Source organism: Bactrocera neohumeralis, unplaced genomic scaffold (assembly GCF_024586455.1).
Source record: "Bactrocera neohumeralis isolate Rockhampton unplaced genomic scaffold, APGP_CSIRO_Bneo_wtdbg2-racon-allhic-juicebox.fasta_v2 cluster09, whole genome shotgun sequence".
In the NCBI taxonomy this organism is placed as follows: Eukaryota; Metazoa; Arthropoda; class Insecta; order Diptera; family Tephritidae; genus Bactrocera; species Bactrocera neohumeralis.
In genome coordinates, this window is record NW_026089622.1 from 3705270 (window position 1) to 3777358 (window position 72089).

The following is a 72089-nucleotide window of genomic DNA, read 5'->3' on the forward strand; positions in this document are numbered from 1 at the left end:
TTCATCCATCCGGACAACATGACCTAGCCAGCGTAGCCGCTGTCTTTTAATTCGCTGAACTATGTCAATGTCGTCGTATATCTCGTACAGCTCATCGTTCCATCGAATGCGATATTCGCCGTGGCCAATGCGCAAAGGACCATAAATCTTTCGCAGAATTTTTCTCTCGAAAACTCGTAACGTCGACTCATCGGTTGCTGTCATCGCCCAAGCCTCTGCACCATATAGCAGGACGGGAATTATGAGGGACTTATAGAGTTTAGTTTTTGTTCGTCGAGAGAGGACTTTACTTTTCAATTGCCTACTCAGTCCGAAGTAGCACCTGTTGGCAAGAGCAATCCTGCGTTGGATTTCCAGGCTGACATTGTTGGTGGTGTTAATACTGGTTCCTAAGTAGACGAAATTATCTACAACTTCAAAGTTATGACTGTCAACAGTGACGTGAGAGCCAAGTCGCGAGTGCGACGACTGTTTGTTTGATGACAGGAGATATTTCGTTTTGCCCTCGTTCACTGCCAGACCCATTTTCTGTGCTTCCTTGTCCAGCCTGGAGAAAGCAGAACTAACGGCGCGGGTGTTGAGGCCGATGATATCAATATCGTCGGCATACGCCAGCAGCTGTACACTCTTATAGAAGATGGTACCTTCTCTGTTTAGTTCTGCAGCTCGAACTATTTTCTCCAGAAGCAGGTTGAAGAAGTCACACGATAGGGAGTCGCCTTGTCTGAAACCTCGTTTGGTATCGAACGGCTCGGAGAGGTCCTTCCCGATCCTGACGGAGCTTTTCGTGTTGCTCAGCGTCAACTTACACAGCCGTATTAGTTTTGCGGGGATACCAAATTCAGACATCGCGGCATAAAGGCAGCTCCTTTTCGTGCTGTCGAAAGCAGCTTTGAAATCGACAAAGAGGTGGTGTGTGTCGATTCTCCTTTCACGGGTCTTTTCCAAGATTTGGCGCATGGTGAATATCTGGTCGGTTGTTGATTTTCCAGGTCTGAAGCCACACTGATAAGGTCCAATCAGTTTGTTGACGGTGGGCTTTAATCTTTCACACAATACGCTCGATAGAACCTTATATGCGATGTTCAGGAGGCTAATCCCACGGTAGTTGGCGCAGATTGTGGGGTCTCCTTTTTTATGGATTGGGCATAGCACACTTAAATTCCAATCGTTGGGCATGCTTTCGTCCGACCATATTTTACAAAGAAGCTGATGCATGCACCCTATTAGTTCTTCGCCGCCGTGTTTGAATAGCTCGGCCGGTAGTCCGTCGGCCCCTGCCGCTTTGTTGTTTTTGAGGCGGGCAATTGCTATTCGAACTTCTTCATGGTCGGGTAATGGAACGTCTGCTCCATCGTCATCGATTGGGGAATCGGGTTCTTCTTCTCCTGGTGTTGTGCGTTCACTGCCATTCAGCAGGCTGGAGAAGTGTTCCCTCCATAATTTAAGTATGCTCTGGGCATCAGTGACTAGATCACCTTTGGGGGTTCTACAAGAGTATGCTCCGGTCTTGAAACCTTCTGTAAGCCGCCGCATTTTTTCGTAGAATTTTCGAGCATTACCCCTGTCGGCCAGCTTACCAAGCTCTTCGTACTCACGCATTTCGGCCTCTTTCTTCTTCTGTCTGCAAATGCGTCTCGCTTCCCTCTTCAACTCTCGGTATCTATCCCATCCCGCACGTGTAGTGGTCGATCGTAACGTTGCGAGGTAGGCAGCCTGTTTTCTCTCCGCTGCGACACGGCACTCCTCGCCGTACCAGCTGTTCTTTTGCACTTTCCGAAAACCAATGGTTTCGGTTGCAGCTGTACGTAAGGAATTTGAAATGCCGTCCCACAGTTCCCTTATACCGAGTTGTTGACGAGTGCTCTCAGAGAGCAGGAGTGCAAGCCGAGTAGAAAATCGTTCGGCTGTCTGTTGTGATTGCAGCTTCTCGACGTCGAACCTTCCTTGTGTTTGTTGACGTGCGTTTTTTGCTGCACAGAGGCGGGTGCGTATCTTGGCTGCAACAAGATAGTGATCCGAGTCGATGTTAGGACCTCGGAGCGTACGCACGTCTAAAACACTGGAGACGTGTCTTCCGTCTATCACAACATGATCGATCTGGTTGGTGGCTTTTCGATCCGGAGACTGCCAGGTAGCTTGATGTATCTTCTTGTGCTGGAATCTAGTACCACAGATAACCATATTTCGGGCCCCGGCGAAGTCGATCAGCCTCAACCCATTTGGGGATGTTTCGTCGTGGAGGCTGAATTTACCGACCGTAGTGCCAAATATACCTTCTTTGCCCACCCTGGCGTTAAAGTCGCCAAGCACGATTTTGACATCGTGGCGGGGGCAGCTCTCATAAGCGCGCTCCAAGCGCTCATAGAAGGCATCTTTGGTCACATCGTCCTTCTCTTCCGTCGGGGCGTGGGCGCAAATCAGCGATATGTTGAAGAATCTCGCTTTGATGCGGATTGTGGCTAGACGTTCATTCACCGGAGTGAATGATAGTACTCGGCGACGGAGTCTCTCTCCCACCACGAATCCAACACCAAACTTGCGCTCCTTTATATGGCCACTGTAGTAAATGTCACAAGGACCTACTCTTCTCTGTCCTTGTCCCGTCCATCGCATTTCTTGGACGGCGGTGATGTCAGCCTTTATTTTCGCGAGGACATCAACCAGCTGGGCAGCGGCACCTTCCCAATTAAGGGTCCGGACATTCCAGGTGCATGCCCTTATCTCGTAGTCCTTATTTCGTTTGCCATGGTCGTCATCAAAAGGGGGGCTCGCCTTCGAACGGATGTTCTTAGGCTACCCAGAGGATACTTGGTCAAAGACCGGAAGTTGTGAGCTGCTTGAGCCATGTGTAAAAGAATCGTTTCTGGCCACTCCCAAGTGAATGGCGATCAGAGAACTTTCCTCACTTGCGTGAACTTCTACACATGACTCCATCCTCCAAAAATGAATTCATTACTGTTGCGAAATTAAATATAATTTTTCCTTTTCAAATATAAAACAAAAAAAAAAAACAAAAATTTTCTCTATATGTTAATCACCAAACGAAATGTTACATAAAACGAAGCAATTTTGTGGCGAAACGGAGTTCGACGGGTTTTCTAGTGTTGTATAAAACTTACCAATCATCAACCACAATTCTTAAATCGCAATAAAAATATTTATATACTTACACACATACGTAAGAATATTTTCTTTGTTTATTTTATCTTGCTCTTCCTTTAGCAATCATAGTTCTAATAAAAACAAGCGTCTATAAATTATATTTCACATTAAAATGAGTAGTTTATACTCTTTCTTTCTTTCAATGTTTTTCGTTTAATAAACAAATAAGTAATATTAAATAATAATATTACGTAATAAAATACTTAGATTTTTAAAGGAGTACTACGCAAAAGTACTTCAGTCACGCTGAGTATTGGCTCGAGCAGGGTTATTTTTTTCAAGCGCGGCCAAAGGTCGCCAATACAGAAAGGAGTACTAAACGAAATTAATTCAGTCACCCTGGGTCTTGGCTCGACCAGGGACCAGAAACACCTTTTAGTTTATTTAACACAGTTTATTTCACAAATCTCGTATTCAGTTTAAATTTTACAATTTCTTTTTCACAATCTTCGATTTTACTTTAAGCACTTTCAATTTATTTCACAATCGGGTTTTCTATTTCTTTAAACAGTTTTAGAAAATAATTGATAAAATTAAGAGGGAGGAAAAAACGTCTGTATCGGTCGCCTGTTAATATTCGAGTGACGCCTTTTGTAACTGTCGCTGTCGGCGTTCATTCCCTGCCAATCATGAGCGGGTAAAGATCCAGATAATCATTGGGTAAGAAAGTGGGTACTCCATAGGGTAATCATGTGTACTTTGCCATAGGCCGAGCGAAAATTTTACCCGCTCACGTACGTATACATGTGATCATACATCTTTGTTGCTGTCATTCAGCAGTGTTATATAAAAAAGTATATCTATGCTGCTCTAATATATGCATATCTTTTTAAATAGCTGATGCAGGGTTGCATTTTTTAATTGCTACTTTTAAAATTTAAAAGAAAACTTTTTAATTTTTAAAATTTTTATTTTATTTTTTACAATTTTACATACAATTTATTATAATTTATATATAAATAAAAATATATTTAATTGAAAAAAATAATTAATATCTGAAAAAAGATTGATTAAAGAAAAGAATTATTACAACCGAAAATAAAATAGTGTAAAAATATTATAAAAGACGAATACCTGAAAATAAAATAAAGATTATTAACACCTGAAAATAAATAATAATTACATTGAATTTGTAATATCTAAAAGAAAAAGAAAGATTAATTGTATAAATTGATAATAATATCTGTAAAGAAGATTAATATTATCTGAAAGAATAAAATATATTAAATACAAATAGAATTTACTCTGAAAGCAAAGATTAATTAAATAAAAATGGTGATAAAATCTGAAAAGAAAGAATAATTAAATAACAAGTAAGGAAGGGCTAAGTTCTGGTGTCACCGAACATTTTATACTCTCGCATGATAAAGTGATAATCGAGATTTCATTATACGTCATTTTCATATTTTTCAAATACCGTATTTTTGTAAAGTTTTATTCCGCTGTCATCATTGGTTCCTAATGTACTATATATTATACAGAGAAAGCATCAGATGGAATTCAAAATAGCGTTATATTGGAAGAAGGCGTGGTTGTGAACCGATTTCACCCATATTTCCTACACGTCATCAGGGTGTTAAGAAAATATTATATACCGAATTTCATTGAAATCGGTCTAGTAGTTCCTGAGATATGGTTTTTGGTCCATAAGTGGGCGAGGCCACGCCCATTTTTCAATTTTTAAAAAAGCCTGGGTGCAGCTTCCTTTTGCAATTTCTTCCGTAAAATTTAGTGTTTCTGACGTTTTTTGTTAGTCCGTTAACGCACTTTTAGTGATTTTCAACATAACCTTTGTATGGGAGGTGGGCGTGGTTATTTTCCGATTTCTTCCATTTTTGAACTGTATATGGAAATACCTGAAGAAAACGACTCTGTAGAGTTTGGTTGACATAGCCAAATGCGATCCCTTGTGTCAAATTTCACTTTAATATCTTTATTTATGGCTTAGTTATGACACTTTATAGGTTTTCGGTTTCCGCCATTTTGTGGGCGTGGCAGAGGGCCGATTTTGCCCATCTTCGAACTTAACCTTCTTATGGAGCCAAGGAATACGTGTACCAAGTTTCATCATGATATCTCAATTTTTACTCAAGTTACAGCTTGCACGGACGGACGGACAGACGGACGGACGGACAGACAGACATCCGCATTTCGACTCTACTCGTCACCCTGATCGATTTGGTATATATAACCCTATATCTGACTCTTTTAGTTTTAGGACTTACAAACAACCGTTATGTGAACAAAACTATAATACTCTCCTTAGCAACATTGTTGCGAGAGTATAATAAATAATTTAATCATAATCTATTAAAACAAGTGTGTAAATACTTTCTGATTTTTCTTCCGAATGACTCCTGTGTTCTCTTTTTAGGGTAACTTGCTGGTCTTCTTTCAGTCTTCTTTTCAAGTGGATGATGATATAGATTCGTTCTATATTTTATTATATTGATATGATTTATGATGCTAACACCACTATGGTAAATTTTCACTTAATTAATTAAAACTTCAGCTAAAAATGTAGACTTCACTACTCAAGTTATTTACTGTAACTGAAAGTATAAACATATAGCATAATAATATATAAATTATACATATACTCGTATAGTACATACATATATATATCTCTTAGAAATTAGTAATTTGCTTAATAGCCTTGAAAGTATTTACACGGAAAACTCCTACGTAAATTGCTTTTTTTAATGCTTTCTGAAACAAAGGAGTTCATCTTCCGCAAAAGTTCGCTCGTGAAGGCTAAACTATGTAGGTAGAAAATTTGTGAAAACAATTTTTAAGTATACCATATATCAAGGTTGAAAGTTTGAGTTGTTATGAATAGACACAGGTAGGTAAGCCATTTTTGTTTTAAAAATTATTCAATAACATTTGAGTAAGGGGATTTGCAGCCAAATACATTGAAAACAACTTTAAAGAATAAATACTAATTCCCATTAAATATATATGCTAAATATTGTAAATTATTAGGTCTATGTACACATCTGTGTCTTAATACCTAAACCGTCCATAAGCTATCTATGGAGCTTTGTAAATCGCGATTTTTTCGCATAAGCCAAATTAAAACAATTAATACTAATTTGGTCCATCTGAAAAGCAGGTTTTCTAATTGCGTGCCTTTGATACTAGACTACTATTAATTTACGTTAGTATTTCTTACTGACTTTCAAATATAGTTGGATTTTACATGTGCCTAAAAAATTTAATGTATAATATGTGACCTGGTCCACGAAAAAGGAGCTAACTTTCAAACAAGTTATGACTTTTTGGATTCTATCACGTGAAAAAGCATCTCATCTTCCATCCGAACCAACTAAAAAGTGAAAATTAATTTTTTGACACCTAAGCCCCCTTTCCGTTTTCCAGGTCACATATATGTATTCTTATAATATTTTAAAGATATCTTAGGAAGTACGCAATATACATATTCGGCGTAAAGTAAAAAGTAAAGGCAGAAATCATGTTATTACATATGTATATGGGGGCCAACACGTTGACTTAAGTATGAACATATTTCCATGCAAATTTATTAAGGTAATTCAAAATTTGACCAATATATTCGGCACAAAGTCCACTAGAATTGTGAAAATCAAATAAGAGGTATGTGGGGGCAAGAAGAAATATTGGCTTGATTTTGCCCATTTTTGGCATGTTATGAATATGTTTAGAATATCTGAGATATTTACCGATATTTTCAATAAAATGGTCTGATCTCGGTGATTTTTATTCGGGCTATGCTACACCAGAAATACAGTATTTGTGAAAAGTTTTGGTCCGTTATCTTCACTCGTGTTGAACTTATATACTTTAACGTGAACGAATCAGATGGACTTCAAAATTGTGGTATATGGGAAGTAGGCGTGGTTGTGAATATATTTCGCCCAATTTCGAACCATAGATGCTACGGAAATATTATACAGAGAAGGCATCAGATGGAACTCAAAATAGCGTTATATTGGAAGAAGGCGTGGTTGTGAACCGATTTCACCCCTATTTCGTACACGTCATCAAGGTGTTAAGAAAACATAATATACCGAATTTCATTGAAATCGGTCGAGGAGTTCCTGAGATATGGTTTTAGGTCCATAAGTGGGCGACGCCACACCCATTTTCAATTTTTAAAAAAAGCTTGGGTGCAGCTTCTTTCTGCCATTTTTTCCGTAAAATTTAGTGTTTCTGACGTTTTTTGTTAGTCGGTTAACGCACTTTTAGTGAGTTTCAACATAACCTTTGTATGGGAAGTGGGCGTGGTTATTATCCGATTTCTTCCATTTTTGAACTGTTTATGGAAATGCCTGAAGGAAACGGCTCTGTAGAGTTTGGTTGACATAGCTATAGTAGTTTCTGAGATATATACAAAAAACTTAGTAGCGGGCGGGGCCACACCCACTTTTCCAAAAAAATTACGTCCACATATGCCCCTCCTTAATGCGATCCTTTGTGCCAAATTTCACTTTAATATCTTTATTTATGGCTTAGTTATGACAGTTTATATGTTTTCGGTTTCCGCCATTTTGTGGGCGTGGCAGTGGGCCGATTTTGCCCATCTTCGAACTTAACCTTCTTATGGAGCCATCAAATACGTGTACCAAGTTTCAGCATGATATCTCAATTTTTACTCAAGTTACAGCTTGCACGGACGGACGGACAGACGGACGGACAGACAGACATCCGGATTTCAACTCTACTCGTCACCCTGATCACTTTGGTATATATAACCCCATATCTGACTCTTTTAGTTTTAGGACTTACAAACAACCGTTATGTGAACAAAACTATAATACTCTCCTTAGCAACTTGTTGCGAGAGTATAAAAATCATAATAATATCTGAAATAAAAGAATAATATTATCTGATTATTTAAAATATAAAGCAAACATTTGTTTTCACATATTATTTTGGATTGTGCAGGCCGCCTTAAACGCATAAAATACATATGTACATATACGTATGTATGTATTTATTTTTGCGTATTATATTGGACTGTGCAGTCCAATTTCAAAGTACACACACTTTTTTCACATACTTACTTAACAATTGATATTTGCCTGCTTCTGATGATATGTGTACATAGCTGTTGCTACTTCCAATTCAGTTCTGATTTCCAAAGCTATAAAAATAAATGAACTAATTATTTTCAAAATATTGTTAAAAAATCGCTTAAAATTCATTTACTTACCTTCTTGTTGTATGAGCCTCCTTTACGATGGTACGATCACGAACGACATGCGTCTTTCAATCGTTTTTTTATTACCCTCTTTGGGATTTTCTATTGTCACTATTGACAATAATGTTTTCTCCTTCGCACTCATTCAAATAAATCAAGAAATGAAACAAACTTTTTTTCATCGCAAACAAAAAATAACCCGAAAATGTGCGTTGATGTTAATGCATAGAGAAAAAATGTGTAGTTGTATTGAAATAATTGACTCAAGTGGGTAGCCGTGGTTGGCAGGGTTGCTATTCGTTGAGTCCGTTTATTCAGTGTGTCTGTTAAGAGTTGCATGCGTGCGTAAGTCAGGTCAGGGTTGCAATCCCACATATATAGTTGCCGCTGACTTATGGTTTTTGAGATGTTTGCAGTTAAAGTTCAAAAATTCGCCGCCGATAAATAATTAATTTTACACTTATATTTTCAACTGTTCACTAACACTTCACTAATTCGTTTCTAACTATTTATTTTATATTAAGTAGTGTAAAAATAACTTTAATTATATATTAAACTTTAGTTGAAATCTATTTAATCATACAATAAGAAAATGGTTACAAATTAGTGTTACCATATTTTGTAATGGAATAAAAATGAGACAACAGACTAACACCCCTATTCTGTGCACTTGACAAATTAATAAAATATTGAAAATTAACTCAAATATTTATCAAGCAAGAAATATTTTGGTATTCTGTGCCAATCTTGAAAAAAGTAAAAGTTTCAATTCGCAAAGCTTTTCCCCACACGTGTGATGAACAAAATAATGTAAATAGAAACAGCTGATTTCTATTCAAATTATATTGATAGCGATATGCGTGCCGTGAATTGCTCTTTTAGTGCTTTTTATTCCAAATTTTTAAGAATAATAAATTAGCTTAAATTAGTATATTATTATTTGTATTACAATAATAATTGCCCCGGTTTTATAAAAGTTTCTTCCTCTGTTGAACTGGGAAACTTTATTTCTCCTCTCTTCACCTTCACAATAAGTTTTGTTACAGTCCGCACACTTCTCGAAAGGGACGACTGACTCATAAGATAAGATAACGTTGTTACCTCCTTGCAGTTAAAGGTAGTGACGTTTTCTGATTATCGTGTGGGGCTAGTTCACCATTTAGACGACAGCAAATTTCACGAGTTAATCGAAAATTCGCTCAAATCTCGCTGAAAGAAAATGGATTGCTATCGTCGCGTAAACATTTTAAATGCCGCTAGCGATTCCTATTCAAACAATTTTCATTTTCGTTTAACAATAATAACACAACTTATAAAGAAAAGAGCTTTTTATTTCAGATACAGAATAAAAAATGCTTGATAAATTTCAAATTTTGAGAAATTATAAATATGTTGAATTTGTCAAGTGCACAGAATAGGGGTGTAATTATGACCTCAATACAAAATTCATTATCGTGTATTGAGTAATGTAAAATCTTTCAGAATTTTTATTATCTTAATATATCCCGATGTTGGATCGGCCAGGGAAAGTATTTTTTTTTTTTAGTTATTATAAAAAAAAAATATCGCGAAATTACAAACAAAGAAAAATCGTTGAAAATCCTACATTTTTACATCATAATTGTAAAGAATCTAACCTTTTCAACGATGAGTGTGCTAAGTGAATTTTAAATTGAAGGTCCTTATGCAGTAGGGTGAGTCGATTCCGGACTTTTTTCGATTCGGGATTTCTAATAGTGCGGAAAAGTTGCCTTAGTACTTCCTGATTCCAATGCAACTTTTTGTTTTGAGATCGGATTGCATCTTCAACCCCAACTTGAAATTTCGGAAATTCGCTTAAAATCGTGAAATTGTCTACCTAGCGCCTGAAATACGCATCTCATGGCAAAATGTATAATACAAAAGTTATTTGCCACGTCATTTGCTACCGAAATGGTATACGTGATCATGGCCGTAGGACGAACCGTTCCCGAGATACGAGCGAAAAGGTGGCGCGCCACAGCGCAAGGTGAAAATTGTTGCAGCTCTCAGCTAACCTGTATTGGTCACCCAGAACCCACCGCGTGGAGGTGGCTGCTTTTCGGGTTCCTTCCAAGCACAACCCAACCAACCAAAAATATGTCAGGCTTGTTTTAGTCTGAATCTGTGTCAAATTTATTGATAAAATCAGATTTTGTACTAAACTTTGGCACTTGTTGCCTAGATTTCAGTGTAGAGCGTATAAAACGATCACGAGATTGGGTGCCAATAACTTTAGAAGATGCCTCTGTCACCAGTTTGACGGTTCTCTCGACTGCCACGGTGTGAGAGGGGAATTCACTAAATTTCCATACCTCTGCAGTGTCTCCCGACAGCTCTTTTATGAGTTCTTCGTTAGAAACTGAACAAAGAACTGGTGGAACAGTCAAGGTAATAGTCTTCCATATCGTAATAATTATTAGCTTTGAAATTCAGCTTTGGCACATTATTACATCTAACAATTCCATTTACAGTGTCAGACTCTGCTTCTCTGGCTGCCAGAAGACGATAAAGGGCCAACTTTCTGACTTCTATCCGTTCGTCAGTCATCATACTAAGGAGAATGTTTTCTGGAAGAGCAAAGAAAGCATTCTGTTGAATGGATGAATAGACAACCTTGCGCAGTTTAGCAGGTAAGTATCTCGACCTTTGAATTGCAGCATAGAGATGGCGCGAGCCATCTTTGATTGAACTGTTGAATCTTATTGAGAACAACAAAGGTGAGTAAACTGTAAGTATGTATTTGACCAAAATCTTTATTTCCTTTGTTGGTTTGTCATTAGAAATGTATAATCTCAGAATTCTATTTGCACAGGTGAAGCACCGAGATTTGCACATGTTACCTGGATGTATAGACGCTAAATCTGAGGAACATTGACCGGAAATAACAACTTCTGATATTTTATAGAGATAAGCTTGGTCTGTGCTAAGTTGGGTCGGATTAATAACCTCAGAAGGTAATTGGCAGAATGGAAAACTTTCAAATTTGATAACAGGCAACTTCTCACAATCAGGGAGCAGTTTACCTATGTCGCCAGAGAATGTATTTGGACTCTTTGAGACACCATCTATGTGTTCGAAAAGAGCACGAAATGGAAGTTCGTTGAAATGTAGAAGACAAACAACCCACTGTAATGGCTTACCTATTCTTTCTTCTAGTTTCCGAATGATTCCACCTTTCCAACCTGTGTTCGTGTTGGTGCCATCAGCACCGACAACTTCTAGATGTTCCACATCAACTGAATTGTCTTGTAAATATTGCCATATAGCTTGCGTCTCATCCTCAGCTGACCCGGAAGGAGATGTGACGTGGCCAAAGCAATGACAACCAGGTTCCGCTATAAGAGAAATATGTTCCTCTTTGACAGTGTCGCGGTAGTATTTTTCACCTTCGCTGACTTGTGTAAGTGTATTGTCTTTGCGGCCGTCAAAATACAGCCCATATACAGAGTTAATACATTCGGTGTTTTGGAGCTTAACTCCAACACTTTTTTTTGCCCGACTAATCGTGCATTTGTCAGTGACAAAGCTAGCCTGATCCTCTGTTATCAAACCTGCTTTTTTGGCATCCAGAAAAGCAGATGAAACAATCAAGGCCGCTGCTCTATCACTTACTCCAAATCTTTGGGCAGCTAAAGCAGTGTGTTCTAATACTAGTGTATTTTGTTTGGTTTTAGAGGATGGTAGAGAAAATTCATCATCAGCATCGTTTTTGGAAGAATCCATGCTCGACGCACCTACATTGTTGTCGTCTGTATGAGAGTCTGGCTGATCTGAATGGTCACGTGTTCTAGCTGATACTTTTCTGGTAAGTGTTGATGTTGAATGACGTTTTGAAAGCTTTTCTTTACGTTCATTTTTCTTTGTAATCTTTTTTGTTTCAGGTAGATCTACACTTCCAATGCGACCAATTCTTCTGGTTCTCTGGTCCAAGAGAAATGGTTGTTCATTGATAGGAACTTTCCTTTCCTTTGGACAAGTGCAAGAAGAAAAATAAATGCATTTACAAGCAGCGATGTCAAATAATTTTCCGGCAGAAGAGACAAAGTCGTACATTTTAGAGCTCAAACCTATTGGGTTCCTTAAAAACATTTGTTTAAGAGTCAGAAATTTCTTATGGTATGTGGTGAGCATTTGTACAACTCTGGTGTGTGAAACTATCGGAATAGATGACTTTTTGAAAGTATTTTCAACCTTTTTTGCAACTATTTCTATAACCTCTTTACTCCTAGGTTCATAGTTGTCGCCTCGGAGTCGCCCTATACGAAATCTTTTAAACTGATAACACAAAAGAACATCCTGGTAAGTAGGTAACTGGGACTCAAAGAGATTGTACGGATATATGCTAAACACAGGACATTTCTGTCTAAATTTAAATTTAGATACAGACATTTTGAGTTCTGTGTTCTGTTGAGAGAATATAAGTGATAGCACTCGGCGAAATCAACGACAAGAGTGAAGGAACTCGATGAAAAAATATTTATGTGGAGACCAGTCCGAACGTGCCGTATGGCGTAGGTGAATGAATGTGAGTGATAGCACTCGGCAAAATCAACGTCAAGAAGTGTGGTCTCAAGCCGATTTTCACCTTGCGCTGCGGAGCGCCGCATTTTCGGTCGTATCAAGGGAACGGTTCGTCCTACGACCATGATGACGTATACCATTTCGGTAGCAAATGACGTGACAAATAAATTTTGTTTCATACATTTTGCCATGAGATGCATATTTCAGGCGCTAAGTAGACAATTTCACGATTTTAGGCGAATGTCCGAAATTTCAAGGCCGAAGTTGGTTGGTTCAAGATGCAATCCGTTCTTAAAACAAAAAGTTGCATTGGAATCAGGAAGTACTAAGGCAACTTTTCCGCACTATTAGAAATCCCGAATCGAAAAAAGTCCGGAATCGACCCACCCTAGTATGCAGCTTTTAAATAATTGCTCAAGAAAAAAATACATTATTTCTTCAAGTAATGTTGTTGTTGTGTTGTTTTAACGGAAATTTAATCCCCGTTGGGACGGTAAATGTCATATGTGTTGTCGTCGATGTCATCTAACGGTAGGCCCAAGAAACGTGCTGTTTCGACGGGGTCGGACCAACGGGAGGAGGGTGTTAGATGGGTGGGGTTTATGGGGCATGCAAAGAGGTGGTCAGTGTCATGCGGAGACTCGTTGCATGCAGGACATACGTCGGGTATGTCAGGGTCTATTCTGGATAAGTAGGAGTTTAACCTGCTACAGTATCCAGAACAAAGTTGCGCAAGGGTCACACGCGTTTCTCGCGGCAGCTGGAGCTCTTCGCCTGCGATGGGTGGTGGTTTGACTCCAAGAACGCCATTCACGGGAAGGGAGTCGGTGGAGGTGTTGATGGCTCCGATGTGAATGGCGGTCAGTACCTGTCTAAAGTTAGTTGCGTACGAAGTCCGGTCGGCGTAGTGTACGACGTCGTCGACGTAATCCACGAATGACCTTTTTATACTCCTAGGAGGTGGTTCCGCTCCAAGCAGATGACTGCAGGGGTGATTTCTGCGAAAGCATCCCAGCAGGAACTGCCTGGAGAGGAGTTCATTATGCTCCTTAACTGGGAGCATAATCGTCTCACTGTGGAGGTGTTCAACGAGCGACATCAAAAGGCATCCTGTAGTGGTCCGGAGTGCAGTGTTTTGACAGGTCTGTAGTTTCCTTATCTGCGTACCACTGCATCCATGCGACCATATTGGCGCTGCGTAGTTTAGGACCGTGCGGCCGATTGTCTTGTATGTTGCCAACAACGTTTCTTTGTCTTTTCCCCATATACTGCGGGTTAGCGACTTGAGGATTTTGTTGCGGCTATGTACCTTGGCGAAAATCGCGGTCGTATGGGGAGTGAAGGAGCATCGACTAACGAAGGTTACACCTAAAATCTTTGGATTATTGACACTCGGAATTTTGACGCCATCGACTGCAATATTAATCTCAAGTCTATACTCCTTCGTCCAGTTAGTAAAAATGGTCGCTGTGGGTTTGGTGGGGGAAAGTATGAGGTTCCGTGCAGTGAGGAAACGAGAAAGGTCGGAGAGGTAGTTGCTTACTTTCGAACACATGCCATCAATTCCATTGCCCGACGTCAATATCGTGCAATCATCTGCGTACGAGGTTATGGGAACCAACTCTGGTGGCTGCGGGAGTTTCGAGATGTAGAAGTTAAACAGTAACGGGGATAGGATACCACCCTACGGAACCCCCTGTTTAATTCTTCTCATTTTACATGTTTCACCTCGAAAAAGTACGGATGATTGACGACCGTTCAGCCTCTTCAGTCATGGAGGAAGCGTAGTTTTCTCAATGTCTCACCTCATCGGTGAAAGTAAGAGACGTGCAGTCTTTTGGCATTTTGCGCAGCCATCGGTTAACACATCGTTTGGCCTTGTCTACCGAAGGATGCAGTGTAAACGGTCTGCTAAAATAGCTCGCGCACTTCTTCGGGTCCGAAGAGGCATGACCATTGAATTGAACTTCAACTCGGTCGCCATGTCTGTTCGGATTAGACAGAACTATGACAGTAGTCCAAAGCTGACTCACAGGAGCCCAAAGAGGTTGCAGGTGCTCCATCCATTTCGTCCGCTTATGGTGGTTTACCATACGCCGAATCTCCAAATTGAGATCCCTTGTTCGGGGATCCCCGGGATTGGCATGGCTTCGGCTGGGAAATTGGGACGGATTTCCGCGATTCTTCCAGCCGGGATGAAGCGAGCGGTAGCTGCTGCGATCACCTTGAGGAATTGACGTTCGCCAACGCATACGTCCATAGGAATGGGTAGAGCGTTGAAGGTGCTCTCAGTAAATTCTGTGAAGCCGACACAATTAGCTTTGTTAAAGTTAAAGTAGGTGCGGTTGTCCACAGAAACAAAATCGGGAGACTTCTCGATCGAAATAATTATGGGCAGATGGTCTGATGCGAGAGTTAGAATAGGTCGCCAGGTTATGCTGTTTATCAGACCACCGCTAGCAATGATAATATCCGGCGAGCTATTTCAGGTGCCCATAACTCTGGAGGGGGCTCGCCTAGTACCAAACGGTTTTCACCACGAGGTAGCGCACCTATATTCGGGTGGTATCCTGTTGGGCAACATGTAACTGGAGGGATGTATATATTAAATATTTCGAGCTCGACATCTCCTGACCGGAGAGCTATACCCTGACATTCTAGGGTAGTATCCCTGCGATCTTTACGTATAACGTTGAAACCTGCACAACTCAGAAGATCTGAGCGGCTGTTTAACTTGGTTTCTTGGACCGCAGCTATCGATAGACGTTCCCGATTCATAAGTGCAACTATCTCCTCGATCTTGCTCTGGAGTCCGTTGCAGTTAAATTGAAGTAGCCGGGTTTGTCGCGGGTGTCCGTGGGTGATCCTGGGGGTGAGGGAGTGACGTGTGGGTGGAAGTTGTTGCAGCTGTAGTACCCGCAGGGGCGGTTGTCGCGCTGGGGTGTTGATAGGCGACGCCACTGTTGTGAGTTGCGGGGGCAGACTCCTGCAGCATGGGGCAACGTATGAGTCACTCCACTCACGTGTGGTGCGCAGGCCGGAACACGCCAGTACAAGAATTGCACTTGACGGATGTCACGTTCCGACGTATGACGGTCTGACACACGGAACAGACTGTGCGAGGGACCAAGAGCTGCTGGTATGTTCTCGCACGAGGATTGGAGCGGGATGAAGGTTGGGGGAGACAAGTCAGAAGGGGAGCTATGTTGCCTGATTGAGCTTCTAGGGACCGTAGGAGTCCTCTGTTGGCCACTCGGATTGGGTGGCGGCGCGGCGCACGATCTATGTGCGGATTGCACAACCGTAGAGGCTTGGGTCGCAGTATTGCGCAGGCAACATGGGGCCACGTAACGCGTGTACACTCCCTATGAGTCTTAAGGCCTGAACAGGTCTTAAGATGGCTCCATCCATTGCATGTGTTACATCTGACCGAGGTAGAGTTTGGATGGAGCCGTTTTGCGCACACGCAGCAGAAAAATTCCTCCGGGCCCGGGTTGTCAATGCCAGCGCGAGTCAGGAGGATACGGAGCAACCCTGCTGCAAGGCATTGCTCTAGTGACGACTAACACAAATTAACACTTACCGATCCAAACGGGGTTAGATCGCCGAAAAAACAGCCCTTGGTCGGATAAAATCCGAGAAATGCCAATATTGCAGCACTGCAATAATCAAGCGTTCAAAAAGACAACACTTCTATCAACTGTCACTCATAATTTCTATCAAAAAATTGTTTACTGCATTTAACTACGATGTCTGACGAAAAGTAAGTGCAAAACTGTTTTATTTTAATTTTTGTATTGAAATTTAGTTAAATTATGTTAATAATAATTGTATAAATTATTATTTTTAAATTTTTAGTGAAAATCTCAGTAATGCGGAGACACAGTTATTGCTAAGAGAGCGGTTGAATATGGAGAACGAGTTTAAATCGGGTAGAAAGAAAGAAAATGTATTGTGGAAGAAAGTTGTGACCGAAGTTAAAAATGTTAATGAAAACAATAAAAATTAAAATGAAGTTCATCAGAAAAAGTAATAAAAAAAAATTATTCAAATAAAGGAAGGTGAGGTAAAGTAAATTTTTTATGATGAAAACAGAGTGGTAAAATAGTTTCTTCTATCGATTCCATTGATATCATCTGAATCAACACGGCGAATGGGGGCATCTTGAATTCCTTCGATTTCATTGTTGGTTTCCATATCGGCATGTGTTATTGTATCGTTAATATGTTCAAAATAACCTCCCTTATTTATGATAACATTGTGTAAGATAGCGCAAGCGAGTATTACATTAGATGTGGCTTTAATGCTCGAAGCTTCAAGTTTAAAATTTTAAACTGTTTTTTAAAAATCCCGAAAGTTTGTTCTATAAATACTTTGTCTTTTAAAAGACAAACATTTGTACCTACAAATTTTTCTTTTTGACTTCAATACCCTTCTTTTTCTTAAATTTAAAGAAAATCTATCATTTCTTTGCTCACAAATTTCGTCTAGTGTTAGATTCAGCAAAATTTCCATTTTAGTATCATACGCGTTCTAAAATGCAAACAAATGTATCTGCAAATTGTCAAAAATTGTATAAGAAGTATCAAACGTCAAACTTGCAGTGTTGCTTATGCTGCAAGCCATGATGCATTTACGAACATAGCCTATTTTTTTAAAGCGCGGCCGACGGCCATCAACGCAGAAAGGAGTACTACGCGAAAGTACTACAGTCACCCCGGGTATTCGCTCGACCAGGGTTATTTTTTTAAAGCGCGGCCGAAGGCCGCCAACGCAGACAGGAGTACATCGCGCGGTAAAATTTAGATTAGCATCCCCGGATTTCGGGGATAAAATGGGTGTCACTGGAAAGGTTCTCCAGATCACGAAAATATATACATTTAGTTGCCGCTGACTTATAGTTTTTAAGATATTTGCATTTAAAGATGAAAAATTAGCAACTTTTATATTGATAATTTGCTTATTGTGAATAACTTTTTCACTTATATTATGCACTTTTCACTTACTAACACTTCACTTTAACGTTTTTGTATATAATAGCCCTGACAGACGAGCAAAATTAAAGCGCCTTAAGCAACGCAAATGCGAATTGAAATTTTATGGTGACAGACGGCAGACTTGTGAATTTCGACAGCTGATTGTGAAATTTGTTTATTTATTAAAAAAGCAAAATAGAAATGGATAAAAAGAGATTATTAATGGCAATTTTGTTATTCTTAGAAAATCAAAAAGAATATAACGACAAAATCTGTTTATTACTAAATCAGTTAAAACAAAATAGAGTGAAAGTAAAAGCAATTCTTGATTGTAACGCAAGCTTAAGAACTGGGATTGCAATCGCTCAGCCACACATACGAAATGTTTGGAAATTCGTAAGTAAATAAATATTTTAATTTGGGATTGAAATAAAAAAATTTGTATTTTAAGTACCGAAGTGGTAAATTTTGGGAGCACGATATTCCTGCAATGGATGAAGCAAGGTTTAAGGAAAACTTTCGCGTAGATAGAAGCACTTTCCAAAAATTGTGCGAAAAAGTAAAAAATATCGGTAAAATGGATAGCAACATGCGGCGCTGTATCCCACTTGAAAAAATAGTAGCTATTGCTCTTTTTTCATTGGGTTCGGCAGCAGAATATAGATCCGTTGCTAGTTTGTTTCGCATTGGGCGTGCAGTTTGCGACAGTCTTGCGGACTGCATTGATGCATATCCCCCACATCCACAAGAACTAAAAAGAGATGTCGAAGGGTTCAAAATGATGGGATTTCCACAATGTTTTGGTGCTGTAGATGGTTGCCACATCGAAGTTCAGCCCAAAAAAGACGAAGCCGTAGATTAGTATAACTATAAAGGATGGTATTCGGTCATTTTGTTGGCAAGTTGCGATCACAGTTAAATTTGTGACTACATTGAATTTCATACACATGTGTTTACATTTTTTATTACTTTCAGATCAAAGTTTACATACATAAATATAGGATCCACAGGACGAAACAATGATTCCTATATATTTGAGAGGAGCTCCCTTAAACATTTCCATGAGCACGCTGGTATTTTTAACAAAATAACCAAGCAATTGAAGGCATCAATGTACCGGTGCTTCTTATTGGCGACTCAGCCTTCCGTTTATCACATCACATGATGAAACCATACCCATATGTGGCTAATCAATCTTCAGTAGAAAAGCTCTATAACTATCGACTGTCCAAATGTCGCCGAGTGATAGAGAATGCTTTTGGTCAGCTTAAAGCGCGCTTTCGTAAACTTGGAAGAGGCTTGCAAGTATCTCTTAAAAATGTCAATATTATAATTAGAGCGTGTTGCGTTTTGCACAATTTTCTTAAGATTGAGAACGATGAAGTTTCTTCAGCTTGGATTCAAGACGCAGCAGAAGATGCAACAAGACATCAACCCAATCATACAACAAGATTAGGAGAAAATGATTCAACAGCGGCAGCAATTAGGAATGCCATCGCAATGAGTTTCCTAAACGGTACAAAACACTTTACTTACCGCAGTAGCTATTTGTGTTCCAATACATTTCCAAAATTAATATTTAGTTTAAATCCATTTATTATTACATTTTTTCTAAAATTAATATTCAGTTAAAATTCATTTTATTATTACATTTTTTCTAAAATAGTTTTCATAATACCTATAAACTCTTTTGTATTACTACTTTGTTCTTCAATTGCAGTAACAACTCTCTCAGTCATTATTTTCCCGTCCTCCACCACTGTCTTCAGCAATTCGTTTTGTTCTTTTGCCACTTTTATTAGTTCGACCATGTAATTTCTCTTTTTACTTGGAGATTCACCCGCTGCTGTTGTCGAGCTACCTAATGGCGAGTTCGTCAATGTAATTACTGGCGTACACACCGGCGACATTTGTCTGGCGACATTTGTTCTGGCTCTGGCGACATTGGTTCTGGTGATCCTATAGCCATAGATGACTGGAACGAAAGTAATGTTGAATTCGATATGTTTGAAGAAAAAAATATTTTAATAATAAACGTATAAAACTCAGCTTACCACAATAAACGATTCGTATACTTCAGCAGTATTCGCTGCTGTCGGTCCGATAATTTGATGGACCGCATCAAAATGTTTCCTCAGCGATGGGCTGCCCCCCGAGGGCCCAACTTTTTTCCTTTCGTCTCTGTAATTTAACAAAAGTTAATAATGTTAACAATTTTATATCGATATATGTATATTAACCTATATTTTTGTGTAAGATTACGTATTTTAACATGCACTTCTTTTGCAGTAAATTTGTGCGCCATTTGCACAGATATGTCTGCGTAGATGTGCAAATCTATTAATCATCTTCATCACTATTTGTCCACGTTGTTCTTTGTTTATTCATCTCCATCTAAAAATATTAAAATTAGTTTTTAAATATATACTGGCACATAACATAATTAGCAATATAAAAACAGCTTACTACCTTTAGCGTGTGGGCACACAGACAAGTCGTACCACATCTGGCAGCACTGTTTGTCAGTTATTCTATTATTTCATTCTCTTTATATTCTTCTTGGAAATTTACAGTTTCAACTGAATTCTAAGCTTTTAGGTTTAAGAAGCGACACTTCTTGTATAGACGCCAACAAGTGAAGAAGTCTTTTGAGTTATCTTAATAAATAATCAGTAATTTTATAATAAATTGTGGTGCATCATTCGCCACATAAATGGTGACCCCTACAATTGAACAGCACACCATAATTGGTACAACTACAGTGTAACAACACTACATCACCTAGCCGCCCAGTTGCGCCTACGAGGCCGCGCAACTGTAACTGGCGCAAACGACCAACGCAATACGCCACCTGTACGCCTACGGCTTCGGCAGCGGACAAGATATCCAATGGGGGTCCAGCACCGATCTTACGGGCCTCTCGCTAGCCATCATAGAGGCGCCAGCCGCCGGCGATGGTGCCACGACCTACTACACTAACGCCAGCGATTTGTATCAGCCGAATTTGACTGGTACAGCGCAACAACATGGCCACAACCATCAACAACAACAACAGCAAAATCAGCACGTACAAATGCAACTGCAATCGCAGGTGCAACAGCAACAGCGCAGTAACAGCAACAACGGACGCTACAACTGCAGTTGCCATTTCAACATCACCTATATTAAACTTAAATCACTATCTTTTCAACAGGACCTGTCGCTGGAGCAGCGCACATAAGTACAGTACCGCTTATCTACCAACAGCAATCATCATCATCATCTTGCTAGCAACAGTTCCTCCATATCCTGATGTACGAACTACCCAACTTCTGACCTCATCATCAACCAATATCACAACCTCCGACCACATACCAATTGTCGCAGGCACTACAAGCCGTCATCATGCAACACGCACAACCAAAAATGACGCTACAAACAATGCAGCACATGTCAACGGTACATATGATCGACATCATTTAGAGTCCACAATGTATCGCATCATCTGCAGTGAATCCGGCTCAACGCACTTTGCATCAGTCGCCGCCTCCACGCTACATGCAACACTATCAAGTGCACAACTACATTTCGCACTATCAACAATGGTAACCAGTCGCCAACTATTCATTTACGACCGCACATCGAGTACGAATTTCCTCGTCGACAATGGCACGGATTTCGGCAACTCCGCTTTCTCGTAAACTAAAAATAGTAACTTCTTTTCGACTGCAAGCTGCAAACGGTAGCAAAGTCGGAACCTACGGAGTTAAGGCGCTCAACTCAGTCTCGCACGTTTAGGCTCCTATGAAACCGTCATAGCCCTAACCGAGAACTGCACAAATATCCAATCGGTCGCTCGTAGACCCTAACCCAGTCTCGCACGTGTAGGCTCCTATGCAACCGTCATAGCCCTAACCGAGAACTGCACAACAACCACTTAACCATACCAATTGGCCAGTGACAATAGTACGCCGCACAGCCGTACTCTCACCGAGCAAATAAATTCGCAACAACTACTTAACCATACCAATTGGCTAGTGACAACAGTACGCCGCACAGCCATACTCTCACCAAGCAAATGAATTCGCTACATACATCAACCAGCCTAACTGCACCAAGCACCCGGACTAGGACCTAGTAAAGGAACTCAACCTTAAATAAGTCCAGCAGGACTTTATTTGAGGGGGAGTACTGTGGGCACACAGACAAGTCGTACCACATCTGGCAGCACTGTTTGTCAGTTATTCTATTATTTCATTCTCTTTATATTCTTCTTGGAAATTTACAGTTTCAACTGAATTCTAAGCTTTTAGGTTTAAGAAGCGTCACTTCTTGTATAGACGCCAACAAGTGAAGAAGTCTTTTGAGTTATCTTAATAAATAATCAGTGTAATTTTATAATAAATTGTGGTGCATCATTCGCCACAAGCGCTTTCTTCAAATCTTTTGTTTACGTTTTTTCTTCTTCCTTCGGTCAATCACCATTCACAATAGCAAAAATCTGTCATTTTTAACCAATGTTGCCTACTAATTTCAGCCAAACGCACGAAATTCTTGTGCATTACAAATTTGCATTCACATGGGTCAAATGCGCAAATAAATGTAAATTAAGCCCGCTAATGCTAAGCTAACTCTGACGGATCCAACACCGGGGTGTTCAGAGTTCTTTCGCGTTGAACTCCTTTCTGCAACTGTTTTTCTGTTATAAGAAATTGCTAAGATATTGCGTTTTCCATTTATGTATTTGGGGTATAATGTTTTTGCTTATTTTCTTTTGTTGACAACTAGGCAGATATGGCAATACCATTTATTAGTATGCAACCCTATTCTTGTTGTGAAAATGCTGTGAATTTAACTAAAATTAAATAATTAAAATAAAGCTTTATTTGCAATAAATATTAAAGAAATTTATATACAAAAACGTTATAGTGATGTGTTAGTAAGTGAAAAGTGCATAATATAAGTGAAAAAGTTATTCACAATAAGCAAATAATCAATATAAAAGTTGCTAATTTTTCATCTTTAAATGCAAATATCTTAAAAACTATAAGTCAGCGGCAACTAAATGTATATATTTTCGTGATCTGGAGAACGCCACCTTTCCAGTGACACCCATTTTATCCCCGAAATCCGGGGATGCTAATCTAAATCCCAGCCACATCGCGAAAGTACTTCAGTCACCCCGGGTATTCGCTCGACCAGGCTTATTTTTTTAAAGCGAGGCCGAAGGCCGCCAACGCCGAAAGGAGTACTACACGAAAATACTACAGTCACCCCGGGTATTCGCTCGACCAGGGTTTTTTTTTTTTTAAGGCGCGGCCGAAGGCCGCCAAAGCAGAAAGGAGTACTACGCGAAAGTGCTTCAGTCACATAAATCACATATTACACATATACATATGTAGAAAGAATTTTTTTATAGTTAATATAGAAAAAAGAATCACGCGAAAAAACAAACGAAAGAAAATTTGTTAAAAATCCTACATATTTGCCGTTTAAGATGTGGCAAGGCTTGTTTTCCTCATAGTTGTAAACAATCTTACCTTTTCAACGATGAGTGTGCCAAAAAAGCATCTGCAAAACAAGCTTCTATTGTTATTAAAAAAAAAATTAATAAAATAGGTTTAAAAACTTATAAATTTAGTGTATTTTGATTTTTATCGGGCAATTTTTTTAAAATCCAGTCCCTAATATCCAAAATTTGCTGTTTCTTTAATTCATGCAACGCATTGTCGAGAGTAATAAATTGTCCATTTACACCAAGTTTTGTTAACTTTTCAAAAGTTTCTTTACCCCAATATAAAGGCACAAGCTCGTCTTTTGCACCATGATACATCCGTAACTCGGGGAAATTGTTTTCCGCAACTATTTTTTGTTCCAAGGTTTCATATATTATTGAATCACGGTTCAGGAAAGATGAACAAGCAAATATTCCAGCTAAACTACAATTTAAATGATACCCTATATGTAGGGCTAACGCACCTCCCATAGAAAAGCCGCCAATAATGATTCTATTAGGTAATACACCAAGATCCACTTCATTCTGGATTAGATCATTAATCTTTTTATACATTAGCGATAAACTCTCTCTGTTTTCTAAAGCCTTGATCGAAATAGCACGACGATCAAACCAGACGTTGGAAAGTTGTCCAGACAAAGGCGTATATGGTTGTACCGGAGCTGTAGGATATATAATTTTAATGTGTTCAAAGTCCATGTCGCGTCCTAATATAAAACGTACCCATTCAGCAAGATTAGACCCAGTATCTCCTGAAACATCATACCAAAACTGTATTTTTATTTCTTAAACAAGAAATAGCGATCTACCTGAACCATGCAAAAAAATTACAGTACCATTATGGGTCCTAGTTGTCGGGAAAATATTTCTCAACTTAATCATTTCAGTACACCGAAGTAATCTGTAAACTAACCACAGTATATACAGTAGATAACCTTTTCGTGGTAGCTTTCTGAGGGGTGAATAGCGGCCATCTTGGATTTTCAGAGGTAGCAACGCAGTGCTGTATATATTGAGGCAGTAAATACTTAGTAAATTTATTCTATTAAATAACAAAAACTATAAATATTGTTGCTTAATATAAAAGGAAATTATTTATTAATGACATATATTTACTAATATTTGATTTAAACGCCATAGTGTGTCATGTTTCGCCCATAAAAATATCATTTACTGATAGTCAGATATTCTTTATGTAGTGAGTTCGTATTAATAAAAAGCAGCCCTGTTCTTAGATTTCTCGGTGGTGAGTTTTCTTCTGAATGTATTTGTTTTCAATTGACAGACAGAAAACATAAAACGTTTTGTATTCGTAAGTTTTTGAAATGTTATTACCAATAATATTAATTTAGAGAGAAGATATTTAGGCATTTGAAGCTGAATTTTTAATACATCGTTCTAATTCTCATCCGTATACTATTTTTGATAATTTATTTTTGAATATTTAAGTTTTGCATTTTCCACACCACCCCAGAGGTTTGCAATAAAGCGCGTTACAGACTTTTTTAGGTGTTCGGTTCTCTTTTAGGTTTCGCGTAGGCCTATTTTCACCTTTTCAACTTAAAATAAAAATAATTAATAATTTACATAAAATTTAATAAAAATATTGCACAAAATAATTTAATAATTAATAAAGATTTCTAAACCCTCACAATAGATGCATCCAAAATCCTACAATTCTATTAAATATATTAAATTTTATTTTGGACGGGGGAGGTAGTTACCTATGTGAAATGCTCAAAAATTTGATGTGCCGAAAATGAGGGCTGGCTGCCTGCCTATTAAAAATTCTTAAAGAAAAATATGTTCTAATTCTTATAAAAAGTATTTTAAAACGTCGGGTTGTGAATTTTCGTAGCAATAAAAAGGCTCTACAATTTTTAATATAAACTTTATTATTAACACTAATATGTATTCTTATTAAAAACTTCGACATATCTTTCATTTCAAACTCAATTTCCAATTGATGTTTTCCTATAACGGCTAACGAGTTGTCAATTTGTATATGTCAAACGACAAATTACCACCCAGGATTGTATCCTACTGCATGAAAAAATTTGGAAATACTTGAAGCGTGTTTAAAAATTCCACAAAAAAAAAAAACAACTGATTTAACATTAAACAACAACTAATATCCCAATAAAATTGAACAGATATGCAAAGTAATTCAATATAATCACTTAAATAACGTAAAAACTTGCATTATTTAATATCTTTTAAAGTCTCGGTTATCAAAATTTAATATGTACATTTGAAAATGTGTAGTTTAAATGCTAACACAACATAGCGAAAAAAAAAGTGTAACACAACACCCTAAGATTTTCTAGAGGTGAGTAATGTAAACAAAGAAAAGGTTTATTACTGTATATACTGAGGCACTAACTACCATACAATTCCACTGAGCAGATATGCACAATCATACCATGTATATAACGGGGCATCTCGACAGAATAAAATTTATGGCATACTAAGTGTCAAATCTATTGCTATTGCAATTGCCAAATCTGTATGTGGGCATTTGTTATCATAACATAGTCATTTGCGAAAAAGCGTAGGGTAGGAAGGTTCGAGTTGATGCGACGCATGTTTTGAGCTCTTGAACAATTTATCACATTGCGGAATGCCGTCGGGTAGGTAGCTGATGTAGCGCATGTTTTGAGCTCTTGAACTGTTTAAATCTTTTATGTGGAAAATAAAAAAAGGATAAAGATCTTTATTTTAACAAATGTATTTCTGAGAAAAATAAGATAATAAGAAAAGGAGAAAGATCCCTTTTTTAAAAACGTATTTCTGGGAAAAATGAGAAATCATATTTTTGGACTACTGTATAATAATTGCGGCATAAATTTTATATACCAATTAAAATAATAAATTTAAAATGAGCAATGATATTTTGATTTATACTTGTATAAGTTTATTAAATTTAAAACACCGCTCATTACCAACCTAATTTACATTACTTTTCTGTAAATTAACAATATTAAACTAAATACTAATTTTTTGGAAAAATGTTATTTTGAAAATGTACTTTGTTTTTATAATATAACATAACGGTCATAATACTCGCTCTACTAAATTTCATATTACCGAAATGAAAATGCCATCTGCATATATGCAAATGGGATATGTTGCTTCTTCGAAAATTTCATAGAAATGAAAACTCCAATGTCAAACTGCTGAAGTGACAGCTTATTGCTTTCAATATATGGAATGCTAACTCAAGAATGGTAGAAACAAGATTGCGCAGTGACGAGTTCAAATTTTGTTCGTTCTGCGCATCTACGTCACGGTTGACCAACGTACAATCAGCTGATTTTCAGTTGTTTGTTTTTCTTTGCAATAAGAAGCTCAGTATATACAGTAATAAACCCTTTCTTTGTTTACATACATATACTCACCTCTAGAAAATCTTAGGGTGTTGTGTAAGCATTTAAACTACATATAAATTTTAAATTTTGATGACCGAGACTTTAAAAGATATTAAATAATGCAAGTGTTTACGTTATTTAAGTAATTATATTGAATTAATTTGCAAATCTGTTCAATTTTATTGGGGTATTAGTTGTTGTTTAATGTTAAATCAGTTGTTTTTTTTTTGTGCAATTTTTAAACACGCTTCAAGTATTTCCAAATTTTTGCATGCAGTAGGATACAATCCTGGGTGGTAATTTGTCGTTTGACATATACAAATTGACAACTCGTTAGCCGTTATAGGAAAACATCAATTGGAAATTGAGTTTGAAAAGAAAGATATGTCGAAGTTTTTAATAAGAATACATATTAGTGTTAATAATAAAGTTTATATTAAAAATTGTAGAGCCTTTTTGTTGCTGCGAAAATTCAAAACCCGATGTTTTAAAATACTTTTTATAAGAATTAAAACATATTTTCCTTTAAAAATTTTTAATAGGCAGGCAGGCAGCCCTCATTTTCGGCACATCAAATTTTTGTGCATTTCACAAATGTAGGTAACTACCTCCCCCTTCAAAAAGTAAGCTTCTTAATTTATATATATATTTAATAGAGTTGTAGGATTTTGGTTGCATCTATTGTGAGAGCTTAGAAATCTTTATTAATTATTAAATTATTTTGTGCAATATTTTTATGTAAATTATTAATTATGTCTATTTAAAGTTGTAAAGGTGAAAATAGGCCTACCGGGGAACTGAACACCTAAAAAAAGTCCGTAACGCGCTTTATTGCAAACCTATGGAGTGGTGTGAAAAATGCAAAACTTAAATATTCAAAAATAAATTATCAAAAATAGTATACGGATGAGAATTAGAACGATGTATCAAAAATTCAGCTCCAAATGCCTAAATATCTTCTTTCTAAATTAAAATTATTGGTAATAATATTTCAAAAACTTACGAATACAAACCGTTTTATTTTTTCTGTCTGTCAATTTTAAACAAATACATTCAGAAGAAAACTCACCACCGAGAAATCTAAAAACAGGGCTGCTTTTTATTAATATTAACTCACTACATAAAGAATATCTGACTATCAGTAAATGATATTTTTATGGGCGGACCATGACACACTATGGCGTTTAAATCAAATATTAGTAAATACATATATGTCATTAATAAATAATTTCCTTTTATATTAATCAACAATATTTATAGTTTTTGTTATTTAATATAATAAATTTGCTAAGTATTTACTGCCTCAATATATACAGCAACATACTTTTTAGAATTTGGGCACTTACCTGGCTGTTGGTGAAAATGCAGCTAAGTTTTTGCTCCAAATTATTTCTGTGGAATTGCGTGTAATTGGATTAATGGAAGTCCCCAGGCGTTTAATTTCTGCTAACTGCGCGTTTTTGCACTTATTCAAAGTTCTAACAATACTATTCAGCCTTTGTCTAAAAAGAATAAGAAATACACACACTTACATATGTAAGAAAAAGATACTTCATCAATATCAAATAGGACTAACATTTCTGTTTCCAAAGGCAGTATTTTCTCGTCTTTCTCATCGATGACCTCTTCTCCTGTAGTTTGAGGTGCCTCTCCAACCTCGTCTTCTTGAATTACTTCAATAGGGGCGGTATTCTTCTACATTGTTGTTAACATCTCTTTTTTGGAACAAGACTCCATCCTTTTCTGCCGTTCATTAGCCTCTGCAGGAGCAGTGGTTAACGTGGGAAAAATGCTAGGTAGCAACTAAGTTGGATTCCGTGAATTTAATCCTGCAAGAGTGTTTGGTTATAAAAGTAAAATTATTGTAATCAAAATGCTATAACTAACTACCCATTTCAAACTGCAAGTTTCTTTCGAAGGCTTCTGGCGCGAAGTGCACTTCACAAATGCATGCATTTTTAACATTAATTTTGTCCGTACGACGACAAAAATGAATCCATTGTTTTTGTATTGTTTTATCTTTAGGGAAATGGAAAAATCTCCAATTTCGTAGCACAATATTTACCATTATTATTATTGCATCCGAACACTACGCAACGCATTTTAAAAAATTTAAAATTTCACAATCAATACAACACTTGAAAACACAATTCGAATTCACTTTTAAGAGCGCGGGGGAATAATAAGTCAACCGTGACGTCAGCAAGAACAGCTGACTGAAACATGCGCATTGCGTAATCTCTTTCTCTATCATTCTAATGTTTTCAACATACCTCCTCAAAAGAAGCATCTGAACAAAACAAACCAATAAAATAACCAATTATAAGCCATTTAAAAATTATAATTTTTATAAATAGTAATTAAATTTAAATTTAGTAGTCAATTTCAGATCCTTTTATAAGCCCCATTCCGTTTCTCGGACTCAGAAACTTAGCTGCAGACAAAGTCTTCGTCAACATATTGGCAAGCTGATTCTCTGTGTAACTATATTTCGTGATTATTATAGTATATTTACATATAACGGGATTATCTCCATTAACGAGATTAACTCGATAATCCGTAATTAAGAAACGAGATTTACCATACAAAATTCCTCTCTAGTTAATCTGAGATTAAAAGTTAAAAGTTAATCTCAGATTACACAACTAGATTAGCGATGTTATTCCTAACTTTATCGATAATTTTTTCGAAAAAGATGAGAAATGTCAAATGACAAAGCAAACAAAAATGGCCGACAGCGAGGGAAAGAGGTTAGTAAACTTAGTTTTAATAAAATTATTATATTTTATGTAAATTTGTTAATTTTTCATGAAAAAGGGCACAATTCCGATTTCTTTGGCGCCGCGATTTGAAGGTACCGTTGGAAAGAGGAAGTCCTCCTGATTAAAAAATATATGGTACCGCAAACGCTTAGTTTAGGAGATATTCGACCTTAAAGTTCAAAAATTCGCAAAATTCGAACATTTCAAGAAGCTATTTCACCACGTTAAACACACTTTATTCACATTTTTCTCTTCAAATTAATTAAATTACACTATAATCTTTTAAATAAATCCACATTTTACACTTTTAGTAGGTTTTTTATATAAAAAATCTTTATTTTAAAAATTACATTTTACACTCTTTTGAACCTCATTTGTTTACCAAAAATTACGAAGAAATGGAGCGCTGCCATGTGATGACAAGGCAATTCGCTGAAATTCCTCTTTTTCGCAAAAATTCCTCTATTCATGCATATGGATATTTTCTTTTTTAAATTTATTAAGCAAATAAGTAATATTATATACATGTATTAGTAATATTATATAATAATATTATATACATTTGTATAAGTAATATTATATAATAATATTACGTAATAAAGTGTAAGGTGTACAGTACAGTACAGTACGAAAACTCAAATTTTGTTTCAATATGAGTGCATGATAACCGAAAAATATAACCACTTTATATCCGAAACTCATATGCCGCCAATGCATAAAGGAGTACTTCGCGAAAGTACTTCAGTCACATAAATTACGTATTACACATATACTTATGTAGAAAGTATTTTTTTTATGGTTAATATAGAAAAAAGAATCACGCGATAAAACAAACAAAGAAAAATTGTTAAAAATCCTACATATTTACTGTTTAAGATGTGGCAAGGCTCGTTTTCCTCATAATTGTAAACAATCTAACCTTTTCAACGATGAGTGTGCTAAGTGATTTTTAAATTACAAAATTTAGCTTAAAAATTTAAAAATAAATGTGAAATGTGAGCTTATTTCAAAGCTTAGAGTTTGTATTTAAATATACAAAGTAAAAAATGTGAAAAATTTTTGTGAAACATAGAGAAATATTATGTTTTCTTAGTGCAAATTTTTGAACTTTTAATCGTGAATATTTTAAAAAATATTAGTAATTTTTACATTATTTTTGGATATTCCTCCTCTGGAGGAGCTCCCCTATCCGTAGATACCCCATTTATACGGAAATTCGTTTTTTTTACCCCTCCGCCAAAGTAATCGGAATCGTGCCGGAAAAAGAGATCAAGGTAGAACAAAGAGGAAGTTAAACTTCTTTTATGCTTGTCGGAGGAAAAATTGCCACAGCTTCGTAGTGTAAAACGTAATTCTCACGTTTTTAAGGATATGTCCACAAAGGGGCATGTATATTCCGCTAATGAAATTTGTATGGAAATATATAATTTATAAAGTTTATTTAATATGCATGTGCATTTATTCAAATAAAAGTTTTCAAAAAATTACAAAAAATTTTACAGAGATGATAGGAAATCTATGGGTTCCTCTGGCGGCAGCCCTTCGATATGGGAATTCTACCCTAGAATAAATAGTAACCTCTGGAGCTATAAAAGCTTTAATTTGCCAACATTTGTGGAGGAGAGCACAGGTTAGTAAAAAAACAGAAATTTGAAAAGTTTATATTTATTTTTATAAACTAATTTATTACAGTTCACGAAGTTGTAGACTGTGCATCACCCCTTAACAGCTCTTCCATTACGCTGGATTCCCAGGAAGAATTGCTGTTTGTAGACGAGGAACCTGCAAGGGAAAGAAAAAAGCATACCTCAAATAATATTCACAATGAATTTTTGGAGGAATTCCGGGATTCAAATAGAAAAATTAAGGCGGAAATTGAAGCAATTAAAGAGAAAGAAAGCCATTCTCGAAAAATTCTTAGCATTTAAGCAAAGCAATTACGTTTTACACCACGAAGCATATATCTAGCCCAGGAGAAGATTTTTTTATTTTATATTGTTATGTATGTATATAAATTTTAAGTTTTTATTAATTATTTTGTTTTTCTTATGAATTATTTTCTTTTGTTAATGAATTCATATTGATATATTGTGATATATTAATATGAAAACACACATTTCTGATGTTCTCTGCATTAGGGTCGTCGGTTCCTGAACTGAATAATGGATTGGGTTGCTCTCGTGGCTGTGCGCTTTCGAAATTTATTTGCATTTGCAACCATTTCGTGTTTATGCTATCATTCATTTCATTTACAAAATTATGCAAGACGCAAGAACATTTTATTATTAATATAGCGTTTTTAATATCATTGTCAATTCCTTTCCCTATCCTTCTAAACCTTGCCTTTAGGTGGCTAAAAGCGTTCTCCACAACCCTTCGAGATTTAGATAAGTGGTAATTGAAAATATTCTCGTGGTCCTCAGCGGCTTGGTTATAGGGATAGGGCTTCATTAGAAACGGAGTAAAGCAAAACGCCGAGTCTCCAAAAATTACAATTGGGATATTAGTGTCACAAAGGTTTTTCGCATTCTCTTTAAGCAGAGGGTTTCGCAAAATTCTTGGGAATTATTACAACGACCAGGTGCTCCAACATTAATGTACATAAACCTATATCTAAAAAAATGTTTTAAGTATTTTCCAAAACATGTATGTTGTTAACTTACCTGTAGTCTACGAGGGCTAGTAAAACCATTCAGTACCAACCTTTGTAGTTGAAATAGTCAACAGCATCAGATGCGGAGGGCCTAATCTCAATATGACATCCATCTGAAATAAATTGTATTTGCATGTTATTGGTAAAATATTTCAAATTCATAAACTTACATACTGCGCCCAGACATTGGGGAATTTTAATTTTTCTAAATCCTTCAACGCACTCCGTAATTTTTTCTTGCGTAAGAAATGAGCTGGCTAAATATTTAGGCGATAGTATGTTCCACATCGCTCTGCAAAAGTCTTTAAGGATAAAACATACAGACGCTTTGGAAACCCCGAATAGTCTTCCAACTGTTCTGTACTCAGCAGAAGAACCAAGGGCATCAAAGCGATAGCTATTCTTTTTTCTAATGGAATACATTGCCTGTATGTAGTATCACGTTTGCCAATGTTTGTTAGCTCATTACATAAAATTTTTAATGATTTCCGATTCATTCTGAAGCTCTCCTTCAAGAATTGGTCACTATTGAAAGCAGCGTCAAGCTCCCAAAAATTACCGTGCCTTTCCTACAATACAACGTCAAGTGGGAATTTTATAAAATGATGTAATTGCTTACGTGTTTCCACAAACGTTTTGGCCTATTGTTATTTATTACAAAAAGCAATAAGGAATTTTGCATTTTTATCTCAGTTAATATTTTTTTCCAATCTAAGTTGTCATCTTTTCCGTATTTCTGCCAACTTCATATTACTGACAGCAATCTTCGTAATCAAGTATACAATCGGGTTCGTTTGTTTTTCGTCCATATCTTTAATTTTTATTATTCTTTCTTTTTTAGTTCACGAGTAAAAATATTGATTCACGAAACTTTACAATTCACCAAGAAGAATACAAATACAACAAATTTGACAGTTGATAATCTTTGCCTATGTAAACGGGTAGATTATTGAACAAGCTTATAACGAGATTAAGTTCATAAGTAAACGTACTTTTAGCTTATTTTGAATCTCATCCCAAGTAAAATAATATTTAATATCGATATGTTTCTATCTTGTATGCCTAGTAGGATATTAGCAATGTGTATGCAGTCTTGGTTATCTTCATATAATTTTATTTGTTCTTTAATGTCAAACTTAATTCCCTTCGTTGAAGATTTCAACCACATGACCTCTCTCACTGCTTAAAATAGAGCCATATATTCTGCTTCTGTAGATGAAGCAGCAACTGAATTTTGTTTTTGTGAATTCCAGCAAATTAAACAGGAATAAAATGTTTCAAACATATATCCGATATAGCTGTTGTATTTCCGGCCCAACAGGAATTAACATATCCGATTATAGTATTTTTATACTTATTTGTTTTTAACATAACATAATTTAATATCTATGGAGCCTTTAAGATATCTCAAAACTATTTTAAGGCATTGCCAAAATTCATTGTTGTTATTGTTTGTGTATCTACTTTTAATACTTATTGCTGTACAGAAAACAGGACGTGTGCATATCATAACAACCTATTAAATTTCGGCATTGAGCTCAAAAATTTGTTTTATTATTTGTTCAAATACTTCAAACCAGAGATAAAGAGTTGCCCAACTCTCCTGTCACTGGAAATGTGAGAGCCGCTCACTTACCGAATTTTGACAGTTGACTGGATAGGGTAGGTTTTGACGTTTTGCAATTGGAATGACTTGAACGGCCAGATTGAAATTTTACCAAAATATATGTGAACGGAGAAATTTGTTTCCAATCAAAATCATAAAAATGCGAAATTTAAATACATTTCATGAAATGTTTTGTAATTTGATGCATAGTAGCATTAATTTTCAGTTACCAATGATTAAAAACATTTAATAATTGAGAACTAACAGGCTTAATTCACCTTATTAAGTATTGAAAGATCAAAAGTCAGTTGTTTTAATATACTATAAAAGTATAAAACAGGACTTAAGTAGTTTCGCCATATATTAAAAAAACCGATATATAATAATTTACAATCGTAATAAATGTTAGGTATTTTAATTAAAATGCCCAAAAATTGTTACTTTCTTCGATCTGGTCATAATGGAAAATGTTATAAAAAACGCTTATTTTGAGGCGCTCTCACACTGGAATAAGCTGGGCATCCCATTATCCCTGCTTCGAACTAACATCGTGCCGCTTGCTTAAAGCCATAAGTGGCTTTATTCCAGTGGTCGGCATTTCTTAGCACAATTGTGCAAACTAACTTCACACGTACGCTTACGCTCTATCGTTTAGTCGTTGTCGAGCCAGCATCATGGATAACAGGAATAATGGGATGCCCAACTCTCCTGTCACTGGAAATGTGAGAGCCGCTCACCTACCGAACTTTGACAGTTGACTGGATTGGGTAGGTTTTGACGTTTTGCAATTGGAATGACTGGAACGGCCAGATTGAAATTATACCAAAAATATATGTGAACGGAGAAATTTGTTGCCGCCGTTCAAGATCGTTAATAAAAATTTAAAACAATAAAAATCAAAGAAAATGCGAAATTTAAACATATTTCATGAAACGTTTTGTAATTTGATGCATAATAGAAATCGTTTTCTATTACAAATGATTAAAAACATTCATTAATTGACAACTAACAGGCTTAATTCACCTTATTAAGTATTGAAAGATCGAAAGTCAGTTGCTTTAATATATCATAAAATCATCAAAAAGGATTTAAGTGGTTTCGCCATATATTAAAAGTCCAATATATAATAATTTGCAATCGTAATAAACGTTGTGCGTTTTAATTTAAATGCCCAAAAATTCTTAATTTGTTCGATGTGGCCACAATGGAAAATGTTATAAAAAACGCTTATTTTGAGGCGCTCTCACATTGGAATAAGTTGGGCATCCAATTATTCCTGATGGATAATATGATGCGAGACTCTTTGATTCGAGAGAGAGCTGTCAAAACTCGCATTTTTTATAACATTTGCCAATGATGCCACTGCTGAAAAATATTAGATTGAGTATTTAATAAATTATACAAAACACTAAATTTAACACTTTGAAAATGCATACATATATAAATGCTAAAATGCAAAATCATTAATTAATTTATATAAACATTTATTTTGCCAAAATATGTTCGCACAGTTCAATGAAATTTCATTTCACACTAATTTCGACAAGTAATTATAGCGGTGTACTTCTGGCATCCCACCTTTTCTGAAATCAGCTGATCGAAATTCCCTGATCTCCTTCGCTGTCAAATAATCAGGGAACGCGTTTGAGAGAAAAGTGAGAGCCAATGCGAAAGTCTCGTATCATATTATCGCAAGACTATAGCGCAAAACCAAATATGTCCTGCGAGAAATATTTTATGATTCTAAATGCCTTTGGTGTCATGCAGTGCCTTTTTTGTTCCAAGTATTTTAAAGATAATAGGGAATATATCCTTAAAAGACATTTTGTTAATTTTCATTATACTATTAATTATTTAGATTAGATGCTTTATTCAATCTACAGCAGTGGTCGGCATGAGAGGATCTGTCACCGTCACTGTGTTGGTGAGCACGAAAAAAAAATATAATGTAGTATAATGAAAATTAACAAAATGTCTTTGTCTCGCATGATAAAGTGATAATCGAGATTTCATTATCCGCCATTTACATATTTTTTCAAATACCGTATTTGTGTAAAGTTTTATTCCGTTATCATCATTGGTTCCTAATGTGTATATTATGCAGAGAAGGCATCAGATGTAATTCAAAATAGCGTTATATTGGAAGAAGGCGTGGTTGGGAACTGATTTCACCCATATTTCGTACATGTCATCAGTGTGTTAAGAAAATATTATATACCGAATTTCATTGAAATCGGTAAAGTAGTTCCTGAGATATGGTTTTTGGTCCATAAGTAGGCGACGCCACACCCATTTTCAATTTTTAAAAAATGCCTGGGTGCAGCTTCCTTCTGCCATTTCTTCCGTAAAATTTAGTGTTTCTGACGTTTTTTGTTAGTCGGTTAACGTACTTTTAGTGATTTTCAACATAACCTTTGTATGGGAGGTGGGCGTGGTTATTATCCGATTTCTTCCATTTTTGAACTGTATACGGAAATGACTGAAGGAAACGACTCTATAGAGTTTGGTTGACATAGCTATAGTAGTTTCCGAAATATGTACAAAAAACTTAGTAGGGGGCGGGCTCACGCCCACTTTTCCAAAAAAATTACGTCCAAATATGCCCCTCCCTAATGCGATCCTTTGTGCCAAATTTCATTTTAATATCTTTATTTATGGCTGAGTTATGACACTTTATAGATTTTCGGTTTTCGCCATTTTGTGGGCGTGGCAGTTGGCCGATTGTGCCCATCTTCGAACTTAACCTTCTTATGGAGCCAAGAAATACGTGTACCAAGTTTCATCATGATATCTCAATTTTTGCTCAAGTTACAGCTTGCACGGACGGACGGACGGACAGACAGACATCCGGATTTCAACTTTACACGTCACCCTGATCACTTTGGTATATACATATAACCCTATATCTGACTCTTTTAGTTTTAGGACTTACAAACAACCGTTATGTGAACAAAACTATAATACTCTCCTTTGCAACTTTGTTGCGAGAGTATAAAAACACAAGGAAATTCAATTTTATTATCCAAAATTACTATTTTTATTGCACAATCGAAACACTGATTTCATCGAAATTTTTCACAAATTCACAAACACTTTTTGCACTATTTAATGTTTTTCACTCACCGTTCGAGGTCCGTTTCACTGTTTGGAAAACTAAATGTTCTTCCTCCCTCGTTGCAGCCAACAACACATTTTCTCCAACTGCTGGTTGTTTTCGGCATTTTATCTGTAAAATAAATAAAAAGTATTAAATAAATGCAAGTTTATTTAATAAAAGTTAAAATAGACTCACATCTTTCAACTTACGTACTGTTTTGCATTCGTTATTCTTCGAACTAATGGCCGTTACAAATGGAGACAAAAAAATGAAAAATTTCTCCGTTCGAGTAATAATTTGGCGGGATTTTAATCTGGTCGTCCCTCTTTTCCAATTACAAAAGGTCAAAACCTCCCCAATCCAGTCAACTGTCAAAGTTTAGGTGGTTTTGACGTTTAGCAATTGTTCTCTCACTTCCAGTGAGAGAGGAGTTGGACATCTCTTTATCTCTGGTTTTAATCATGCGTGCGGACACACCATTTAGTAGAAATATTTCTGGAATATTACTAGGTTTATACCTTTTTCCACACAGTATTCACGCATCTCAATAGATAAATATTCGCTTCCGTTATCTACAAGTATATGCAAGTTCACAACCTTTAAATTGAAATATAAACCACATAATAATTTTTGTCATCTATTGAAGTAGGTAAAATTGGACCACAGATATCTGAATGTATACATATATAAATAGAGGTCGTTGTACATAGTCTTTATCTTTTACTTTCTTCATAGGCAACCACGCTTCTTTCCATTTATGCAAGCATAGTAGTTTTTAGAATGTTTGTATTTTTGAACAAATCATTTCGAATTATTTCTTTAAATTTTCATTTGCTAATACATATGTCCTAATCTACTACGGATGCCACAATTTATATTTATTATTATTGAGAGCTGCATAAGCTGTTAGACATAACTTAAAAGCAATGCTAGAAACATTATTATTATACATACTCTCAACGATTATGCAACCATTTCGTTTTATTTTGACACCTCCTGAGTCAAATTCAATCGATAATCCAACATTGAATAAGTATATCTTTAGCACCCTTTTCATTCTTTGTCCGTTGATCAGAAATTTTCTCTGGTTGTACATCATCAATTTCACATTAAAAGGCTTAATATTGCGTTTGTTTTTGTCCATGTTTAAACTTTGACTTTCTCTAATATATATGTATTAGCAAATTAGTACTGTTGTTTTCTAAAAAAACACAATGCCGCTCTTTTTTATTATATAGCCGAGTTAACAACAGTGCGCCAGTCGTTTCCTCTTTTCGCTACGTGGCGCCAATTGGATATTCCAAGCGTAGCCAGGTCCTTCTCCACCTGGTCCTTCCAACGGAGTGGAGGTCTTCCTTTTCCTCTGCTTCCCCCGACGAAGAATACTTTCAAAGCTGGAGTGTTTCCGTCCATTCGGACAACATGACCTAGCCAGCATAGCCGCTGTCTTTTAATTCGCTGAACTATGTCAATGTCGTCATATATCTTGTACAGCTCATCGTTCCATCGAATGCGATATTCGCCGTGGCCAACGCGCAAAGGACCATAAATCTTTCGCAGAACTTTTCTCTCGAAAACTCGCAACGTCGACTCATCAGTTGTTGACATCGTCCAAGCCTCTGCACCATATAGCAGGACGGGAATTATGAGGGACCTATAGAGTTTGGTTTTTGTTTGTCGAGAGAGGACTTTGCTTCTCAATTGCCTACTCAGTCCGAAGTAGCACCTGTTGGCAAGAGTTATCCTGCGTTGGATTTCTAGGCTGACGTTGTTGGTGGTGCTTACGCTGGTTCCAAGATAGACGAAATTATCTACGACTTAAAAGTTATGACTGTCAACAGTGACGTCAGTTCCAAGTCGCGAGTGCGACGATTGTTTGTTTGATGACAGGAGATATTTCGTTTTGCCCTCGTTCACTGCCAGACCATTTGTTGTGCTTTCTTGTCCAGTCTGGAGAAAGCAGAACTAATGGCGCAGGTGTTAAGGCCGATGATATCAATATCATCGGCATAAGCCAGCTGCTGTACACTCTTATAAAAGATGGTACCTTCTCTATTAAGTTCTGCAGCTCGAACTATTTTCTCCAGAAGCAGGTTGAAAAAGTCACACGATAGGGAATCGCCTTGTCTGAAACCTCGTTTGGTATCGAACGGCTCGAAGAGGTCCTTCCCGATTCTGACGGAGCTTTTGGTGTTGCTCAACGTCAGCTTACACAGCCGTATCAGTTTTGCGGGGATGATATCAATATCATCGGCATAAGCCAGCTGCTGTACACTCTTATAAAAGATGGTACCTTCTCTATTAAGTTCTGCAGCTCGAACTATTTTCTCCAGAAGCAGGTTGAAAAAGTCACACGATAGGGAATCGCCTTGTCTGAAACCTCGTTTGGTATCGAACGGCTCGAAAAGGTCCTTCCCGATTCTGACGGAGCTTTTGGTGTTGCTCAACGTCAGCTTACACAGCCGTATCAGTTTTGCGGGGATACCAAATTCAGACATCGCGGCATAAAGGCAGCTCCTTTTCGTGCTGTCGAAAACAGCTTTGAAATCGACGAAGAGGTGGTGTGTGTCGATTCTTCTTTCACGGGTCTTTCCCAAGATTTGGCACATGGTGAATATCTGGTCGGTTGTTGATTTTCCAGGTCTGAAGCCACACTGATAAGGTCCAATCAGTTTGTTGACGGTGGGCTTTAATCTTTCACACAATACGCTCGATATAGCCTTATATGCGACGTTGAGGAGACTAATCCCACGGTAGTTGGCGCAGATTGTGGGGTCACCTTTCTTATGGATTGGGCATAGCAGACTTAAATTCCAATCGTTGGGCATGCTTTCGTCCGACCATATTTTACAAAGAAGCTGATGCATGCTCCTTATCAGTTCTTCGCCGCCGTGTTTGAATAGCTCGGCCGGCAATCCGTCGGCCCCTGCCGCTTTGTTGTTCTTCAGGCGGGCAATTGCTATTCGAACTTCTTCATGTTCGGGCAATGGAACGTCTGCTCCATCATCATCGATTGGGGAATCGGGATCGCCTTCTCCTGGTGTTGTACGTTCACTGCCATTCAGCAAACTGGAGAAGTGTTCCCTCCATAAATTAAGAATGCTCTGAGATCACTAGATCACTAGATCACTTTTGTTGTGGTCGATCGTAACGTTGCGAGGTAGGCAGCCTATTTTCTCTCCACTGCAACACGGTCTCAACCCATGTGGGGATATTTCATCGTGGAAGCTGAATTTACCGGCCGTAGTGCCAAAGATACCTTCTTTGCCCACCCTGGCGTTAAAGTCGCCAAGCAGGATTTTGATATCGTGGCGGTGACAGCTCTTTTAGGTGCGTTCCAAGCACTCATAGAAGGCATCATTGGTCACATCGTCCTTCTCTTCCGTCGGGGCGTGGGCGCAAATCAGCGATATGTTGAAGAACTTCGCTTTGATGTGGATTGTGGCTAGACGTTCATCCACCGGGGTGAATGGTAGTACTCAGCGACGGAGTCTCCCTCCCACCACGAATCCCACACCAAACTTGCGCTCCTTTATATGGCCACTGTAGTAAATGTCACAAGGACCTATTCGTCTCTGTCCTTGTCCCGTCCATCGCATTTCTTGGACGGCGGTGATGTCAGCCTTCACTCTAACGGAGACATCAACCAGCAGGGCAGTGGCTCCGGACATTCCAGGTGCATGCACTCAAATCGTAATCCTTAATTCGTTTTTTATAAAATAGCGACTTCAGAATTTCGGACGGACTTATTCACATTTTGTTTTCGTATTTTCACAAAATTTTCCTAACATTTAATTCGTCGCACTAACATATATTAGCCTTCATACTAATATCACTTATTTACTAATACTTAATATCACTTATTTATATACTCACCTGGATATTTCTCATTCCAATGGGAAGGGATAAAGTGGCACCCCCAAACTGCAACCATTAACACATTTTCGAAAAGGAATCCTGTTATATGATAACACCATTATTAACATATTTTATACAATGGATGTTAATAAACTTACTCTGGACGAAGTGTAGATAATGCAGATATGTATAACAGCAGATTATAACTAAAAGTTAATCACATTAAAAAATCTAAACTTCAAAAGATTTTTCTGCTTAAAAATATAGCCGTTGAAAAGGCTTTTTACATCACACGGTTACACGAAACACATTGTATTTTTAAGTAGTTACACAAATATTCTTTAAATATTTTTATTCAAATAGGAAAAATTTGCCAATATTTCGATACAATTAATAAAATTTTAATCAAAACTAGGTAAATTTAGTGTTTATGAATTTTAATAATCGAAATATAGTTGAAAATTTAACAAAAACGTACTTAAAGTAATAAATTGTATATCATAAAACGGCAACACACTTTATGTAGCCTTTTTTGGTAGTTTTAGTAGTAGAATATTTAGGAAATCCTATTGAAGTGCCTGGCCTTTTGCCCTGAGTCTCCCTTATTCTATGGCATTCTTAATGTAATTTCTGTCATTCTGTAAGCTTTCGCCTGTGTATGTATGGGAGAAAATGATAGGATTTGTTACTTGTAGGTTTCTACAATGTACTCTTCATACTATTTGTTTACAATCCATGTAGTGACGCCGTGTCACAGTGTTTTTTTAATCCTTCTAAAATTCTTATTTTCGAAAGGTGTAGCATCAAATGAAATTCACGAACGAATATTAAAAGTGTATAATGATGGTTTAGCTAAAATTAAAACAGTAAAAAGATGGGTTGCTGAATTTAAACGTGGTCGTACCTTGAAGACGTTCGAAGGACGTCCAAAAAGCGCATCAACACCAGAAATCAAGCCAAAATACAGGATATGGTTTTGGAAGATCGTCCATTGACTGAAAGAGATTTAGTATACAAATCTTATTAGGCAGTGTGAGTCATACTTTAAGTGAAATTTTGGGTTTTAGAAAGCTGTGTGCACAATGGGTCCCGCATTCGTAAAAAATGGAATAAAAACACATTCGAATGCGTCTTCCTCAGCAATATTTGGAACGTTTTAAAAAGGATAAAGTGGATTTTGTGCATCGATTCATCACTATGGATGAGATTTAGGTCCATCACCATGATCCTGAATCAAAACACGAGGCTAAAGAGTGCTGTGAACCTGGTTGTTCGGCTTCGAGACGAGTTCGTGTCCGGAAATCGGCCAACCTTCTGGGCATCAGTTTTTTGGGATGCGAGAGGAATTTGTTTGTGGATTACTTGCAAACTGGTAAAACAATTAATTCTGAATATTATTGGAACCTTTTGGACCGTGAAAAAAGATCGGGTTTGCAGAAGAAAAAAATCTTTTATCATCAGGACAATGCACTGTGTCACAAGAGGATTTTGACAAAGGTTAAAATCCTTGAATTAAAGAGTTCGAATTGTTGCGACTCCCATTTGTTCAGGGAGATTATACTTAATAATAAAATGTATTTTGCATCATAAAATTGTGTTTTTCTTATCAAGGGACAACTTATTGAACAACCTGGTAAATATGTGTGAACAATTGCAAACTGATCCAGTCTCAGATATAATACAATTGCTAAATATTAGGAATGGCAGAATACAGCTGCTGTCAAATACGCAGTGCAATGGATCTTAACTGGCTCAGTAGTGCAAAAAACGGATGCCATAACCTTGCCAGCCGACTGTTTTGTCTCACCCTATTGTCATGCAATAATAACATTTCAAGTATAAATAATATGCTGTAATGCTGCAACCGCTCCTGAGTTGCTCTTCAACATTGTGAATTCCTAAAAATAAATTAAATCATAATATATGCACCAAATTTAATATATTTGCAAAATTACTTACATTTATTTGTTGTCCATTTCTTTATTCTGTATTTTTAGTTTTTGTAAAATAGCTGGTTCACAGCATAGTGCTTTTCAACTCATGTGGTAAGTCTTTTGTTCATTTTTCTTGTGAGATTTGGGCAAGAATAACCTCACAATTCAGTTGCTGAACACATAGAGAGTGACAGACTTCAAGCGACATCTGTTAAATATTACACGTTCTTATGGACACCGTTCTTTAGACAGCTGCAAGACTGAAAAGTTTCAACAAAAAGTAGTGGAACTAATGGAGAAGAATCCAGAAGTTGGAAAAGTAAAGCCACAGTTTGGAAGCAATAAATTCAAAAACCAAATTGTTGGAAAGTGTGGCATTGCAGTTGAATTGTTTATGGCCACCAAGCTGAACTGTCTACGAATGGGGACGAGTAAGTAATGGTTATGAGATTAAAACTATTAAATAAAAATAAATTTTTTTATTAAGTGTGGATTCGCTATAAAGCAAATTAAAAAAATCTTGCTAATAATAGGAACAACTTGTGACTGGTGGTACACCTCTAGAGCAGTCGCTAAGCCCAATGGAGGAGAGTGTGGCCCGGCTTATTCAGATAAGGGAGGCAGTTGCACCAAGAGGGCAAGCATTAGGTGTCGAGTATGTATCACCTATTTTCGCCGATGTGACCCTTGAAGACTCACCTTTTTCTTCTCCACATATGCAAGATCGCTCGACTCCTTCCAAAAGAGTTCAGTTGAGGAGGGCAAACTATTGCATGGAATCGCAAAGGAATTTTAAACAAAATTAGACAGTTGGAGAAAACTTTGCCTAATTAATATACTCTCCAAAAAGAAGCTTTGGAATTAAAAAAAGATCTATGGAAGAAAGGCTAACGAGGCGCATGAACTCTCTCTTTTTGTAACATAGTTCAAGTTTATTTTGAAAACATGAAGTGATATTGTTATTTCAAGAATTTATTTAAATAAAATTTAAAAAAATATATAATATGAGAGTGAATAAATAATATATTAGAAAGCATAAATGAAATATAATATTTGAATTATTTAGAGAGAAGCCATCATATTGTAGCGAATTATTCGAGCCGCATCCTCTTCTTTTCTTTCTGTTTCAAATATTGCAAATATTACTATTACATATCATCTATGAAAATTCCATAAAGCCTTACTTAAAAAGCCGAATATCTCGAGAAGTATTAATGATAGCGAGATAAAAACAAAAAAATACGATTTTTGTGGAAAAATCAGGTTTAGAGCCCCGTACTACCTCGGCGGTGTGGGTTTCGACTTTGTCGCACTGGGCACTTTTGTAGATTCAATTCCTGAGGAATATATATTCCACATACATATGTGTCTAAAGTCAAAGCGATGCCATAAAATGTCTCTGAGCTATAGAAATTTAAAGATAAAAAATAACGATTTTCGTGTATTTTCAATGGAAAATTTTTTGTGCCTTAGTCCAGTCATTAGGGTTAATATTAAGAGCTCAAATTTTCAGGGATTTTCTTTAGTGTATTTCCAACGAAATTTTATGAGGGTATATAAAACAATGAATAGTTCAAAAAAAGCTCCCTAATGTACAAACATATGTATTTAATATAAAAAGATGTTTATGTTGAAATAATTATAAAAATAAATTAAAAAGATTTGCAGCATTACGCACTTTTCTTGGTTGACCATTTCTTTATTTTGTCTTGTTTGTCTTTGTTTGTAAAATAGCTGGTTCACAGCAAAAAAAATCTCACAGAAAACCTCACAAACCAGTTGTAAGGTTTTTATCAGAATAGGGCTGTACACCTGGATCTTTTAAGTTTGGTAACCGTTTTATAATGTTGATAAAACGAATTTTGAGTTCCGGTTTTTATATTAGTATGTAAATCCGTTTTTTTATACTTATATGCATATTACATATTATGAAAAAGTGGATTGTATACTCCCACTTTATTCCTTCAAGGGCTTTTTTGATGTATGAATGCATTTTGTTCCTCTTTACGTGCTCCAGATACCTCCATGCGCTGTTGTTTTGCTTGCAAGTATATTTGTTTTAATTGTTCGCGCATGTTTGTTACCTTTTAGTGTAGGTTTTATTGGTGCTTTTACATTTTACGCCCGATTTATGTATCGTTGTGTTTTTTTTTTTGTTTTGTTTGTACAGTTATGCATATGGTTTTGTCACCATATTTTTGGTTTTTGCACATTTACAATTTTGAGTCTATATGCATATATTTTGCCTTTGTCACCACAGCCAATCTTTAAAATTTAATTGTTGCCGAATTCTGAAAAATTAAAAAAAAATGAGACCCATCCTATATATAATCTGAAATATTTGCTGCATTGTAGAGTAACTGTTGAAGAACCACACCAAAGAAACTTTCCGGTACAATATACTAACTGCCAAGAACATGGGCACACCAAATCATATTGCACTTTACGCGGTAGACATCTCACTTCTAAATGCACCCTTAGGGAAGATGAATTAAATAAAAAATGCAGCAATTGTGGAGGAAATCACATTACTAACTACTGAGGTTGTCCTATATATAAAGATTTGAAATCGAAGTTGTCACAGGGCATTCAAGCACGTCGTAACCAAATGTTAAAAACACCCCGTAATGAAATTATAGTCACCTCAGATAAAAGTTCAAATCATATTACTTCTAACAATAATAATATGCAAGAAAGCCATGCAAATGTGGTGAAAGGTAGCATTGTACAAATGCAACTGGCGCAAAATCAAATGCTGCAAAATTTATTAAGTAAAAATGAACTTACTAAATATCTGTATATGGAATGCTAACGGTGTTAGCCAACATAAATTAGAGATTATCAGATTTCTGTCTGAAAAAAAATAGATGTAAAGCTTATATCAGAAACTCATTTAAAAAACAAAAATAATTTCAATATACCAGGATTTAGACTCTATGCTACAAATCATCCGCATGGAAAAGCGTATGGTGGCAATGGCAGTGTTGATTAGAAATCCAATTTGATTTTGATTATATAATATGCTTTAGAATCTCTCCCTACACCAAAGTTAAAGCTAAAACAATGTCACTAAAAAATCGGTCTAAAGTATAGATAGATCGCTTATGACAGATGATACATGTGCAGACTTATCATCTGATCATTCTCATGTACTAATAAAGTTATACGAACAGCCCATGATATTTGAGCCAAAAGTTTCTCTAACATCACATAAAATTAACTGGTTGAAGTATGGAAAATATATCAGCAGCCACATCAATATTGCAATATGCAAAATAAATACAGGAATACATTGATGAAAGTATAAGAGAATTTAATAATGAAATGAGAATGATAATAACTAATGCAGATGTATTGCCAACACTAAAACGAAACAATAAACCAGTTGGCTTTAGAAAGATCACCAATAATGAAATAGAGAAACTTATAAACGAGAAAAGGAGATGTAGACGTGAAAGGCAGTTAAATCGTTTCTCTTCAACTCTGCTTCAACTGAAATCTGCTGTACGAAAGTTAAAAAAAGGGCTTAAACGCGAAGAGGAACACAATACTGAAAATTATATAAAGGAACTGTGTCCAAAATTTAGCAAACAAAGCTCCGTTTGGAAAACTCAAAAGTATTTCAAGCCACCAGTAGATTTCAACATGCCTCTAAGACATTTGAATAGTAATTGCGCACGTAGTAATGAGGGTAAGGAAAATTGCTTGCAAATCACCTAACAAAGGTATTTCAACCCAATTGCTCAAAGACGAACTTTAAGTTGCCAACCTTGCCCAATACCTCTAACGAGTCGCTTGCATCTATTAGGACTTCTACTTCTGAAGTTACTAGAATCATAAGAGAGCTAAATCCGAAAAAGCATCACGGCACGATTTGCAACTCTGTACATAATATGTATGTATATATATACAGCAGTCATTGCAACAGCTACTAACGTATTGACATCCACTTTCGCGAATGATACAGCTCTAGAAAGCCTTAACAAATGCCCAATCAGAGCATCAAGAGCAGCACATAACTTTTGTCGAAGAATGGCGAGCCAACTGGCGTATAAATTTTATTGAGCAAAAATGCAAAAAAATACATCTAGTACCCCAAACGAATGAAGTAACTTATCCTGGTATTACGTGGAGAAAACATATATGTATCTAGTAAAATAACTTGCATGAAGATAAGAGCTGCAAATTTAAACTGGCTATTAAATAAAAAATCCAAACTTAGCCTAGACAACAAAGTCCTGTTATACAATGCAATCATAAATCCGATGGATGTATGGCATTCTACTGTGGGGTACGACCTGTGCAACCAACATTGATATAATGTAAATACAAAGGTTCCAATCTAAAATGCTTAGGAGAATCACGGGTGCACCATGGTACATTCGTAACGAAAACATTCATAAAGATCTTGATATTCCTATGGTAAAGAAGGAGATAGAGGACAGCAAAGTTATATGTATTTCTAAACTTCGCGAACATCCAAACCCATTGGCTAATGCCTTGGCAAATTACTGCAATCAAACACGTTTAAAAAGAAGTTTAAAGAGATACAAAATTTATAAGAACACACGCTCTTAAATAAAAGTATATTTTGCTTTTATTTTAACAATATAAATTAAGGAACTTATAAATTTTAATATCAAAATGTTTTAACTTTTAATTTTAATAAAATTAAAGGCCAACAAGAGGGACGGCGAGAATACACTGTCGAAGATGATTTGATTTTTGTTGACGATCAAGTTTCCGCACATCGAAGTAACAATGTAGAATCGCGGTAGAGAAGCGTAGGTGTCGACCCGGCGCAGTGCTTAAGCGAATGTTGATGTATTGACGGGCGAACTTCAGGTGACGAATTGTATCGAACGAATTGTGAACCCTTTCCCTTTTTTCCATTCTCTTTGTTGAGTGGGTTGAATGATGTAGAAGTGTGGTGAGTGAGTATGGTGTCATTGGACGTGCTGAGTTGAGCTGTTCCATTAAGATGCGCCAGTTTTATCGAGTAGAGGAAGTGGATGCTTAACTCACTTAAACAGAAGTGATCTACCAACCTACTAGAGAGCAACGTTCTACCAAAAACGCTCAACCACATTCTTGAGCTTCTTTGGTTTTAAATAGATTTAAGATTTGAATACTTATCGGTAGGCTTCACAGATCCAATAAATAAAGAAGTATTGAAAAAAAAAATAACTTAGAACAAGCCAGCATGCCATATTTGCAATTACTGAGAGCGAAAAAATTATTGAACATCAAATGGCGATGTGTTACTTTTTTCCCACTCGCAAATATGTAGTTTAACGTTTGCAAAAGACAACAATAACAAGTCGCTTACACATTTGCTAAAAGATACTCGTCTTGCAGGGTAGGTACTTATCAGAGAGCTGCAACGAGTATGATTAAATCAGAACAAACACTCGTGCCAAAAACACAATCAAATCAATTCAGTTCATCATAGACAACATTGTTGATCAATTCGAGTACTCGCCGGCGTCAACTGATTTGGTGCAACACGAAAAATCTGTTCTTCGGCTCACGATCGAGTGATCGGTATGATTGGCTTCGATTCAAATCGTATTATGTCAGTTCATAGCGTTGAGACGATTTTTTGAATTGATGTGAAACAAAACAACTTTCTGCTGAATTGATTTGAATTATGTATGGCAAAAAATGTATCAGCTTTGAAAATGTGCGAACGATACAAATTTTCGATGCGTACACAATGGAAATTCCATCATCATCCAGTACGTATATACATATGTACATACATTTGTTGTTTGTATGTACGCGAATTTCCATTATACATATAACATATGTATATATGTACATACAAATGTATTTGAAATAGAACAGATGTACACGAGTAAATCATTGTTTAGGGGATGATATACAAACCGAACGCTGTCGATAATTTCATTCATTGAAGCACGAGTCTGCATGATTTCGGGCATTTTCTGCTAATGCGAACGTTCATAAACAAATCATGTATAAGCTGATTGGTAGTGAATCAAATTGTTCTCTATCGCTGATTTGAAGACAAACGGTTCGATTCGTGTGCATGAATCGAACTGACAGAATCAGACAGAGTAACGGATCAATACCCGATTATGAACAAAAATTTATTACTCGTTGCAGTTCTCTCGTACTTATGTTTTGTTCAATTGAGAAATTGTTGAAGAGATCAAGGCGCACGAATTGTTTGTATGATTTTATATTCGTCTTGCAGGGTTGTTGTATACGGTGATGAGGAATGCTTTATTGCCGGAAATTGTTCGCAGGTAAATTATTTGATATTACAGCTCTATTCTCATTCCTCACAAAACTCATCACCCTCACTATTGTAAGGTTTTTGTTACTTGAGAGGATTACCGTATGTTGACGTGATTTCGAAAGCTCAAATGCTCACAAATACCTTAAAAATTTGTGATGTTTGAAAGCAAACCACACAATACAAAATCGGTGGTGTTTGTTTCGATAATTTCAATTGTTTTATTTAAATAGAATGGAGGAAGTATTCCAAAGATGTTATCTATTAGAAGTATTTGCCTATTACAATTCATATGTAGCTTACGGTCTTTGTACATTTTACTTCCTTCTAAGTATGAATAAAATAACTTATACATATTTATTTTTAAATAATTCAAACAAGATTTTATGTGTATATACATATGTATGTATATATGTATTTAATACATGTGCGGATAAACAGATATTTTTGTTTAAATAATATGCTGATCCTAAGTAGTTCTTCCACAATTTGAAATACTAAAAATAAATGAAATATAATGCATATGTGCACCAAATTTAATAGATTTGCAAAATTATTCACTTTTATTGGTTGTCCATTTCTTTATTTTTTCTTCTATGTTTTTGTAAAACAGCTGGTGCACAGCAAAGTGCTTTTCACCTCGTGTGGTAAGATTTTGTGCGTTTTTCTTGTAAGGCTTGAGCAAGAATAACCTCTCAACAAACCTCACAAATATTTCTTCACAAATCAGTTGTGAAGTCTTCTCAGAATGTGGTTAGTTTGCAATGCCAACAAAGAATTTGGTTGATCTTATGTTGAATTGCCTTCAACCAAGTCGGGTTAAAAACCATAATAAAGCCATCTCGACAAATGACAGACCGTTTAAAACATTTAAAAAAATTATGTGGAAAATAAGAAAAGGTAGAAAGATACCCTTTTCTATAAATGTATATTTTGGAAAATAAATTTCATATTTAAGGCTTAAATAATGGTTCCACAATGCTTATTTACCAAATAAATTAATTATTTAAATACGAGCAATGATATATGTATACTTATGCTGACAAAAATCTGTAAAATATAAATCATATAAATGCATACATATGTATTTCTTTAATTACTATTTGTTATGTTTTGTTAAAATTTATGATTTGAATATTATTACGCCAAATTGCAGTTTACTCAACTTAAAATAAATGGAGTATGTGCTTTTAATTTTTGCTGCCATCATGCGATCGAAGCTAAGCATGTACATATTATCTCTTCAATATTCTTATGGAAATAAAAACCATTAACCCTGTGACGCCCCATCTCCATAGGCAATGTACATTTCCAAGAATCTGTGAAGTAGGGTAGGTTCGAGCTGATATAGTCTCTCGGTGCGACTCTGATTTTGCACCATCTACTTGTCAGCATTTTAAATCTATTACATTATGACAGCTGATTTAGACACTACAAATAGAAAAAAAGGTAAATAATCAAATTTTTTTAAAGCAATGAATCTAATTTCACCCGAAAATCGACTCAACAAATCAAAAAATGCGTCCATTATTTTCATTATATTGAAAATATTTAAAACCAGACATCTGTTATTTCAAAATACTATATAACAATCTTTTCTTTTGATAAATATTGAATTGAGGAATGGCATAAACAGCTTTTTTTCTTCTTTGCAACCAAAATCTAATATAATCCCTTTAAAATTTCGGTGTGAACATGAGGGGTATTCGCTTGCTCTTGCAAGATTGCAGATTGCAAAAATACTTCGCCGAAATATACAAGGGCTTGAGAGCACCCGTTGCAGAATCTAGTGATATATGAACGGCTGATTCGGTCAATTTATTGTGAATGACTACTATGCATGGCTATTGTGAATTGGCGCTCCTTCTGCATACATGTTTAACAAAATAAACTGTAACAAATCGTTATAATTTAAATAGAAATAATAAAATCTATTTAAAACTTACCTTCCTCAACACTTTAGCGACGTAATATGTCTTTATGACAACTAAAACAAAGTTGCAATTATATTTTTGCGTGACATCGCACGCAAATATAGGTACATGGGTTTTGGTCTGACATATTTTACAGCCATTGCAAATAATTTTCTGCGTGTGTTTGTTGTTGTGCCGGTGCACCAAGAGGAAATATATACAATTCTTGCCCCGTGCAAGGGGGCAAACCCTATGGTTTTATTTCCTGATAGCAAGTCCCCAAACACAAACATTGCCAATCCCAATGGCAACACTACAAGACGGGTATCTGTTAGCAAACGTGTAAGCGACTTGTTATTAACTGTTGCAACCGCTAAACTATTTGCAGAGAACGTATAACATAGAGAAGGTCAACTACGGACAAGCGTGTAAACTGTCAAGAGCCATGAATTTTCAATTAGTGGATTTCACCACTTTTGGCTCGGCAGCAGAAATTTTAACAGAAATGAGTGAACAGAGCTGAGAATTCAATGAAATTTATACTCAGAAATATACATACATTGCTTTTACAGACGTCTGTTGGCCTTTTGGCTTATATTTTTATACGTTTACATGCTATCATATCAATTGATATAATAATAATAATAATACCCAACGATTACCCTCCTCCCGCGCCACCGACGCGAGGGGCGCAATCCGCGAACGAGCGGAATTAGCCGAGTCATAAAAGGCAAGAGAGTTTTAAGCGTTGCGATCTTAAGCTGCTCAGCTACAGAAACAAAAATTTCAACAGCCGAAATTAAGAATTAGATTAAAGTTTATAATTATTAAATGTTACTTGTTAAGAGTAAATAAAATAATTTTTTTTAATGGTAAAGAGTGAGTCTGTTAGATCAAATGTGCTGGAATGAAAATTGAAATCATGACATATACGGCGGAATGGTTCGTTTAACTCAAAATTTGTTCTAGAAAATTTTAAAAGTAAGGGTCTAAACTGTCTGGTAGGGCGACCGGGAACGTTAAAATTAATATCAGATAAGAGAGATGGGCTACAGACTGACCCATTCATGAGTTTTACAAGAAATATTATACCAAGCATCTCCCTACGACTAGCGAGTGTCGGGAGATTTATAAGTTTTAAACGGTTAATGTAAGGGGGAAGATTTAAACTGGAATCCCAATGCAAATGATTTAAGGCAAAAAATGTTTTTGAACGGACTCTAACTTATCCGAATGGACTTGGTAACTAGGGTTCCAAACCACAGAAGCATACTCCAATATAGGCCTCACCAGAGATGTAAAAAGAATTTTTGTGGTAAGCGGATCTCTAAATTCTTTACACCAACGTTTAACAAAACTAAGAGCGCCTTTAGCTTTAAAAACCGTGGAAGATACGTGAAGATTAAAATTGAGTTTGGGGTCCATAGTTACTCCCAGATCAACAAAACTGCATACTTGCTCAACCTAAAGTTTTGTATTGCGTATGAGGTAGGGTCTACAGCTCTACGTGAAAAGCACATCGTTTTACATTTTTTAAGGTTCAATGGCATGTCATTTCTATCACTCCAAGAAACTAGGTTGTTTAAGTCTGTTTGCAACTGACATCTTTCGCTGTTTGAAGTATATGTTTTAAAAAGTTTTACATCGTCAGCATATAATAAAACTTTTGAAAACTTAACAACAGATGATATGTCGTTAATAAATAACAAGAACAGAATTGGACCAAGATGGCTACCTTGAGGAACGCCTGAAGGAACATTGATTATGTCAGAAAAAGTATCTTTAAATATGACTTGTTGAATTCTATTACTAAGATAAGAAGCAACCCATTTTAGAAATATTGGTTGAAAACCAAGAAGATCAATTTTATTCAAAAGAATTGAATGGTTTACTTTATCAAAAGCTTTACTAAAATCTGTATATATAACATCAGTATTCTTATTCTCCCTAAAGCCCGTTGATACATGTGATACAAATTCAAGCAAATCAGTTGTGGTAGATTTCCCTTTACGAAAAACCATGCTGAGAACAAGAAATTAGTGGAGAGATCCGGAAGGTTATGTCGTCTGTTATAATTGCTTCAAAAAGTTTAGGTATTGCAGACAACTTTGCTATTCCCCTATAGTTTTCAATAGATGACCTAAATCCACTCTTATGCAAAGGAATTATAAATGACTTTTTCCATATGGATGGAAATAAGCCTTGCATAAGAGATGAGTTAAATAGTTTTGCTAGGGGTTGGTATATATATTTGGCACATTTCTTAAGAAAGCATGAGGGAATCATATCTGGGCCGTAATTGTATGATTGTTCTAACATATATAACTGATTTAAGACGTCTGCTTCGGAAATGGTAGGTGCATTAATGACAGAAATCGGACATAACTTGTACTGATGCGGAACATTTTGTGGAGATTTTGAAGAGTAATTGGACCTAAAGAATTCAGCGAACATATTAGAAATGGTGTGATTGTCACTGGACATACTAGACTTATATTTCATAGCGGACGGAAAATTAGAAATCCTGCGTTTGGAGTTGACGAAACCATAAAACAATTTTGGATTACGTATAATATTATTTTTTACTTTATTTATATAATTACTATAACATATTTTGTTAAGTTCAGCAAATTGTCGACGCAATTTAGAATATTTTGAATAGTTAGCAACTAAACCAGTTTTTTTAAAAAGTTTAAAAGCACGAGATTTTCTATTTTTTAATTTACATAATTCTTTCGAAAACCATAAATTAGAACTAATTTTTTGAGTAACAACACACTTCGGAACATACATATTTTTCAAATAAGTTTACAATAGTTTCATTAAAGTGGGAAGCACTAAATTCAATATTGCCACTGTAATTTGGCCAAGTTATTTTAGAAAGTTCGTAATTAATCTTCTTAAAATTAGCTTTCGCAAAGTTGAACCGAAAACAAAGGTCTTGTGTATTATTATAAGCAAATATGAATATAATTTTTCGAATTTTTGTGAATTCATGCAAAATTGATAACATTATTATTAAATTATGTTATTTTCATGGTAATATTTGTAGTTAATGTCCAAATAAAAGCTAATTTTTAAATATTTCTTATCGTTGATAATATTATGTAATTTTGTATGCATGTATGTATATAGGCTATATAAATATATGAAATATTATCGTAATATCCTAAAAACATAATATATTACAATAATAACATATGTAAATCACACCTCTTATCATTTAAAACTTTCATACGCATCTATCCTGCAGATATGTATGCAAGTACAAATCAATTTCAAATCAAGATATTATCATTTATCAGAAATATAAAAAGCGAGCGCTTCTCTATATTTATGTACGTACACACATATGTATGTATGTATGTATGTGCATATGACATTCTCACACAAATAATATAAGCGTACGCATGTAAATCAAAAAATACAAACATTCTTCCGGAAAAACAACAATAGTCTCAAAAATCATCATACATACTTACAATATGAGTACACATGTAAATATGTGCGTATGACATTCCCACACAAACAATACAACATACATACTTATCAATATTGCAGCCAAATTGCCGCCGTCAAAATTTATAGTAAATTACACAACAACAAAATTTTCATTCATGAACGCAAACGTACTTTCAAAAAGCATAATCGATTCATTCATAAAAGCAAATGCCATAACATCTCCCCGAGCATGACTTACCTACAAGCGTCTTTGCGCGACGATTTCAAAAGCTAAAAATCATAAATTGAATATATTTCTGAAATTTTATGGGAAAAAGTGAGAACCCCGCAAATATATATATAGAATAAAATTGACAACATAGTTTATTTGTCGATTTTCAAGTCAAGAAATATTTCAAAGAAAATACTCAATATTCCTCTGATTTATGTGTACAGTCATTCCCGGTTATGTAGCACTCCGCTTAAATGAAAATCAAATCTCTCCCTCATCACTCTTAACAGCCTATGTATATTATATCTTGCTGCATCTCACGGTTTGCTTTTTGAAATACCTAGGAATTTCGGTTTTAAGTACAACTCATTTAAGTATCCGCAGTATGCGTATGTACCATATTATAATTTTATTTTTAACTAACTATAAATATCTGTATCTTTGATTGTGGCACATAACCAGGATTGACTGTATTTGTCAACGAATGTAAAAAATATTTTGTAATTCTGAAATATTTTTACGCAGCTGCGTTGATATGTATGCAAGCTCACACACAAACATACATATTTACGCTGGTTTGTAGGAAAAGCTGTACAGCGGCAAGGGAAGCGGTTTCGGTACAGCTCCGATTTTCTACCATTGACTTTTTGACAAAGTTTGGTTGTCCGTGACAACGGAATTTTTGTATGAAACAATGGGTGTATATATTTACATACAAAGTTCTGTGTATACAAATTTACAAACATAATTCGAATGATTCTTTCAAATTTGTTACATGAACACATAATTACATATGTACATAAGTATGTGAATATGTGAACTTTATGCGTACGGTTTTTTAAAATCTGTTTACATGCACACATAATTATATGCAAGTTAATACAACCCAAACCCACTAAAATAAACCCCTATCCCATTCATCTCTAGTAGACACATATGTGATGTAAGTCGACACCACATTCATCCATAAGATCACGCCAACCGCCTATCATAATAAATAGAATTAACGTAAACAAAGAATATTAAAATCAACAATAGCCAATTTGCAAAGTCATCATAAAATCTATTGGAATACAATTACAAGAAGAACTTGATCACGCAACAAGAAATGCCACAGCCATCCTTTTTGCATGATCAGCATTATAATACTATAAGAACTAAAATTAAGAGATAAATAGGGCAGTTAGCGGTCAGCAGTCATCAGTTAAGAGTTATAAGTCATAAGCGAGAGTTGTAAGTTATAAGTTATAGTTATAAGTTACTTTTTAAAAAAACCAATAAAGAAAATAAAAAATTAATTGGCGCCCGAGCAGGGACCCGCACAAAAATATCCTTCATCAAGTGTGGTTCGACTCCACTAAAAGGACACGGATGCCCATATAGTGTGGGTCCATAAATAAAAAAATAATATAAACCTCCAAGTTTCCATAAGGTCACCCGAATGAACAAAGTGAAAAGAAACTGGTCAATCAAGCAGATAATTCTTAGAAGACTCATAGGCTGCAGTAAACAAATACAACAAATAAAGTACGTCACAACAACAAAAACATAAAAATTAATTTTTAATCATTGCAACAACAAAAGGTTATTACTACTACAACAACAAAAAAATAATTACAATTAATTACAACAACAAAGACAAAGAAAAAATATATTTAAAATCAATAATAACAAAAATCTTGAACAGTAACAACAAGAAAATTATTAAAAAAAAAAACATAACAGCTGAAATATTTCAAATCCACTATAACGCAAATATTGAAAAACCAACAACAACGAAAATTGTATGACAACAACGAAAATAGTGTACAGAAACAACTACAGCGGAGCGGCAGCAGTGGCACCAACAACGGCAGAAGCAACTACAGCAGAACAGCGGTAATAGCAACAACAACCACAGAAAAAAGATACTCGTAAGCTTATTTTTAAGAACAATATAAGTAAAATATATATATAACACAGTATATAATATATATATATAAGACTTTAATAAGAATACACATACTTAATTGTTAGAATACGACAGACGATTGACACAAATCCTTTGAGAAAATTTTGAGTGAATGTATCATAGTTATATTAGTGAAACTGGATAAAATTATAGAAAAATTTAGCAAAATGAGTGTAGCAAGCAATACCACAGGAATGCTCACAGCAGAAATTATTTCAGAGTTAATAAAAAGGAATACAATTTCGTTACAGAATGAAATAGAACTTTTGAAAAATCAAATAACTCAATTAACGACGAGAGATAATATAATAGAATACACAGTACAGACTATTGACGCAAATGTTAGATGCGACGAATCATTAGAGGTAATAAAATCCTTACCGGAGTTTGCAGGAAGACCTGAAGCATACGTTAGTTGGCGAGAAGCCGCCCATAACTCAATGTCTTTGTATAACCGTGGTAGCAAAAAATACTTTGCCGCACTATGGATCTTAAGAAACAAAATAATACAATACGCAAATGACGTTCTTACAAATCACGGAACGGTCCTCAATTTTGACGCGATCATAAGTCGTTTGGATTTCGCCTAGGCGGATAAACGACCAATCCATATCCTTGAACAAGAGATAAGCATTCTTCGACAAGGAAACTTGTCCATTATTGATTATTATAACGAAGTCAATAAAAAATTGACTTTGATAATTAATAAGACGATAATGTCACATGGTTCAAATAAGGGACTAGTAAATGAACTTAATGACCAACACAGGAAAAATGCCTTAAGAATATTCATTTCAGGACTTAACGGTTCCCTATCAAACATGTTGTTCTCGTTAGCCCCATATGATTTACCAAATGCTTTAGCGAAAGCTCTAGAATTACATTCAAACAATATGAGAGCAAATTTTGCTTTCCAATTCAGTAGGAGTCAGACTCAGCCGAACCCAGTAAAATTAAAAGTTCATAATCCTCGAACATCTCCTCTAAACTTCACAAATAACCAGTTCCAGAACAATTTAAGATTCCCTCCAGCGAAGAATAATACCGCTTATAATAATTTAAAAAATGGAAATCTTGAATATTTGAAAACAGAAACAAAGAATGAAATCGAAAAAATTCATTCAAATATAAATACAAATTTACCCTTTAGAACGGACGTTAAAGCTGAAATACGCACAATTGTTGAAACTCCCATATGGAGTAAACAGTACCCATACCCATTGTCCGTTAATACTTTTGTGAACAATAAAATAAAGAATCTATTAGATAATGGTATAATACGTCCAAGCAAAAGCCCCATAATTCCCCAATATGGGTTGTACCAAAGAAAGGAATAAATGAAAATGGTACACCAAAACTTAGGCTAGTTATAGATTATAAGAAAATTAATGAAAATACAGTTCCCGATAAATACCCTATCCCAGACACAAATGTTATATTAGCAAACTTAGGAACAGCAAAATACTTCTCTACTCTAGATTTAGAGTCAGGTTTCCATCAGATTACAATGCAGGAAAAGGATATAGAAAAAACAGCTTTTAGTGTCAACAATGGCAAATATAAATATTTAAGACTACCTTTCGGATTAAGGAATGCCCCTAGCATATTTCAAAGAGCGATGGATAATGTATTACGCAATTATGTAGGAAAGTTTTGTCATGTATATATCGATGACATAATAATCTATTCAAATAATATAGAAGAACATAGAGAACACTTACAGGTAATAGTCAAAACACTTAAGGATGCCAATATGAAAATATATTTAGAAAAATCTAAATTTTATGAAACCGAAGTCGAGTTTTTAGGATATATGGTTGCCCAAGGAATTATTAAAACAGACCCAAAAAAAATTGAGTGCATTAAACACTTCCCTATTCCATCTACTTTGAGACAATTACGAAGTTTTTTAGGAATTACAGGATACTATAGAAAATTTATTCAAGACTATGCTTTAATAGCAAAACCCTTAACCAGATACTTGTCAGGAGAAAATGGAAGAATTTCCCAACATATGTCAAAGAAAGTAAAACTGGATTTAGACCAAGAAGCAGTTATTGTATGTGAAAAACTCAAAAATCTATTAGCAAACCAAATTGAACTGGCACAACCAGACTGTACAAAAAAATTTATTTTAACTACTGACGCATCAAATGTTGCAGTCGGAGGAGTTCTGTCCCAAGAAGATAAACCAGTCACGTTCATATCAAAGACATTAAATAACACTGAATTAAATTATGCAACAAACGAGAAAGAGTTATATGCTATCGTATTTGCTTTGAAAACTTTAAGGAATTACCTTTATGGCGTTACAAACCTAGAAATCCACACGAATCATCAACCTTTAACATTTGCAGTTTCTACCCGTAATCCTAATGCTAAAATGAAGCGATGGCATGCATTAATCGAAGAATATTCTCCAAAAATCATATACAAACCGGGAAAAACTAACGTTGTAGCAGACGCTATTTCACGACAATACTTACACAATATATCAGACATTTCAAGTAACAGCACTCAATATTCAGCAGAAAGTAGCGACAATATAAATATAGCAGAAACAACCCGACCACTAAATCAATATTCGCAACAGATATTACTGAGTAAAGCTAGATTCACAATACATGAATCAATTACAAATTTCGGAAAAACACGGCACATTATAGATTATGATACAGTTGACAATTTGATAAACATACTTAAAGAATTTTTGAAACCAAATGTGGTTACAGGTATACATTGCACCATAGAAGATTTGTACGAAATAAAATCCAAATTATTAGAAACGTTCAATATTAAATTTCTTTATACTAAAAACTTCCCAACGGACATAACTAACACAGAAGATCAAAACATGATTGTCGAGGAAACACACAATTGAGCACACAGAAAATTTTAGAGAAAACTTAAAACAAATATGTAAATTATATTATTGGCCAGACATGACCAAACAATTTAAGGAATATGTTCGAAATTGTGACATATGTAACAAAAACAAATACAATCGCCACCCTCAAAGAGTGCCAATCGGTGAAGCCCCTATACCAGAAAAGGAAGGAGAACAAAATCATATAGACATATTTTTTGTACAGAAATTAAAGTTCTTAACAGCAGTAGACGCTTATTCCAAATACTTAATAATCAAACACATAGATGACAGAATAGACCTAGATCAAAAGGTCCTCGACATACTTCAAAGCTTTCCCGAGACAAAACACATTATCTGCGATAATGAACCAGGTTTCTCTTCAATTCAATTCAAATCTTTAATGCAGAGAATGAACATCGAAGTTTATTATTGCACCCCGAAACATAGTACCACAAATGGTCAAGTTGAAAGAGTACATTCAACCCTAATAGAACTATCACGTTGTATCCAACAGGAATACCATTTAATTAGCGATTTAGAAAGTATCTCCAGGGCTGCATAACAATACAATAAATCAATCCATTCCGTAACTAATAAAAAACCTATAGATATATATCTTAATAAAATCACACACAATGAAATACCATTAAAGCTAAGCAACGCACAGGAAAAAATGATAGAAAGAAATAATAAGAATAGAATAATAAAAACATATAAAAAGAATGACGTTATATATGAAAAAATAATAGGAGAAAGAAATAAGTTACAACCAAAATACAAAAAACAAAGGGTAAAAGAAGATTTAGGTAATACTGTAAAAATATATAGCAAGTCAAGAATAGTTCATAAAGATAATATAAAATTATAAAATTAATTCCAGAAAATGATTCTTACATCGATAACTATCCTTTTGATACCATTCACTCAATGCGAAATTACTGACTATACGAGAGACGATTATGTCCTAATAGAAATTGGACCAGCCGCGACTTACACTGACTGGGGAGACATATTTCACATAACAAATTTGACATATTATAAAGAAATTCTATATGACACAAAAACAAAACTAATTAAGGAATCACATAGCTCAAACTTTATAAAAATCAAGACTAGTGATACGGGAAACACAGTTTATTATAATAAATTCAACACGGACTTAGAAATGGACCAAATAGAACGACTAATATCACAATTAGAAATTACGGCGGGGAGAAAATCGAAAAGAGGTATAAATGAACTCGGTACAATATGGAAATGAATTTCGGGAACACCAGATCATAACGATATTGTACGAATAAACGCGAAATTATCTGAACTCATAGAAAATAACAATAGACAGTTTACTACAAATTCCAAATTATTTGAGGTAGTTACACAACTAACAAATATTGTCAATAAAATAGAGAATAGTTCAACCTTAATTAACATAATGCAACACAGAAATAAATTAATACTAACAGATCTAGAAAATACTCTCCAAACTATTGTATTAGGAAAAGTCGTAATTCTTAACCCAACAATATTGAATATAAAAGAAATTAAAGATATTGTAAGTCATGAACACAATAATTTTACAATCACAGATGTAATTGACGCATCTAAATTTAAAATAGTACAGAATAATGTAATAATTGTAATATATATTAAATACCCTGTAATTAAAGATATATGAAGCTAAATCTATAAGTCAAAGCGATGGAAAATTAGTAATAGAAAATGAAATAATTAAATGTAAAAACACATACTCTAACATTAAAACATGTAAAATAGAATTAAGTGCTAGTTATTGTGAAATGGATTTTAAAGAAACTTGCTTTTCTAAAATTTTAAATAATCAAAAAGGAGAATGTCTGAAAATTAAAGAAAAAACAAACAATTAGAAATTATTAAAGATGGCATAATCTTAATATCAGGAAAACACACAGTTGATAACATCGACCTCGATGGTACATATTTAGTAACCTTCAATAACACCATAGTAATTGACAACAAAATGTATGAAAATCCAAGTAGCATAATTTGGAACTATAATAAATCAAATCAGCCTAGTCGGTTTGATGTCCTCGAATATCTTGAATCAGAAAATATAGATTTAAATTTTAAAAATACAAACCTTTTAAATATGGGCCAAGAAGAAATTAAATCTCACCCAACTCTTTGGGCACTCTTATTTTTGGCAATAATTATTGCTTTGATTTATGTAATTATCAAAATCCGGCAAAAAATTAAAAAATATAAAAAAAGGAAAATTGAAGAAGCTAATGCCAATATGCTTAAATCTATCACAAAATTGATGAATTAGCATCCTAAGCCGAAACGAGGACGTTTCTTTTTTTAACAAGGGGGGTAGTTAATACAACCCAAACCCACTAAAATAAACCCCTATCCCATTCATCTCTAGTAGACACATATGTGATGTAAGTCGACACCACATTCATCCATAAGATCATGCCAACCGCCTATCATAACAAATAGAATTAACGTAAACAAAGAATATTAAAATCAACAATAGCCAATTTGCAAAGTCATTTTAAAATCTATTGGAATACAATTACAAGAAGAACTTGATCACGCAACAAGAAATGCCACAGCCATCCTTTTTGCATGATCAGCATTATAATACTATAAGAACTAAAATTAAGAGATAAATAAGGCAGTTAGCAGTAAGCAGTCAGCAGTCATCAGTTAAGAGTTGTAAGTCTTAAGCGAGAGTTGTAAGTTATAAGTTATAGTTATAAGTTACTTTTTAAAAAAACCAATAAAGAAAATAAAAAAATTAATTTTCATATGACTTTTAAGATTTTATCAAAACTTCAAATGCCCAAAGTAAACATGTAAATACATATGTATATAATATAAATATATAACTTAAGAAACATTTATTAATTATAATTATGATAATTAAATATTTAAGTTATATTACAAATATTACTTAATTATACATTTCAACAGTTAAATCTGGAATTCATCATTAAATGGGTCAAATTGCACTTACATACATATGTATGTATATACATTTGAGCTGTGTTATCAAATATATGGAGAATATCCATAAATTATATCCATAGTCGCTTGCGCATTGTAAATATGCGAATCTGTAAGCGTACATTGAAATTAGCATCACTTTTCTCATTTAACACTGAAAATGCTCAATTCTGCTATTTTCGACCCCTTCATGTAAATATATTGGTGAAATCCGCTAATAATATTTTTGTGGTGAAATCCACTAATAGAAAACTCAACCCCTCCAAAAAGAGGAACATTTTGACAATCGGCACACCATGAGCCTTCTCTATAAATGTACGTTCTCTGCTATTTGTTACTCTTGTTCAGAAAGTAGAAAAAAGTAAAATATCGCTATTTGGTCTTCAATGGGTGTTAACAGAATGACATAAATTTGATATCAAATCGCTTTACAGCCTGTTAAAGCTTAGTACGCAGCTCTCAAGAAACGTAAAAACTTCATATAAAAAAACGCTTAAGAAACGGTCAAGACACTTTCCTGCGACAAACTTACTTGTGCTAGTACGCAGCTCTCAAGAAATCTAGTACCAATTTTTGATACTTTTTTTCAGTAAAATGTGAATATGGCAAACCTTGTTTTGCGAAGAAAGATCAAATCAACAATTGTTTCTTGAAGGAAATTCGAAGTAATCGTCAAATTCATCCTAAATTAGTTGAAATCATTATTATGAAGTATATTCCATTTTGAAATGTTGTATAAAACATACCAATCATCAACAACATTTCTTGAATCTCAATGAAAATATTTATGTTACCATATACATACACACATACATATTACGCACAAAGTTTGTTTTCTTTGTTTATTCTCTCTTGCTCTTCTAATGTAGATCATTCACAATGCGTAACCAGCTGCCAAAATTACTTGAGAAATAATGTATTTTCTTTCTTGAGCAATTACTTGAGAGCTGCGTACCAACCTTAAGGGTAAAAAATAATTTTTTGTTAGCGAATTGGTTACCTAGGGGGTATCTATTACATATAAATTTTTTTGAAGATAGTATACCTATGTGTTATGCATAACAAAAGTATTTGCTATCCAAATTTCTGTTAGTGTTATTATTTTCGTAAGCAATTTGTTACCTTTAACATATAAACATGTTAATGTGCTTTTACCAATTTGTTAGCAATTAAAAAGCACATCTGTTACGTCGATATGCTATTATAGTTGTTATCCATTTGATACTTCAAAAAAATTCTATTACATATTGAAAAAAAAAAAATAATATTTTTTTTCTCATTTAACTGTAAAAACGTATTTACTTAAATTAATAAATAAAATAAATTCGTACTATATATTTATACATATAAGTATACAAAGCGTGTGAGGAATAATCAATATATATAGGGGTTGTTAAAATAGACTTTCAAAGTTATTGATAGATAACTGTCTTGTCTTTTTTAACACAAATATACAAATTAATACAAGTTATATAAACAAATTGCAAAATAAATATATACATATAGGTATAACTTTAAACAATATTAAATTTCATTCTATAACTTTCGTATTACTTCCTGTATTACTTTCCTAATTTTCTTGTTTAATAAAGGTTGGTACGCAGCTCTCAGGTAATTGCTCAAGAAAAAAAATACATTATTTCTCAAGTAATTTTGACAGCTGGTTACGCATTGTGAATGATCCGCATTAGAAGAGCAAGAGAGAATAAACAACGAAAACAAACTTTGTGCGTAATATGTATGTGTGTATGTATATGGTGACATAAATATTTTCATTAAGATTTAAGAAATGTTGTTGATGATTGGTAGGTTTTATACAACATTTCAAAATGGAATATTCTTCATAATAATGATTTCAACTAATTTAGGATGAATTTGACGATTACTTCGATTTTCCTTCAAGAAACAATTGTTGATTTGATGTTTTTGCCACATTCACATTTTACGCACGAATGGTTTGTATGATTTTATATTCGTCTTGAAGGGTTGTTGTATACGGTGATGAGGAATGCTTTATTGCCGGAAATTGTTCGCAGGTAAATTATTTGATATTACAGCTCTATTCTCATGCCTCACAAAACTCATCACCCTCACTATTGTAAGGTTTTTGTTACTTGAGAGGATTACCGTATGTTGACGTGATTTCGAAAGCTCAAATGCTCACAAATACCTTAAAAATTTGTGATGTTTGAAAGCAAACCTCACAATACAAAATCGGTGGTGTTTGTTTTGGACAATTTCAGTTGGAAGTATTCCAAAGATGTTATCTATTAGAAGTATTTGCCTATTACAATTCATATGTAGCTTACGGTCTTTGTACATTTTACTTCCTTCTAAGTATGAATAAAATAACTTATACATATTTATTTTTAAATAATTCAAACAAGATTTTATGTGTATATACATATGTATGTATATATGTATTTAATACATGTGCGGATAAACAGATATTTATGTTTAAATAATATGCTGATCCTAAGTAGTTCTTTCACAATTTGAAATACTAAAAATAAATGAAATATAATGCATATGTGCACCAAATTTAATAGATTTGCAAAATTATTCACTTTTATTGGTTGTCCATTTCTTTATTTTTTCTTCTATGTTTTTGTAAAACAGCCGGTGCACAGCAAAGTGCTTTTCACCTCGTGTGGTAAGATTTTGTGCGTTTTTCTTGTAAGGCTTGAGCAAGAATAACCTCTCAACAAACCTCACAAATATTTCTTCACAAATCAGTTGTGAAGTCTTCTCAGAATGTGGTTAGTTTGCAATGCCAACAAAGAGTTTGGTTGATCTTATGTTGAATTGCCTTCAACCAAGTCGGGTTAAAAACCATAATAAAGCCATCTCGACAAATGACAGACCGTTTAAAACATTTAAAAAAATTATGTGGAAAATAAGAAAAGGTAGAAAGATACCCTTTTCTATAAATGTATATTTTGGAAAATAAATTTCATATTTAAGGCTTAAATAATGGTTCCACAATGCTTATTTACCAAATAAATTAATTATTTAAATACGAGCAATGATATATGTATACTTATGCTGACAAAAATCTGTAAAATATTAATCATATAAATGCATACATATGTATTTCTTTAATTACTATTTGTTATGTTTTGTTAAAATTTATGATTTGAATATTATTACGCCAAATTGCAGTTTACTCAACTTAAAATAAATGGAGTATGTGCTTTTAATTTTTGCTGCCATCATGCGATCGAAGCTAAGCATGTACATATTATCTCTTCAATATTCTTATGGAAATAAAAACCATTAACCCTGTGACGCCCCATCTCCATAGGCAATGTACATTTCCAAGAATCTGTGAAGTAGGGTAGGTTCGAGCTGCTATAGTCTCTCGGTGCGACTCTGATTTTGCACCATCTACTTGTCAGCATTTTAAATCTATTACATTATGACAGCTGATTTAGACACTACAAATAGAAAAAAAGGTAAATAATCAAATTTTTTTAAAGCAATGAATCTAATTTCACCCGAAAATCGACTCAACAAATCAAAAAATGCGTCCATTATTTTCATTATATTGAAAATATTTAAAACCAGACATCTGTTATTTCAAAATACTATATAACAATCTTTTCTTTTAATAAATATTGAATTGAGGAATGGCATAAACAGCTTTTTTTCACCTTTGCAACCAAAATCTAATATAATCCCTTTAAAATTTCGGTGTGAACATGAGGGGTATTCGCTTGCTCTTGCAAGATTGCAGATTGCAAAAATACTTCGCCGAAATATACAAGGGCTTGAGAGCACCCGTTGCAGAATCTAGTGATATATGAACGGCTGATTCGGTCAATTTATTGTGAATGACTACTATGCATGGCTATTGTGAATTGGCGCTCCTTCTGCATACATGTTTAACAAAATAAACTGTAACAAATCGTTATAATTTAAATAGAAATAATAAAATCTATTTAAAACTTACCTTCCTCAACACTTTAGCGACGTAATATGTCTTTATGACAACTAAAACAAAGTTGCAATTATATTTTTGCGTGCGATGTCACGCAAATATAGGTACATGGATTTTGGTCTGACATATTTTACAGCCATTGCAAATAATTTTCTGCGTGTGTTTGTTGTTGTGCCGGTGCACCAAGAGGAAATATATACAATTCTTGCCCCGTGCAAGGGGGCACACCCTATGGTTTTATTTCCTGATAGCAAGTCCCCAAACACAAACATTGCCAATCCCAATGGCAACACTACAAGACGGGTATCTGTTAGCAAACGTGTAAGCGACTTGTTATTAACTGTTGCAACCGCTAAACTATTTGCAGAGAACGTATAACATAGAGAAGGTCAACTACGGACAAGCGTGTACACTGTCAAGAGCCATGAATTTTCAATTAGTGGATTTCACCACTTTTGGCTCGGCAGCAGAAATTTTAACAGAAATGAGTGAACAGAGCTGAGAATTCAATGAAATTTATACTCAGAAATATACATACATTGCTTTTACAGACGTCTGTTGGCCTTTTGGCTTATATTTTTATACGTTTACATGCTATCATATCAATTGATATAATAATAATAATAATACCCAACGATTACCCTCCTCCCGCCCCACCGACGCGAGGGGCGCAATCCGCGAACGAGCGGAATTAGCCGAGTCATAAAAGGCAAGAGAGTTTTAAGCGTTGCGATCTTAAGCTGCTCAGCTACAGAAACAAAAATTTCAACAGCCGAAATTAAGAATTAGATTAAAGTTTATAATTATTAAATGTTACTTGGTAAAGAGTGAGTCTGTTAGATCAAATGTGCTGGAATGAAAATTGAAATCATGACATATACGGCGGAATGGTTCGTTTAACTCAAAATTTGTTCTAGAAAATTTTAAAAGTAAGGGTCTAAACTGTCTGGTAGGGCGACCGGGAACGTTAAAATTAATATCAGATAAGAGAGATGGGCTACAGACTGACCCATTCATGAGTTTTACAAGAAATATTATACCAAGCATCTCCCTACGACTAGCGAGTGTCGGGAGATTTATAAGTTTTAAACAGTTAATGTAAGGGGGAAGATTTAAACTGGAATCCCAATGCAAATGATTTAAGGCAAAAAATGTTTTTGAACGGACTCTAACTTATCCGAATGGACTTGGTAACTAGGGTTCCAAACCACAGAAGCATACTCCAATATAGGCCTCACCAGAGATGTAAAAAGAATTTTTGTGGTAAGCGGATCTCTAAATTCTTTAGACCAACGTTTAACAAAACTAAGAGCGCCTTTAGCTTCAAAAACCGTGGAAGATACGTGAAGATTAAAATTGAGTTTGGGGTCCATAGTTACTCCCACGTGAAAAGCACATCGTTTTACATTTTTTAAGGTTCAATGGCATGTCATTTCTATCACACCAAGAAACTAGGTTGTTTAAGTCTGTTTGCAACTGACATCTTTCGCTGTTTGAAGTATATGTTTTAAAAAGTTTTACATCGTCAGCATATAATAAAACTTTTGAAAACTTAACAACAGATGATATGTCGTTAACCCTGCTTTCATAACGTACGTCTGAGAGGCGCACGACCTCTTTTCATTTTGCTCTCCCTCCTACAACTGTTTTCACAACGCATGCATATTTGAATTTATCTCAGTCGTTACATAAAGCATTTCAGTGGTAGTTGACTTTTCGTGGTAAGTTTTGTATATTCTGAGAAATTGTCAAGCCATACGTCTCCGAGACGTGTGTTTATGTTTTGTGCTATTTTTACAAATTTTGAGTGATTATTAGTTATTGTGTTTCTTATTCAAATTTAGTACATATAAGTATAAATAAAAGCAAAATGGAAAAAGATGGAATATTAGACGACGCGCTAATAGCTGCTTATCTAACAAATCAAGATGAATGTAGTTCAACAGAAAATGAAAGTGAAATAGGAGATGCTGTATTGGAAGATGATATTCAAAGCGACGCGGAAGATGAAGATCTTAATGTGCAGGAGAATTGCGAAAATATATTGCCAGACCCGGAAGACGAAGAATCCAACAATAATAGTTCGTCTTTATACAGATAGTAAGAGTACTTCAGCCAACATTACGGAGCAAAAGTCAATATTGCTGGACTACCTCGAAGGGAATAAATGCCGGTAGAGCTCTATCGATGAATGTTGTTCGAACAATAAGAGGTCCCACAAGAGCATGTAAAGCATTATGTGATCCGATTTCGTCCTTCAATGCTTTTTTTTACTGACGAAATAATATCAGAAATAGTGCAGTGGACGAATGCAGAGATATCTCTATCACGAACAACTAATTTGACTAGCAAGACGTTCGCAGATACTAATTGTCTTGAAATTCGTGCTCTTCTTGGCGTACTGACTTTGACCGCAGTTTTGAAGGACAATCACTTGTCAGCTAGTGAGTTATTCAATACAACCTACAGTGGAGACAGGTATATTGCTGCTATGAGTCGTGATAGGTTCAATTTTTTAATTAGTAGGCTGCGAACGGATGATAAGGCATTGAGACTTGCTCTGCGCCCCACCGATGCTTTTGTACCTGTCAGAAAGGTGTGGGATCTCTTAATAAAACAATGCAACGATAATTATACTCCAGGAAGCTACAATACAATCGACAAACAGCTGTTAGCTTTTCGTGGCCGTTGTCCTTTCAAAATGTATTTACCTAGTAAGCCGAATAAGTATGGCATAATAAAAATCGTTATGATTTGTGATAGCGCTACTAAATATATGTTCAATGCTATCCCATATTTGGGCAAAACAACAAGAACTTCAATGATGCCGTTAGATGAATACTACGTGAAAGAGTTAACCAGACCAATACATGGTACCTTTCGCAACATTACTTGCGATAATTGGTTTACCTCCGTACAACTAGCAAAGAGCTTGCTAAAAGAGCCTTATAAGTTGACCGTTGTTGGAACAATAAGATCCAACAAGCGAGAAATACCTGAGCAAATGAAAAATTCGCGCTCAAGACCAGTTGGCACAACAATGTTTTGTTTTGATGGTCCTTTAACTTTAGCGTCATATAAATCTAAGCCATAAAGGATGGTATATTTGCTATCTTCCTGCAATGAACCAGGCACAATAAACCAAACTTCTGGAAAGCCGGACATTATATTATACTACAACCAGACAAAGGGAGGTGTCGACACATTCGACCAGATGTGTTCACTCATGTCGTGTCCCAGAAAAACGAATAGGTGGCCCATGGCTGTATTTTATGGCATGCTTAATATTTCGTTTATAAACTCGTATGTCATTTACTGCCATAATATGATTTCCACGGGCAAAAAGCCGTTGAATCGAAAGGAGTTTATGAAAGTACTCTCTACGTCATTATCAATGCCTTGGATGAAAAAAAGACGGGAAATACTAACATTGTCCAAAAGTTTGCGATGCAGTATTGCAGCTACTATGCCTGCGGAAGCACCCAACGATGATAGCAATAGAAACGAAGAACCATCTTCTTCCAAGAAAAGAAAATATTGCGCGTTTTGTCCATCGAAAATTCGTCGTATGTCCAAAATGAAATGTTTTAAGTGCGAAAAATCCGTATGTAACGAGCACAAAATTTTAGTTTGTAACTCATGTACATAAATATTTAAAATGTGCAAAAATGCTACAAAACATGTTACCAGCTTTTTAAAGTCAATAAAAAACTAAAAGAAATAAAATCTATTTTAATATCTAAACAAACACTTAGTCCCATTCGGAGAAGACTGTCTTTTTAAGTAGGCGTTTTGAAACAAACGAAACTCGTCAAACAAGCAAAAGAAATAAAAAAAGTAATTGAAAATATATTGAACTTTATTTAGTAAGTAAGAAACAACTAAATTATCTAAGTATAAAGTTTCGTGGTATCCAATGAAAGCCCAAAAGAAACGATACGTCTGCCAGACGTATCATTATGATTTAAAGGGTTAAAAATACCGTTATGAAGGCAGGGTTAATAAATAACAAGAACAGAATTGGGCCAAGATGGCTACCTTGAGGAACGCCTGAAGGAACATTGATTATGTCAGAAAAAGTATCTTTAAATATGACTTGTTGAATTCTATTACTAAGATAAGAAGCAACCCATTTTAGAAATATTGGTTGAAAACCAAGAAGATCAATTTTATTCAAAAGAATTGAATGGTTTACTTTATCAAAAGCTTTACTAAAATCTGTATATATAACATCAGTATTCTTATTCTCCCTAAAGCCCGTTGATACATGTGATACAAATTCAAGCAAATTAGTTGTGGTAGATTTCCCTTTACGAAAACCATGCTGAGAACAAGAAATTAGTGGAGAGATCCGGAAGGTTATGTCGTCTGTTATAATTGCTTCAAAAAGTTTAGGTATTGCAGACAACTTTGCTATTCCCATATAGTTTTCAATAGATGACCTAAATCCACTCTTATGCAAAGGAATTATAAATGACTTTTTCCATATGGATGGAAATAAGCCTTGCATAAGAGATGAGTTAAATAGTTTTGCTAGGGGTTGGTATATATATTTGGCACATTTCTTAAGAAAGCATGAGGGAATCATATCTGGGCCGTAATTGTATGATTGTTCTAACATATATAACTGATTTAAGACGTCTGCTTCGGAAATGGTAGGTGCATTAATGACAGAAATCGGACATAACTTGTACTGATGCGGAACATTTTGTGGAGATTTTGAAGAGTAATTGGACCTAAAGAATTCAGCGAACATATTAGAAATGGTGTGATTGTCACTGGACATACTAGACTTATATTTCATAGCGGACGGAAAATTAGAAATCCTGCGTTTGGAGTTGACGAAACTATAAAACAATTTTGGATTACGTATAATATTATTTTTTACTTTATTTATATAATTACTATAACATATTTTGTTAAGTTCAGCAAATTGTCGACGCAATTTAGAATATTTTGAATAGTTAGCAACTAAACCAGTTTTTTTAAAAAGTTTAAAAGCACGAGATTTTCTATTTTTTAATTTACATAATTCTTTCGAAAACCATAAATTAGAACTAATTTTTTGAGTAACAACACACTTCGGAACATACATATTTTTCAAATAAGTTTACAATAGTTTCATTAAAGTGGGAAGCACTAAATTCAATATTGCCACTGTAATTTGGCCAAGTTATTTTAGAAAGTTCGTAATTAATCTTCTTAAAATTAGCTTTCGCAAAGTTGAACCGAAAACAAAGGTCTTGTGTATTATTATAAGCAAATATGAATATAATTTTGCGAATTTTTGTGAATTCATGCAAAATTGATAACATTATTATTATTTCTATTATTACTATTTTCATGGTAATATTTGTAGTTAATGTCCAAATAAAAGCTAATTTTTAAATATTTCTTATAGTTGATAATAGTATATAATTTTGTATGCATGTATGTATCTAGGCTATATAAATATGTGAAATATTATCGTAATATCCTAAAAACATAATATATTACAATAATAATATATGTAAATCACACCTCTTATCATTTAAAACTTTCATACGCATCTATCCTGCAGATATGTATGCAAGTACAAATCAATTTCAAATCAAGATATTATCATTTATCAGAAATATAAAAAGCGAGCGCTTCTCTATATTTATGTACGTACACACATATATATGTATGTATGTGCGTATGACATTCTCACACAAATAATATAAGCGTACGCATGTAAATCAAAAAATACAAACATTCTTCCGGAAAAACAACAATAGTCTCAAAAATCATCATACATACTTACAATATGAGTACACATGTAAAAATGTGCGTATGACATTCCCACACAAACAATACAACATACATACTTACGTT

The 72089-nt window shown here is 35.0% G+C and overlaps 1 protein-coding gene, 3 long non-coding RNA genes and 1 pseudogene across 24 annotated transcripts; 2 read left to right on the forward strand and 3 right to left on the reverse strand.

Annotated features, from left to right (window-relative positions):
* Window positions 1–4605: 4605 nt before the first annotated feature.
* On the reverse strand, window positions 4606–8624 carry LOC126763983 (uncharacterized). Of its 4 annotated transcripts, none has more exons than XR_007667734.1 (4): window positions 8360–8624; window positions 8211–8290; window positions 6867–8009; window positions 4606–5717 (listed from the first exon to the last, which is right to left on the reverse strand). It is a non-coding gene; the product is annotated as an uncharacterized LOC126763983 (long non-coding RNA). The 4 variants fall into 4 exon arrangements; XR_007667733.1 differs by having other exon boundaries at window positions 5781–8009; window positions 8360–8623; XR_007667731.1 differs by having other exon boundaries at window positions 4606–8009; window positions 8360–8623.
* Window positions 8625–18811: 10187 nt separating this feature from the next.
* Window positions 18812–20045, forward strand: LOC126764408 (uncharacterized; annotated as a pseudogene).
* A 2602-nt stretch (window positions 20046–22647) lies between these two features.
* On the forward strand, window positions 22648–43640 carry LOC126763978 (uncharacterized). 18 transcript variants are annotated; one of them, XR_007667706.1, is made up of 6 exons: window positions 22648–22783; window positions 29104–29477; window positions 30992–31119; window positions 31182–31491; window positions 42701–43068; window positions 43125–43640. It is a non-coding gene; the product is annotated as an uncharacterized LOC126763978 (long non-coding RNA). The 18 variants fall into 18 exon arrangements; XR_007667707.1 differs by having other exon boundaries at window positions 29107–29477; XR_007667712.1 differs by having other exon boundaries at window positions 29423–29477.
* LOC126763934 (lysophospholipase-like protein 1) lies at window positions 23461–24260 on the reverse strand. Its single transcript, XM_050481707.1, has 2 exons — window positions 24169–24260; window positions 23461–24111 (listed from the first exon to the last, which is right to left on the reverse strand). The coding sequence occupies exons 1-2, from the start codon at window positions 24239–24241 to the stop codon at window positions 23474–23476; spliced, it is 711 nt and encodes a 236-aa protein (XP_050337664.1). The 5' UTR covers window positions 24242–24260; the 3' UTR covers window positions 23461–23473.
* LOC126763992 (uncharacterized) lies at window positions 25988–28487 on the reverse strand. Its single transcript, XR_007667746.1, has 3 exons — window positions 28304–28487; window positions 28074–28229; window positions 25988–26037 (listed from the first exon to the last, which is right to left on the reverse strand). It is a non-coding gene; the product is annotated as an uncharacterized LOC126763992 (long non-coding RNA).
* Window positions 43641–72089: the final 28449 nt, after the last annotated feature.

What these genes read in the sequence shown, in the direction of transcription:
- LOC126763934 (XM_050481707.1), bottom strand. Translation starts at nt 24,241, where the DNA reads ATGATTAAGTTGAGAAATATTTTCCCGACAACTAGGACCCATAATGGT. An exon ending in AATTTTTTTGCATGGTTCAG is followed by an intron (nt 24,112 to 24,168) that starts GTAGATCGCTAT and finishes ATGATGTTTCAG; the next exon opens with GAGATACTGGGTCTAATCTT.